The sequence below is a fragment of the Notamacropus eugenii genome, chromosome 3 (genome assembly GCF_028372415.1).
Source record: "Notamacropus eugenii isolate mMacEug1 chromosome 3, mMacEug1.pri_v2, whole genome shotgun sequence".
Taxonomy (NCBI): domain Eukaryota; kingdom Metazoa; phylum Chordata; class Mammalia; order Diprotodontia; family Macropodidae; genus Notamacropus; species Notamacropus eugenii.
Window position 1 is genome coordinate 394,557,379 of NC_092874.1, and position 72,089 is coordinate 394,629,467.

Sequence of the window (72,089 nt, forward strand, 5' to 3'; positions counted from 1 at the left end):
AATTTCATATACCACAACTTATTCAGTCATTCCAAAATTGATGGATCTCTCCTTAGTTTCCAGGCTTTCACTACCACAAAAAGAGCTGCAATAAATTTTGTACCCACAGGACCTCCTGCCTCCTAGTCCCCCTCCCCAATGGGCTCTTCTACAGGCTACTGACAGTCTACTGCAGCTACTAAACCTAATTGGAATATTAAATCTAATTTGCCATTAGCAGGCATGCAATACCTGTACTTCAACCTAATCATGTGTACCCTAAGAGGTAATAACACCTGCACCCCAGGAGAAGGAATATTTGATATGCTCCTGTGATTCCACTCATGTTTGTGTTTTCCTTGGAAGATTATTCCATGTCTTCCACGAAAGTCTGGCCACAAGTCATGGGTGCCTTTTTCTAGATCTTATACATGATCTATCACCCCTGGCTTGTATTAACCATGACTATATAATGTTAACTGGTAAATCCATTCCTATGAAATATTTTCCTGGGTCAAAACCAATGGACCAGCCAGCAGACTTACAACAACCCCTACTAATATCTCTTGAACTCATTGACCCTCAGTGCAACTAATATCAGATTTCATTACTGACTTGCCTCCATACTAGAGTGGGTATGATGTCGTCATGGTGATAATAAACACCTTGACCAAGATGGCTCACTTTCTCTCTTTCAGCAATTCAAATAAAAAACACTCATTGAATGTATTAGAATTTTTGCCACAAGAGAAACCAACTTGTCTGTATCTGAAAGAAATTTTTAGCTTCCATGGTCTTCCCTCTCTCATCATCTTAGCTGGGACCACCAGTTCATCCTACATTTCTGGAGTGCTCTATCTATAGTGTTTTCAGTAAACATTTACTTTTCCATGGTTTATTGCATCCAATAGAGAAAGCAGACAGACTCCATGAATTGAGCCACTAAAACAGCATGATCTTATTTTCAGAATGATTGGACTACTCTTGCCCAGCACAGATTTTTTGATACAATATCCCAATTCAGTCTTCAGCTATAAACATGAACCTCCATATGACTTGTATTTTTTCTCCTACATTCAATGTACACACTATAAGCCCTAAAGTTAATGACTTCACTGTGCCAGATGACTTGCACACCATGAGCAGTCAAAGTGACAAAAATCAGAGAGCCAACTGCCATTGCATTCCTAGGAAGCTCTTGAGTGTAAAACACCAGGGTTGGCTATACATCTGCAAACTCTGAACTAGCAGACCTTTCTAAAAGCTGGCCAAATGGAGGATAGGTACGTTTCTGTCAGTGAGAAACCTATTTCACCATCAAGTGAAAAGAACTGCCCTCCTCAATCTGTGTTTATCCTGTGTTTATATGAGTCTTTGCTAAGACTGACTCATTTTGATCCCAAGCTACCCCCTCCAAGTCCTAGTCCAACACTGATAATGTTGGGTTGACAAGAAGAGTTTTTTAGGCAAAATATCTTCAGTTTGCTGAGGTGACTAGACTCTTTATAGAGCTTAATGGACAGGAAGAGGTGTGTGTGTGTGTTCGTCCTTTGTTGCTGAAGAAAACCATGCCATCATAGAAATGATGACATGACTTGCACTTGACTTTGTTTTGAGTGAAGGAGGGCTGTGCAGGTCACCAACCTCACTTCTCCTCCAGAGCCATCTGAATTCAGTGACCAGATATTCATCAGGATGACTGGAGATGACCCAGGATGAGGCAATTGGGGTTAAGTGACTTGCCCAAGGTCACACAGCTAGTGATATGCTTCCAAGGAAAGGATGTGGAAGTCAGTGCACAAGTCCTAGAAATGGTAGAGTACTTCTACCAATACTTTATTAGAGTCATGGCCTCAAGGTCTGGTGAGACATTCCCCAGAGAGAGATGTAGCTTGAGTAAGATCAAGTGTTAACTCCCTGATACTCTTTTCCCAATCCCCCTTAATGCTAGTGCCTTCCCTCTCAGATTATCACCAGTTTATCCTTTATATCTTATTTGTATGTATTTGTTTGCTTGTTGTCTCTGCCATTAACTGTGACCTCCTAGAAAACAACAAACTATTTTTGCTTTGCTTTGTATTCCTGGCACTTAATGCTTAATAAATACTAGTTGACTTGGCTGAGCTGGACTGAACTAGATTCCCTGTATTCTGACTTCCTTGTCTTGGCAGAATTACTCAGCACTGATCTCTCTGATCAGCAAATAATTCACTTACTCATCTGAGTCCCTGGGATCTCAGTGCCCTGAAACTGTTCCAATAAATGACTCAGCCAAACTTTTCAATTACGCCTCTTCTCTTGACTCAAATCTCACCTTCCTTGTTCCAGGGGTTTCTTTGCTTCTTAGCCAGGGTTTACTCTAATGACTGGCATGTCCCAAACTTTCCTCAAGCAAGGCAAATACAGCACTTTCTATTGTTATTTTTAGTTGTTGTTGTAGTGTTTGTCCTTCATTCTCAGAAAGGACCACGAAATCAAGATGATGATGTGACTTGCAGTTGACTTTGATTTGTGTGAGGGAGGGCCGTGGAAGGCCCTCTCCTTCTTCTCCTGAGCCATCTGGGTCCTGTGGCCTGATGTTCATCAGGAAGGCAGGAGATAGTCCAGGATTCAATGATTTGTGGTAGGCTAGAAGCTGCAGTGGAGTGATTGGAAGACACAAAGATAAATAAGGCACATTCCCTTGCTTCAAGAGGCTAAGTCTATCAAAGGAATTCATGCAAATAAATGTAGATAGAGTACTATACATGAAAAAGAGAAGGATCAAGCTCTATGAGCTCAGGTAAGAGACTCTTTCTAGCTGAAGGGAGGCTATATGGAAGAAGGAGCATTTGATCTGGACCTTCAAGGATGGAATAAGTTTTTGACAAGTGCAGAGAGTAGAGATGTATTATTAACTTCATTTTAAAGAGAGGATATAAGGAGTAGAGAGATTAATTTGTCAAATTTACCTGCCAAATTATGTTTTAATATTGGCTTTATTTATGTAATAAAATCAATAAATAATTTTAAAAGTCATCTCCAAATGAAGAAATGTGGGCACAACAGAAATGGGTTGGATTAGAGACAGATAGATTCGCTTCACATACTATCCATGCGACCTTGAGCTCTTCACGTAACAATTTGGCCTGAGTTCTTCATTTGTAAAATAAAAGACTTGTATTACATGCTCTTTAAGATACCTTTTAGTTCTAAAGCTATGATATTATGACAAACAACATAAACAGAAATGAATAAGGAAGTTTTCCCCTTCTCTAAGACCCCATGAATGAGACTACATTATACCTCTATGTCTTTCTCAGATAACTGGGAGATGAAATAGAGGAATGAGCACCAAAGAAAGTCAAAGAGCTCAAATTCCTAAAGACTTCTAGGTAGAGAACACACAGCCTCTGGACCTAGGGAGTTTAAATGTTCATAGGCTCATAACTTCAGAGCTAAGTCTAAAGTCATCTTGAACTGCGTCATTGAAATGGTAGATGGTCACAGAAGGAGTTGGTTTTAGAGAAACCTTGGAAAGACTTGCATGAATTAATGAAGAGGGAGAATAGAAGCCAGGCAACAATTTATACTATGAAAACATATTGTAAAATTGAACTTTGAGACTTAAGAACTATGATCCATGTGAGGACCAATCATGATTCCAGAGGACCAATGATAAAGAATGCTACCCCCTTCCCAAGAAAGAAGTGATGGACTAAATACGCAAAATGAGACGTGCATTTTTTTGGACACAGTTAATGTAGGAATTTGTTACAAATTGTTATGGAAAAAAAGGAAAAATTTCTAACAAATTCTCACTTTGGCCATCCCCCAAAATGTGTGTCTGATCGTGTAAATTGCTCTTCTGTTTCTAATGTCACTTCACTCTTCATCAATTCATACAAGTCTTTCCATTTTTTTCCAGTGAGAGGGGAAATGAGAAGGAGAGAAAAATACTTGTTAATGAAGAAAATTTTAATTTAAAATAATAAAAATAAAAATAACAAGAGTAAGTGGAGAGAGTGCTGAGCTCAGAGTTAGGAAGACCTGAGTTCAAATCCAAGGTCAACACTTACTAACTGTGCAACCCTGGGCAAACCCCTTAACCTCTGTTTCCCTCAGTTTCTTCCACTGTAAAATGAGGATGATAATGACACCTGCTTCCCAGGGTGTTTGAGAGTATCAAACGAGTTAAAATAGTAAAAAGTACTTAACACCGTCTCTAGCACACAGTAAATGCTAAATAAATGCTTATTCCCTTCCGCAAGCAATACTATGATGGAAAAGAGTATTGCCTGAGGAGTCAAGGATACTGGGTTGTCATCTCAGCTCTATGTGATCCCCTCTCTACCCCTTCATTTTATAAACTGAAGTCCAAAGAAGATAAATGGCTTACCAAACGTCACATAGTAAGTAATCGAGTCAGAACTTAAATTCCAGTTTCCAGGCTCCACATACAATATTTTTTCTCATGTACCACATGGATTTCCTCTTTGTCTGCCTAAAGGCAGAGATGAATGAATCAAGTGATATCTCAAGGTCCTTTACAAAGATTTTTACAATTTTATGAATTCACCACCAGTCATCATGACACTCTATGGGTGCACCCTGAAATACAGCCAACCCAGACCTTCATGACTCCAGGGTGGGCTCTCTAGCCATTGCATCAGGCATTTTAGGTTTTGAAGAATACCTACAACTATTATCCTATTGGATCCTGAAAGATTAGTCTCAGGATGCTGTGCAACAAAAATATAATGAAAGAGTCAGGTATGGAAAGAGTACTGGCCAGGGAGTCAGGAACCCTAATTTCTAGTCCCCTTTGAGACTTTGAGAGTCATTTCCACTCTCTTGACCTCAATGATGTCATATCTCAAATGAATTCAATTCAATAACCATTTATTAAGCACTTTTGTTGTGGTTGTCATTTTTGTTGTTCAATCATGTCCAATTTTTTGTGGCCCCATTTGAGGTTTTCTTGGCAAAGATACTGGAGTGATTTGCTATTTCCTTCTCCAATTCACTTTACAGATGAGGAAGCTGAGGCAAACAGAGTTTAAGTGACTTGTCCAGGGCCACATAGCTAGGAAGTGTGTGAGGCCATATTTGAACTCAGGAAAATAAGTCTTCTTGACTCTAGGCACAACACTATCCACTATACCCCTTATCTGCCTTATCAAACACTTACTACTTGCCAAGTATTGTACAAAATCTTGGGGAAATAAATTTAAAAAAAAGAAAGATAGTCCTTGCTCTCAAGGAACTTGCAGTCTAATGGGGGAAAATAATATACAACAGAAAGTTGAAAGGGAATGAGTGGTGTCCACAAGGAGGTACCCTGCTCAAGGGAGCCTAAATAAAGGGTATAAACTACATCAGAGGTGTCTCTGATCACACCTCTGGCTGCTCTCCAATGCAACCCAAACCAGATAAAAATGTAATTGAGAAATAACTAACAAAATAAAGAAAAATACAATAAAACGTTGTTATTGTTGAAGCATGCCTGATTCTTCATGACCCCATTTGGAGTTTTCTTGACAAAGATGCCAGAGAGGTTTGTCATTTCCTTCTCCAGTTCATTTTACAGATGAGGAAACTGAGGCAAACAAGGCTAAGTGACTTGCCCAGGGTCACACAACCAGTGTTTGAGGCCAGATTTGAACCCTGGAAGGTGAGTCTCCCTAATTCCTAGCCCAGTGCTCTGTCCACTGTGCCACCTAGCTGCCCACATGCAATAAAAAAAAAATATTAAATTTTATAACTAAGTCAATGTGCAACTGCAAAGAGCCTCGTGTATAGCTTAGTGCCACCACCCCTCCTCCCCTTTCTATTTGAGTTTGATACCCCTGGACTCAATCATCTCTAAGATCCCTTCTAACTCTATGTTCATCCTTAGAAACAACTCTTCAGGCTTTGCCAAGCCACAATTTGGTTTTCTTATAACCATCCTGTTTACTCCTCAGGGTGTACAGTGATCCATCTATAAGCAACTAAAACCAACACTTTCCTGTCCTTGCTGGGAAAAAAAAGCATCCTTTGCCAGATGGATGAATGGGTATGATTATTATAATGTCTACTTCAATCAAACGGCAGGTTGCTTGTTTTGTACCCGTTTCAACAAGATTTTAAAAAATTTACACATGTATATTTACACTGACTATGAGTTCTAAGAGATAGAGAGAGAAAGCAAGGCCACTCTGGGTGCTGAAATAAAGCAACACAGTAAATTTACCTTATATTTCCTTAAACAAACGTAGGCAGATTGTAGGAGAAACAAAGAGCGAGAAGCTCACAAGTCAAATAGAAAACTAATTCCTGTAGACTGAATCCACTTGTTTCATTTATAGGAGGTACTGGCAGCTGCTCAATAGCACTGTATCATTGTATAGAGTGAGGATCATTTCTAAATGGAAGGATCGATATTTCCAAGGGTGTGCTAGAACCAGCTCAAACAGACTCAGAGAGTCAATTGTTAAATTTTCAATGTAAGCATTTAGACATTAAACTTAGCAAATGCTATAAATCTGGGCTTTATTTATAGTTTTATTGACGTCCTAGACTTAGGAAACTGATGGTCAAAATAGCAAAAATGCAGATTAAACATGAAAGTGTGTCCAGCATACATTCTTATACCCCTAAATTCTCACCAATAGTTAGATTCCTCCAGAGGGCCATAGGCAAGAATGTGCTGGTAAATGTTTAACAACTGGTTCTCAGATAAAGAAACACACTTTAAAGTTTAATTTGCAAAACTAACATTCTCTCCATCATATTTTTATATCTAGACAATCAATAAAACAAGAAGTCAGATCCTGGTTTGTGGCTTTTGCCTTTTTCTGAGATGTAAACGTTCGTACTGAAAATGTAAAAACCTGCTTATGAGCCAGTTTGAGCTGCCTCCATGACCCATCTCAGAAGCAGATCTGAAAGAAACAAAGTCTGACCTCTCGAGAGTGTAGACATGGCAGTAAGTATCTAGGAAGGAAGAAGTCAAACCCTTTGGTTTTCGGTCAGCTCTGTCAGCTACAGAAGGAAGAAATTGCGAAGTGCTTTGGGAAAGCAGACATTGTTTGGCAAAGTCACACCCTCCAATCAACCAATGAATCAAGCATTTATTAAATACCTACTATTTGCCAGACGTTATGGTGAGTCTACAAAGAAAAAAAATGCAACCATCCCTGTCCTCAAGGACCTTACATTCTGCGGGGCAATCCATACCACAGGGTGGATACAACACACATACATTCACAATTCAATATAGAATATATACAAAATAAGTTTAAAAAATCATTTTGTGGAAAAGAAACACCAACAATTGGGGTGACCAGGAAATGCCTTACAGAGTTGGTAGCTTCCTAGTTGAGTTTTTAAGTAGAAGAATGCAAAGGAAATAGATGATACAGGCTCTGCTACAAGGACTTTAAGGAGATAATTCTCATAAAGTTCTTAGCCCAGTGCCAGGCATAGAGAATATAAAAGTATATAAAAGGCATATAGTACATAAAAGTTAGCTACCATCATCATCATTTTCCAGGTACTTCATTGATAGAGGATATCTCAGATCTATACTCTCAGAGAAAGATTTCAAATGAGACCCTGATTCAAATGAGACTCAGACCCAAAGGAAACACCGATTCACCACATGTGGATGAAAGGGAAATGAGTTTCTAATACAATGGTTGAATAGTACTATATTATTAATAGTATGCCATTTGCATAGTGCTACAAATGTTCCTGTTCCTGAGCCCCAAAATTCTTTCAAGGATGACTCAGTTGGCATGAGCAATGATAAGCAGCTGGATCAGATCACCAGCATTTTCACTTACGTTTTCAGTGTAAGCATTTATACATTAAATTTAGCAAATACTATAAATCTGGGCTTTATTATCTTATTGATGTTCCAGACTTAAGAAAGTGATGGTCAAAATGGCAATAATGCAGATCAAACATAAACCTGATACATAATACAATACAATAAGCACTTATTAAATGCCTACTATGTGTCAGAGGGCTGCTAGGTAGTACAGTGGATAGAGTGACGGGCCTGGAGTCAGGAAGACTCATCTTCCTAAGTTCAAACCTGGTTTCAGACACTAGCGGTGTAATTATGGACAAGTCACTTCACTCTGCCTCAGTTTCCTCATTTGTAAAATGAGCTAGAGAAGGAAATGACAAACTACTACTGTATCTTTGCCAAGAAAATCAGCCCTAAATGGGGTCTCAAAGAGTCAGATGAGACTGAATGACTGAACTGACTAAACAACCATAATAACTATGTGCCAGACATTGTGCTAAGTAACAGTGATACAAATGAGAAAAAGACCCTCCCTGTTCTCAAAGAGCTAATGGAATTACTCTCTAATGGAAGACAACATACAGAGGAGGACCCTGTGGAAGGCATCTTGTTCCATGGAGTTGAAACTAGACTGAATTTGGGAGTATGGAGTGTGGGAGGACTGTGTCAGCTGATAATAACTTCCAGAAACAAAATAAGGCTCAAAAATAGTTAGGTGGCACAGTGGATAGAGTGCTGAGCCTAGAATCAGGAAGATCTGAAGTGAAATTCAGCTTTAGGCACTTATTAGCTGCAATATGGGCAAGCCACTTAATCTCTGCTTGCCTGTTTTCTCCACTATAAAATGGGGATCATAATGTTACCTACCTCCCACAGTGGTTGTTAGGATCAGATGAGATAATATTTGTGAGGTACTTGGTGCCTACACATATTAGGCACTTAATAAGTGCTTTTTCCCTTCTTGCACTGTTTCTGATTCTCCTTCTCCATCATCACCTTGTCCCTGACATTGTTATATACAGGGAGGTATGCATTCTATCAAATACATTTTGGGGAGGGGAGGAAGGCAATGGTATCCAGGTATGCAATGAATCATTAAGACCTACTCTTGAAGTGCCTTAAGAACTTCTAATTGAGGGCTATAACCCTGAGCCTGAACATTGGTGTGCGAGTTCACCCTCCAATAGGTGTCATTCCCTATCAGGTTACCTGGAAGCTGGATTCCTAATATTCCACTAGACAAAGCTGTGGTTTAAACTAATACCCCCTCCCCACTCTGAGGCAGAATAGGAAAGCTTAACTATTGGCTAAGAGCAAAATATTGGAGCTTAGTATAGTAGAGGGTTTGAGGGAGTAGGATTTGATGGCTGATATTTACATAGGTTTACACATCATTTTATCTACAATATTTCATTTGATTTTCCCAACATTTCTACAAAGGTTGTATTCTGAGTAGGTACTCAGTATCTTTATCTCTAATTTACAGATGAGAAAACTGAGGCTCCAAAACAGTTTGTGTGATTTGATAGGGTTACCAGGGGAGATTGGGTCTCCCTGTCTCCATGTTCTCTTTCAGTTGTGTCAGTCATGTCTGACTTTTTGTGACCCCATTTGGGGTTGATTTTCTTGACAAAGATACCGGAATGGTTTGCCATTTTCCTTTTCAACTCACTTCACAGATAAAGAAAATGAGGCTAACAGGGTTAAGTGACTTGCCCAGGGTCCCATAGCTAGTAAGTGTCTGAAGTAAGATTTGAAATCAGGAAGATGAGTCTTCCTTACTCAAGGCTGGGCACTCTATCCACTGTGCCATCTAGCTGCTGTATCCAGGTCATGGCCAAATTTCACTTTTTGATTCCCATTTTAGCTTTGGCCCTCTTGGTTTCCAATCTGAGACAGTTTACCCCCATCAGTCAGTCTGTGCTCCTTTCACCACCATACTGGTGCCACATTTAGTGTAGATGTCCAATTATATGTCACTCAGAACTCCCAAACCCAAGCAATCCACAAGTCCCAGCCTCCTCTAGTAGCAGAATTACAACAGTAGGCTGCCACTCCCCCTGCAGTCAAAGAGGTTAAAAAGACTTTTGTCCATGATCACACAACTAGTAAATATCAGAGATGGAATTTGAAATCAGATGCCTTTCAATGCCAGATGACACACTCACTCTATGCTGTATCGATCTCAATTTGGAATCAGAGGATTTACATTTCAGTTCTGTCTGTGCTCCTAATTATCTATGTTCTGTTGAGCAAGGCACTTCATAGGTAAAAGGCTTTCCTTCTCTTCCTCTCCCTTCAATGACATATGATCTTAATGGACCCATTATATAGGAAAACAAAGCCTGGACTTCAGTGGACATCCTAAAGACTATATCAGGACTCAACAAACCTGCATTAGCAGGGAGTTAAACAAGCAAAAAGTTCAAATAACTGGGCTGGGTTTTTGTTTTTGGTTTTTTTTTGGCTGAGAATTGATGCTGAAAGTAATCACCCTGAGTCCCAGTAAGGTCTAGAAGTGGACCTTAGTTGTTGTTCTGCGTTCTCTAAAAGGAACAAAATGACATCACTATGGTAGAGTCAAGTTTCAATGTGTCCAACTGTGACTGATCAGACCAATGCGAGCTCAGAGGGCTTGACCACAGGTCGGGCACAAATGGTCCATGTGAACATTTGGGATGGATACTCTAATTCTGCGCATCCTGAATTTCCTTTGAGCTGTTTTAATTCTGCTTTGCTCACAGAGCACAGCACCTTCACTAATATGGGCATGCCCTGCTGAGCAGTCCTGTGCCAGTGTCTCCTATGTCACACAATCAATTCCAAAGTTCTTGAGAGGGACCTTGAAAGTGTTCTTGTATCACTTCTTCTAACTACCATGTGATCACCTTCCCCTTGAGAATTCTCCATAAAACAGTCTTGTTGGCAAGTGTACATTTTGCGTTTGAACAACATGGCCAGCCCATTGGAGTTGTGCTCTCTGAAGCAGAGTTTAAATGCTTGGCAGTTTAGTTCAAGTAAGGACCTCAGTGTCTGATACCTAATCCTGCCAGGTGATCTTCAGAATCTTCCTAAGACAATTCAAATGGAGTAGAAGCAGAACAGAGGTCTGCACACAAATGTTTGTAGATCTAACCAAGGCCTTTGACACTATTAGTCATGAGGGCTTATGGAAAATTGTGTCAAAATTTGGTTGCCCAGAGAAGTTCATCAACATTGTATGTCAATTTCATGGCAGCATGTTTGCCTGGGTTCTGGATGATGGACAACATTCTCATGCCTTTTCTTCAATAAGGATGAACATGGCATTAATATCTAGCAACATCAATATCAATACCACCTTGATGGCAAACTCTTCAACTTGAAAAGACTACAAGCCAAGACCAAAGTGGAGGGAATGTTGGTGCATGATTTTCTGTTTGCAGATGATTGTGCACTCAATGCAGTCTCTGAGGCTGAGATGCAGCAAACTATGGGTTGATTCTCTGCTGCTTGTGCTAATTTTGGCCTAACCATTAACATCAGCCACCATCACACCATTCATACGTGGAACCATTGGTTCCAGGAAATGGAGAAGTTTTTAATGTTATGGATAAGTTTACTTACCTTGGTAGTGCGCTTTCTACATATTGGTATACTTTACACATTGATAATGAGGTTGGCGCACACATTGCCAGAGCGAGCTCAGTGTTTTGGAGGCTTTGAAGGAAAGTATAGGAAAGAAGAGGCATTAGACTGACTACAAAACTGAAGGTCTACAGAGCCAATGTGCTGACCTCATTGTTGTATGCCTGTGAAACATGGACAGTCTGCCAGCAAACTGAATCACTTTTTCCATTTGAATTGTCTTAGGAAGATTCTGAAAAAGTGACTCTAATCATGAGAGAATCCATTTTAGTTCAGTTCAATGCCCACCTTCTTAATTCTAGTACCATCCCTCTGTTAAGCATACCCTCTTTATCTTGTATATAATTGATCCGTACCTATTTGTTTGCTTGTTGTCTCTCCCATTAGATTGTGAGCTCATTGAAAGCTAGTACTATTCTTTGCCTCCTTTTGTATCCTGTAGGCTTAACACAGTGCCTGGTACACAATAGGTGCTTAATAAATGTTGATTGGTTGATTGATTGAAGTTTTAGAGCTACTTGTATTTTTTCCTCTTTCTAATTCTTTTAAAGCTGACAATTCTTATCTAATTGAAATAATTGGTGACATTTAAGTAGCGTAATGGATGGAACAGTGAAAAAAGAGTAAGGAAGACCTGAGTTCAATTCCAGTCTCAGACATTTACTGGCTGTGTGATCCTCACTTCATCTCTGTCTGCCTCAGTTTCCTCATCTGTGAAATGGGGATAATGATACCACCTACTTCACAATGTTGTTGTGAGTTTCAGATGAGATAATATTTGTGAAGCACCTTACAAACCTTAAAGCACTATATAAAAGCTAGTTACCTGTCCACCTTCACCCAACTCTCATCTGTGGCTCCAAGAAGCTGTAGCATGAATAGAGGCCACACCCCAGTAAACCATGTGGCCAGATGGGCTAAACCAGGTTAAGATAACTGACTGGTTTCAAACCTTTTGGTGAATCAGGATGTCTACCCCAAGTATATGAAGACTTTCCCCAATGAAATGGATGGATGAGAACAATTTGGTCCAACAGCTATAACAGTGAGTGAAGCTGGCACTGTGGAGAGCTTAGAGCTTGGTCAGGCATCGAAGATGCCAAGGTCATCCACTACATCCCAGCCCATCACCAACTTTCTTGACTTTAGTCCTGCCACTGGACTTCAATGACTCTGTAAGAGAGAGTGAACCTGATGACTATGTGCAACTCTGCCTCACTTAAATCCAATTCATGAAGAAGTCAAGATATCACCCATGATGTCATTGATCCTCTTTGAAAATAAAGGGCAAATAACAATAATGCAACTATTTTGCATCTAGGTGGCAGGCACAGTGGGTAAAGTGATGGGCCTGGAATCAAAAAGACTCATCTTCCTGAGTTCAAATCTAGTCTCAAAACAATAACTAGCTGTGGGACTCTGGCAAAGTCACTTAATCCTGTTTGCCTCAGTTTCTTCATCTATAAAATGAGCTGAAGAATAATATGGCAAACTACTCCAGTATCTTTGCCAAGAAAACCCCAAAATGGGGTCATGAAGAGTCAGATACAACTGAAAATGACTAAACAATGAATGATTATTTTTAAGGTGCAGAAAGCATTTGCCTATCTTTGATTCTCACTGTGAAGTAGGAACTATAGGTAATGTAGGATCATAGATTTAGAGCTGGAAGGGACCTTAGAGGAAATCAAATCTGACCTCACATTTTACAGATAAGGAAACTGAGGCACAGAGAACTTAAGTGACTAATGCAGAGTCACACAGCTAGTCAATATCTGAGTTTGGAATTTAACTCTAGTCTTCCTGATCCCAAATCTAGTGCTCTGTTCACTACACCATGCAGACTCTGTACCCACATTTTACAGACAAGGAATCTGCAATGGAGAGATATTGGGACTTGCCTATGTTTGCACATCTAGTTAGTCCCAGAGATAGAATCAAAACCAGATCTTTCCCACCTCCAGGTCTACCATATTACTAATTCTCCAGGGGAAAGAAGGAAGGAAACAAGCAATTATTAAACACTTACTATGTACCAAACACTCTATTAATCACTTTACAAATATTATCTCTGTACTATCACTCTTCTGGGTAAACTGGGCTTTATGGTTTGCTCAATTTCTCCAGCCATCAAACTCTAAAGAAAAGAAGAAGTTGGGGTGGACACTAAAATATAACCTAGGGTTTTAATTTCTCTCAGACTTTGAAATGGAAGACATAAAGCAGAGCAAGCTTATTAGATTGACACAAATGTCTATAGTATGTCCTTTTATGCTGGGAAAGCCCCCATTTGAGAGGACCTATAGCAGCACAAAAGTATAATGATTCTATAAAGAGCCTGGGGCCATGACAGATAGAATATAGTTCCTTTTAAACCTGTCATTAGACTGACTACACTTAGCCTCTGAATAAAATCATTGAGGAGTATTTTGGCCAAATGACTTGGATTTCACTGCTTTAATGTGCAAATAGATGAGAATTTTCTCCATTACTTAGAAATGACACATCAATGACTTTGGTATCTTTCCTATTAGAAAAGTAGCTTCTGTAAACTTCCTCTTCGATAAATCTTTCAGCCCCTTGTAACTGGGCAGATCTGAAAAGTTTTTTCCAGGGTTTTGTTGAGTTATTAACCACCAAAAAGGTTCAAGGGAGCCAGTTCCATGTAGATTGTTCAGCTTCTCTCTCTAACGTAGACTCTGAAGGCCCCCAGGCAAGAAACCTCGTCTAATTACATTTTTCTGTGCAACACCTAATAGACTATCGATGTTCGATTCTTGTCAAATAGAAATGACTTGACAACACTGAATTTTTGTTCCAGAAAACTTAGATGATCCAATATTTTGTTTAGTAGGGGTTAGCATGTTATTGGTAGCATTTCTCTCAAGGAAACCAAAACTGTGAAAGTAATTCATCCCAAACTTCTACGTATTTCCTGATCAAATCACAGAGCCACATATAGTTGCCAGAGCGGTTTTTGTAAAGCTCAGGTCTAACCATATCACTTTCCTTCTCAATAAACTCCATTGACTATTGCCACTAAGATAAGCTATAAACTCCTTTGTTTAGCATTTCTGAAGTTCTTTACCACCTATTCCCAATCTACCTTTTCAGCCATATTACATGTTCGAACTGTCCTCCCTGCTCTTCATACATATCACTTTATTTTCCCTTCTCCATGCCTTTACACTGGCTGTCTCTAATGCCTAAAATGCACTCCCTCCTCATCCCTGCCTCTTTACATCCCTGATCTCCTTCAAGATTCAGCTAAATTTCCACTAGTTTCAAGTACTGTTTTTCCCATTGCTATGTGACTTTGGGCTTATCTCATCCCTTCTTTGAGACTCAGTTTCCTCCTCTGTAAAAATCAAGTATTCAAACTAGCTGACCTCTGAGGTTGTTTCCAGTACCATTGTTCTGTTTTCTTGTGTATTTAGTCAGTTGATAGTCTGTCGTGCTCCAAAGTCAAATTCTTTCAAAAGTAATCTAGCAAATGTACTGAGAAAAATAGGCAAAGTTGTGCCAGGAAGGAGTTACATTCCTAATGTGACCACGTGAGTGCACTCCCTCATTACCATTTCTCCAGGACTACTGTGATCATACTTGTTTTTTGCTTTTCATGCTCAAAATTCATTCTCATACATGTTACTTCATTTCCTCTCTCCATGTCTTTGCACTGGCTGTGCCTAGCACAGTATATGGTAAATAGCAAGTTCTCAATATTGATTGATCTTATAACATACTCCATCTCCTGCCCTTTTCCTTTGCATAGGCAACCATCACCTATGTATGGAGTGCACCCTCTACTCACCTTGGTGTCTTAGAATTCTTTGTTGACTTCAAAGCTCAGCTGAAGTGATTCCACATGGAACTAATCCCACTAATTGCTAGAATTTCACCTTGAACTACTTTCACTCCCCTGGTCTCTCTCCTCCCACCATGTATTTGGTATATGTGTATATCTTGTCTCCTTTGATGGAATGAAAATACCTTGGGGGTAGAAAAGATTTCATCCTTCCTTCTCAGTGTATCCTAGGACCTAGCAAAAATCTGGCATAGTAGGTGCTTAATAAATGCTTGTTGATCACTTGATTGATTAGACTACTTGCCTTCCCAGAATGATACAGGAGAAAGAACAATGAATCTGTAGTCAATGGATCTGGGATTTTTCCATTTACAACCTGTATAACCTAGGGAAAATTCTTTAACTTCCTTTGGTGGTGGTTGAGTTGTTTTCTGTTGGGTCTTACTCTTCCTGACCCTATTGTGAGGTTTTCTTTGCAGATACTGAAGCAGCTTGCCATTTTCCTTTCTGTTGGGTCTTACTCTTCCTGACCCCATTGTGAGGTTTTCTTTGCAGATACTGAAGCAGCTTGCCATTTTCCTTTCTAATTCATTTTATAGATAAGGAACTGAGACAAATAGGGCTCAGTAACATGCCCAGCATCACACAGCTACTAAGTGTCCGAGGCCAGATTTGAACTCAGGAAGGTGAGATCTTTTTGATTCCAAGCCTAGTGCTCTATCCCCTGGGATACCTAGCTTCCTCAGCTGTGAAATGATGGGATTGAGCTAAGAGACTCTTAAGGTCCCTCCCAGCTCTATATCCATCATCCTATGGTTTCCCTCATACCCACCTCCATACCACCAAACTTTTGTGGGTTTTTTCTCCACTCCTCATTTTTCTGTTGAATTACTATCCATTTTTTAAAGTCTGATCCAAACACTGCCACTTCAAGGAAACCTTTCTACTTGATAATGACTTTTCTCTCTTTATAACTCACTTTATATTTTCCTTGAATTTCTCTTATGTATTACAGCTGTTTTATGTTTATTCCCTTACTAGTCTGTAAGTTTTATGAGGATGGAGACTATGTCTTATCCAAGCTTTGTATTTTTCCCAGTTCCTAGCTTAATGTTCCACTCATTGTAGGTATTTAATAAATGTATATAATATATAAAAGAAATTATGCAACTCTTCAGGGAGGGACAGTTAAATAGATCATAACAACATGCTGGTATTTTTGTCACCTCTGTTGAAATAATCATTCAGAAGCATTAAATTAGGTGTGAAAAATCCTTAATCTATTTGGAACTGAGGAAAGCCATTCAATGATACACAGGAAGTATACTGGGATTGGCTAAAGCAGTTCAGTAATGCCTTGTGAGTCTTAAATAAAACAGCAACCCAGAATTCCAATGGTAAGCCGACTTAAACAGAAAAGATTCAGCCAAGTCCCTGAGAGGAAATTGCTTTGGGGGAAGAGAGGAAATATAGCCTCTCAGTCCTCCCCTACTTCCCCTGGACCACAGCAAGATTTCATTACCTTTGAAAGGTCATGGGCATCCTAGCAGTGATCCTGGAAAAGTAGCAAGTGACAACAGTGTCTGCATTGAGAAGTGAAGACAAGCTTGACACACTGAGGAAAGGAAACCTCTTATGAAAAAAACAGCAGGAAGTTATACCGTATCTAAAGCTACTTTCTTCTGGACTCTGTATGTACTTATTGGAAAGTATGTGTACCCAGTTGTGAGGGATGTTTTTGTACCCACTGTTGTTATTATATCATATAAGTAAATACTTGTCTTATAAATGCTAACTAAATCAAGCTGGCTGATGGATAAAATTGATAATCAAATGGGGAACACACTGATGGGGGCTCATGAGCTATAGTAGTAAATCCACTCTCTAATCAGTTATCTGGAAAACCCTGAAGAGGAGGATTTTTCCTCTGAAGAGCCAACCTGCTAATCCAATATGATTTGGGAGAGTAGCCTCAAAGCTTGAACTACAACTACAAAGGGATACCAAGTTATCTTAACTATAGTCTGCCCCCAGAGATTATGACAAAGTCAGTGCATGGCTCATGTGAAAAATACATACAGAAGCAGTCTTCCAGTGCATTTTTAATTAAAATTTTGATATAAGAAGAATTCTTATAGTACAATATGTTTGAATGGGAATATGTCAACTTTATTTTACAAATGGAATTTTCACAGATTTACACTTCAAACATTTATGAAAAATAAAATATATAATATTTAGCTTTATAAATTTTTCCCATTTAATTACTTTATCTTTAGAATAAAATATTTGCTTTGTCTGGTACATTAAGCAGCCTACAATCACCAACCAAATGACAACCATTTCTGCAAAAGTACTGGGAAAAAATACTTTGTGGAAATTGTCAAATCCTTACAGAAATAAACATGAATTAGAAACAAGCACTATTTTAGTGGAAAGAGAACAATCCACACCAACAGGCTTTAAAATGGCTACTTTTTTGTACTGTTGGCAAGAAACATACTGATTTGTTGTAAGAGCTAAAACTGAACTTTGGCACTGGCTCAGAAAAAGGTTTTTCAAAGCCAAACCGAATGATGACTCACTTGGAAAGTGTTTTGTGTGAAAAGCAGATGACAGCATCAGGGGCAATCAAGAGCAAAGCTTTACATTTCCAAGGTGCACACACACTACTTAGCAGTTTCCAGCATTCAGAACACTATCTGCTTACTGTCTGTATTCACAGACTTCCTGCCCATCCCCAGCAGTTCCTGGTTAACCAGGGCAGACACATCTTCTGACTCTCTGCTAAGCCTTGTAGTTTCACAAAACTGACTTAAAATACACAAAAATATAAAGAAAAAACCTTTGCAATACAGGAGACAGTTTGCTGCAGTGCTGAAGCATTTGACATGAAAGAGAATGGTAGCGCAGCCCAAGGGTGACACAGTCTTTTCAAAGAACATATAAAAAGTATTGCACACAACACATGAAGGATTAGGGCTGGAACAGGGCAGGAAAGACTTCACTAGCATTTATATTGGCTCTTACAAACCTCTGAGGTGCTTAATGACTCTTGGCTCCACATACTTTTATTAAAAGAGCAATTCAGTCACTTATGGCAAAAGATGTTTACATGTGACTTTGCCCCCCTAAAAGATCGAGAGTACACTATCTTGGCAAGAAAGGTGTTTGCTTCTTGCTAATGAATTAGGTAAAATAGATGAAAGGTGCTATGCTATGGCCTTAGAAGTATTTCTTTCTCCTGAAAGTTTCATACCAACAACTATGAATTTAGTTTGCAGTCAGCACACTTCAGAGAGGTTTGAACAGACTTCATCTGGGGAAATAAGTGCCCACCAAACCTCAAAAGAGATTGTCTCAAGAAACTGGGACACTTCAGTGGAGAATGATTGTGGCTATAAATCTAGCAAACGCTCTTCACAAGTCTCCACGGGCCATTTGGTTGCACCTCCAAATACATCCACGTTGTTATCGACCCAGGGAATGATATTGCCTGGCATGTTGGTGGAGCAGTTAGCAATATTCATAATTTCTTGAGCTTTTAAGACTCGATCCCATATATTAAACTGACTTAATTCTCCAACAAAGGCTTGGGTAGCATCAAATCTTCCACCCACGGTATCCTTTGAAAATAAAATAATGGATAATGGTTAGGATATATTCTGCTTGTATTTTTTTTTTTAAAAAAGCAATAGAATATTTTTCTACTGTGCAAACTACTTCTTGGGGAGAGTCTTGAGCTGAGGAAGCATCAGCAGCAGAGACTTGGGACATCATTCCTTCTTTCCCCTAATTATGCCCACCTTCCTTTGCCAGCTGTTTCAGACAAAGAAGAACCTGAGATCTGGAAGGGACCTAAGCAATCCCATAGGCCAATCCCCTCAGGTTTTTACAAATGAAGACATGGGCATCATCAAGATAAAAGCTAAGAGCAGAGGTTAAAACCCAGTTGTAACCTCAAAGCCTGAACTATCATTGAAAAAGGATATCAGTTATCTTGAAAAGAAAAAGAGAAAGAGAAGGAGGAAGGAAGGAAGGAAGAGAAAGGAAGTGATAGAAAAAAAAGACAGCTTCTTCTGATGTAGTGGATAGAGTGCTAGGTTGAATCAGGAAAACCTAAATTCAAATCTTTCTGCAGATAGTATGTGACAAGTGACTTAACCTTTCTCAACCTCATCTTCATCTGTAAAATGGGATTGCTGTGAGGATTAAGAGATAATATATGTAAAGCACTTAGCAAACTTTAAAGCTATACATACATATACAAGTGTTGCTTCCCTTCTAGACCCTGCTCCATAAGTCAATACAAATTAAAAATCAGTTATAAAAACAAAGCCTCAGTTAACTAGCTGTTGTAGCTGTTTATTCCACACAATGCTAACCAACCAATCTCACTGATTTTTTTCTTAGGATCATAGTGTTCACAAAGAGATTGTAAGTTCCTTTAAGGCATCAGCTGTATCTTAAAGCTAGCATTCAATAAATATTGATTGATGCACCTAACTAAACAGGAGCCTGGGGGATCGCTGCAGGTTTCATGGTCAAAGGTGATACCTGAAATAAGGGATCTTTACATAAACGTCTCCACATTCAGACTAGGACCAAAACAAGAGCTCACTTTGTCATTGGTGTTTTGGAGTGAGGATTGCTTTGTCTATTTGTTTTGTCTTTGAAAATGTCGAAATTCGATGAAGAACAAGAAAGAGCCTAAGAGATTCAACAAACTCAATTTAACAAGTGTTTGTTAAGGGCCTATTGTGTACAAAGACATGGGCTGCCCTTATGGAGTTTACAGTCTAATAAAGATCATAGAATCCAACCTCCTCATTTTATAGATGAGGCAACTGACCTCTAGAAAACAGAAGCAAAGCTACTTGCCTGGGATCACACAGCTGGCAAGTCACACAGCCAATAGTAGAACTGTTTCCTATTCCCTGGGCAGTACTTTTCCCTTGACACCAGGATGACTGTCTTTAATACCATTAAAAATGACTCGTCAAAAATCAAGATCTAGTTCCAGGGACTAGAGGAGGTCCTAACAATGGCACAAACTCATCTCCGAATACACAGTGTGTTAAGATATATGTGCAGCATACTTCATTGGGAAAAAAAATGTAAAGCTCGTGAGATTAGAGCTGTTCCTGCCTCAGCTTTAGCTAATGCCTTCCAAGGTCATCTAATTCACATCTCATTCCAAATAGCTTTTAACCAAAAAACAAACACAAAAAACAGCTCATGTAAGTGCTAATGGCCCTGAAAAAATGAATGTCACTAGGCAAGGAAAGTATAAACAGATTCCAGAAGCACATCTGCTGACGTTTGTCACAATTCATCAGCCCTGCATTGTGTATTTCTGCGATCAAGCCAGGTCTATCCAGCCAAAGCAAACTCTTACACCAGTATTAGTAGAAATAGAGTTGGGTGGACAGTCATCCTAGATAATGCATGATGCTGCCTCCCTGTAAAGCTGACCTTTCCCTTGATCTGAGGTTATTTAAAAAAGGAAACTTAATCATCCATTGTGGAATACCTGAGCAAATTATGGTACAAACATACACTATAATGCTGTCATACAGTATGAAATACCATTATGAAGAATCCAGAGAAACTAGAGAAGACTCGTATGAATGAACGCAATGGAAAGTAAACAGAATCTGGAGAACTTTCACACAATGACATCAACAATGAAAAGAAAAGCTACAGAGGACCCTAATCAATGTAGCCACCTACGTTGACCACAGAGGACTGGCAATAGTTTTATCCCTTTTTACAGAGAGGAGATGGGCAATATATTGGTCTGTTTTTGCAACTAAATGTTGTTACAAACAAGTGCTCTGAGGGTAGGGTATGCTTGTTGGAAAATGGTATGTATGTGTGTGTGTGAATGACATACATATACAAATATATATTCATCAATAACACATTTTTAAGATGAAAATTCTGAGTAGGATAGGGTTAGGTACTGCCATAATTTTCAGAGCTGTTGAAATTAGCCCAGTTTAGCTTAAATTCGACTGTCTTTGGGAAGCCTTCTATAGCAAGTCTATAGCTTTCTTTCTTCTGCAGTTACAGTCTACCTTATGTGATATGGCTCTTAGCTTTGTACTACCCTTTCTTTCTCCATCATCACAGTTCTGAAACCATGCTCAAGTCAACTCTGCTGAATGGACTATTCCTGGATAGAATGAGTAGTGACCCCACCAACTATCCCTACAACTTTTTGATCCAAAATGCCCATCTCTGACCACCACTCCCCTACATATGTTTTCTTCTCACTAGACTGTCTTTGTAGTAGAATGAGATGAATAGGCAGTTTGTGCTACAGACATTCAGAAAAGCAAAAGGAAGCAAAGCAGCCAGCCCCTGGAGATATTGGACATTGAACACCATCTTGAAGGAACAGTGGAATTTGAATATGCAAAAGGAGAAGCCGAATGAACGATCTAATGGACATATGTTTATGGAGGAACAAGGAGACATGTCTAATTAAAGTAGAGTGTTTTTATTAGAAAGCAGTGGGAGATAAAATTGTATAGGAAGAGTAAGAGAAAATGCAGTATCTTCACCATCAACCTAAGTTGCTTGAATTTGCCCCTGTGTGCAAGAAGCTATTGGACATTTCTGAGTAAGGGAGAGAGAAGATAAAAGTGGTATTTTAAGAGGTTTTCTGACAGTGGGTGCGGGATGGCTTCAGAAGTAAAATGGGGGTATGTGTGGTGAGGCTGAAAGCTGGGGAAATTGCTAGCAGGCTATTATGGGTATTAGTTTTATGACATGAGAAGAATCTCTGTGAGCTCCTAAACCCCAAAGGTGTGAAGTACATGGTATAGGAAGTTTTTTTCATTAAAAAAATCATAGAAAGAATTGTAAAGAGAAACAGCTTTGAAAGACTTAAGATCTCTGATGGATATACTGATAAACTGTGACCTCATAGGACCAGTGAAGAACACGTTACCCATCTCACAGAAAGACTCAGGGAGTTAAAATGCAACATATATTTTGGGCACGAACAATGTGGGGATTTGTTTCACTTAATTACACATATTTGTTACAAAGGTTTTGTTTTTCTTCTCTTTTTTTGTAGTGAGGGGAAGAAATAAGAAGGAGAGAAAACAAATTCATGTTAATTGAAAAAAAATCTTAATTTGAAGCTCCCCACAAATATGAAGCATACCTATGTCATTTTTTTAAAAGAAAAAATCATACTTTCCCACTAATACTAGGCAACAAAACCAGAGAGAGAGTACACTAGATTTCATTGTGTTGCATGGAAACAAAAATGGATTCAAAGAATAAGTACCAAGATATCAAATAGAAATTTGACCCAAATGCCAAACTGGACTTGGCCAGGAGATCCCACTCATTTTTAGATGCCCTTAAATTTGCCCAATTCAATTATTCTCCTCCTGTAGAGGCATTTTACAGTGACATACCATTGAAAATGTGCCAAATGCAAGACATTTGGCACAACTCTGGTAGAACTATCATTAGCATCAAAAGTTTATTTTGCTACTAAAGTATTTATACTCTGTATCTTTTAACGCAGAGTGTTTAATGAGATCCTTATAGCATGCTAAATGCCAATTACATCCAGGTTCCCTGAAGATTAAAATAGAAGAAATGACAGGCCACCATCAACAAAACCTTTGACATGCTACTGAGAGCTTGAAATAATAAGAATAACTGTAGCCGAATTGCTAATTTCCCGTGTTCAACATCTTTGCCTCAGGAAAGAAATGTTCCTGTGTACACTCACCTGTTCTTGCCCAAGAATCAGAACTCCCCCAGGCTTAATTGGGTGCCAGGGAGCAAGATTCTCCCCAGTGCCAAGTTTCTCTCCATCCTGAAAGGCTTCCCACATCCCATCCCTCGTTGTCCAAGTGACACAGATATGATGCCACTTTCCATCGCTAACAAAGAGAGGGAGCTGAGCCACCTGCATTAAAACAACAGAAGAGAATCAAGCTTAAAGAGTAGAAGGAATACTGATCAAGTCTTAGCTGGGATAATGTTTGTCTGTCCTGAATCTACAACTCAGCCGTAATTCAAAAGAGGTCAGGGGAGATAAGGAAGGACAAATCAGAAAGATTATGGTCGAGTCATAAAAAGCACTCTGGTCAAGAGTCAAGAGTTCTAGATTCTAGCACTGACTACCAACAACCAGTTATGTCAGCTTTGGCAAATCACTCGATCCATCTGGATTTGGATTGCCTCATCTGAAAAATGAAGATAATATCTACACTATACACCTCACAGGAAACATTTCAAGGGAAAAAAATATGAGCTGATATTTGCACCTTGAAAATTATTCAGAGGGTAGAGTAACGCAAAAACATAAGGTAGCACTGAGCATTTCCTCTAGACACCTCAATTTCTGACTCAAAACTAGACATGCAACACTTTTCTATCTTATAGGATACATGGTAGAGATGGATATAATAGATGGAATATACTCTCTCCAAAGTCAGCAAAGCCTACCCAGAGAAGAATGCTATTTTACTTGGCCAATATGAGCCATTCTAAGTAAGCCATCCTTTCCTGTGAAATTCATTACAAAAACCACTAGCAGTTTTCTTTTTACCATTTCCCTTTATTCAATGTTCCAAAAAAAATTTTTTTCTACCAACAGTGGTGTGAATCCCCTAGCCTGCCTATGAATTCCATATCTTGGCACTGTATCTTAGGCTCCAAATAAAAAGACAGCTAACTGGGTATACAAACAATAAATGTTGGAAGTCCTTCTGCACAAATGATTGGTGTAATGGACTAAAAGGCCTTTAAATTAAGGGGAGGGAGAAGGGATTTTAAACTGTAATTAACTCAAGGAAGTAAATTCCAACCCAGAAAACACATTAGCAAGGGATCTTTGTAAGTATTCTTAACAAGCAAACATGACCATGAAGCATCTGAATGCTACTGTATGTCTCCTAGCAACCCTTCGGTGCTATCCTCCCAGGGATTAGGTGTTTACAAGAGGACTAAACTGAGAAGAAAACAAGGTCCTGTGTCCTACTGTGAATTTGAATGCACCCAATGATGTTATTTTAAAAACAATTAATATCTTGCTCCAGAAGGTGCCTTGTGAAATAATGAACACAGTGGAAAGATTCCATAACACCTCAGGCTTAAGGAAATGCACTTCCGCACATACACACACAAAATTGCTCAGGTAAGACAACAAGCAGAGTTAAAAATTACTCCCGTTCCAAGTTGCCTTAGTATTCTAAAGTGTTGACCAGACTTGATGAATGGATTCTATCTGAATCAAAGAACTAGTCACCTAATTCTAGTTCCCTCAGCTCAACTCAAATCCCATTTTCCACAGTTCTTTCCCAACCCTCCACCACCATCACCATCCTCTCCCTACACAGCACCCTACCTTCCTTCTATGTAAATCATTATTTACACCCTGCGTCCCCTATGAGTATGTATACTCCTTGAGAGCAGGGACCATTTTTTTTTTTGGCCTTTTTTTGGTATTGTCAGCACTTAACACAATGCCTAACACATAGCAAGCACTTGATAAATGCTTGTTGACCAAGAAGACAGATCTCAGAGTCTATCTGGCATTATGTGCAAGGTCAGATTCATTCCTACAATGAATCAACATAGAAACCATTATGTCATTTTTCTGTGTACACACATACATGTACCCAAATAAATCAGTGTAGAATGAGATTAGTTTTTCTAATCTAGGGCAAGCAAGAGTTTGTAAGCAGAGAAGATCTCTAGCCTGATGTAAGTTATGACTATTCTGGCTGATTAGTTCAGTTGGTTAAGAAACTGCACTGGGGATTTCATTCCCGCATAGGCCAGTTAGCTTTGCTCTATTTCATGGCTTCAGACTGTACCCTTCACTTTAGTTAGACAGTTAGGATGGAGGAGGGGAAGAAAGGTGAAGCAGAAGAGAGAGAGGAGAGAGAGCATGAAGCAAATCCATTTCCATTACTGGAATGAAAACATCTTGGTCCAAAATGGGTTGGTAGCTTCTTCTTTGTAGGTAGGAGACAGAATATTTATTATGTCATTATTACATAGGATCTAGGGCTGAAAGGGACCTTACAAGTTAGCTAGTCCAACCTCCTCATTTTTCCGCTGAGGAAACAGAGGCCTAGGGAATTTTAAAGTGATTTGTCCAAGGTAGCAAGCATCGAAGGTGGGATTTGAACCTAGGGCCTCTGAACATAGTTGGAAGAGAGCTGGGCTAAATATGTTAAAGCTGAGATGCTTTGGGTGGCATGGTTGTATGAATGCCTGCTATGGAACTTTTCTAGTAATGCTATTTTTTCTTTCCTTATCAAGATAGTTTATAAGTGTTTCATGCTTTTTAAGTTTTATTTTAAACATATTTTTTCTACAACTGGAATGTACTTTTACTTGTAGTGCACATAAAAATAAATTATAAGGAAGTCTTACCTTGTCATTAATTAGCAATTCAATTGGATTATTGCCCCATTCAATTAGCACAATCTCATTGGCCTGGCCAGATACAGCATAGGAAAATGGAGTCCCAATGCCTGGAGAAGCGCTAGATCTCAGCCACAAGCATATGGTGAAGGCATACAGTTCAGGGAGGGTCTTCTTAATCTTTCCATATAAGTAATTTGTGCGAAGAGGAAGTGATACCTTAAATGCATCAGGTGACTTAAATGCACTGTTACCTAGAGTTGTAGAAAAAGGAAGATACTTTTTAGTCCACAGCATAGTTTCCACAGTTCATTTCCAAATCACACTGGTTTTTAAGATATGGAGTTGAATGAATAGAAGTTGAGTATCTGGAATAAGTGACATTGAGTGAATTATTTTTCTCTTCGACCACATCTGGAGAATCCCTCTCCATTCTGAGTGCCACCATTGAAAAGACTTATTTACAACCACAGTGTGTCCAGAGGATGACCAGGATGTCATGAGGACTACAAATCACACATTATAAGAACAATTCATAGGATTAGTTAAAGGAAATAAAGCCATTTAGCCTAGCCAAAACAAATTAATAAAATTTATTCAAATGTAAGTAAATAAATAAAATAAACCATAAATAGAAATTTAGCCTTTTTTGCTCTAAAAGAAGTGGGGGGGGGAGGGCAAGTTTGCAGGATTCCAGTTAACTGAGTTAATGAATGCAAAAGTTTACAAAGCACCACAGAAAGTAAAGTATTATCATAGTTTAGTGAAAAGTTCCCTGGGCTATGAGATTTTGCTGAACTTTGGACTAAATGAGGGAGAAAGCTAGTCTGAATAAGTGCGGGGGTAAGGGAAATTACATCTTAAGATATCTATAAAGAAAAGTAAAATCACTTTCAAGGACAAAGAGGAATGGCACTATATTAAGGAAGACTTGCCAATCAGAAGACACTGAAGATCTACTTTATTGTTCAGGTGAGAATATCTACAGAGTTTCCTCCCAAGTTAATTTCATTGGTCACTGCCTCAACTTCTCCAACCATAAACAGAAATATAAGCATCTAGGGTGGGTTTTGTCAAAGATCAAAGAAAATAATGGATATGAAAGCTTACATCACACAAGTATGAATGATTACCATTGGAGTATGGTCATGGAACACTCACTAGGTGCTAGTCCCGACTGCTGTTAACTAGCTGTGTTATCCTGGTTGGGCAAGGCAGATGACTCTTCTCTGGGTCTCAGTTTCCTCATCGATAAACTAAAAGCACTGCAGGAGATGATCTTAAAAGTCCTCTCAGCTGTAAAATAATCTGATTCTCTGGGGCTTCTATAAACTAGTTCTCTTTAATCGTTATACTAGCTGATGTTTATACATTACTTACCATGTGTCCATCACTGTGCTAAGAACTTTAGAATATCATCCCATTGGACCTTCACAACAGCCCTGGGAGGAAGATGCTACAATTATGGCCATTTTACATATGAGGAAAATAAGGCAAACAGAGGCTAAATGACTTGCCCACTGACACACAGCTGAATGTCTGAAGCAAGATTTGAACACAGATCCTCCTGACTAGGCCCAGCACTCTATCCATTGCTACATCACCTAGCTGCTTGAAAAATACTTGAAAGCTGGTTCCTTTCAACCGAGCTCTGTGTAATCATCACACCCAGGCTTAGCCTTGGAGAAGAGAGGAAGACTATAGCTGGGTCCTGCAGCTCCTCACTCACTTTTCTGAACAGGTAATGGGCTAGAGGAGTAGAAATGCTGCTTATACCATCAGACTGAGTAGGTGTCTTGATTAGTTTTATCAAACTAATGTTTTCTTCCTCTTTATTTTTATTTCTTCGTCACACAGGAAGATGGTTCATTGGGTAGAGGAAAGGTAAATTTATTTGGAAATAAAGACATAGAAACAAAAGGAATCAATAAAATGTTTCGAAAATAGTTTTTCTTCTTAAGTTGCTTATTTACCCTGTAATTTTGTTTTAAACTATTTACCAAATTCTCTTTTTTGCAAAAAAGAGAAAAAAGAAAGCATAACCTCTATAACCAGTCATCACAAATTCTAAATTAAGAAGATTAAGAATTCATGAATTTTTGTTCCAAAGGTGTAACTTTCATGGTCATTGGGGTGAGAAGAGACAGTATGCAGATCCTGATTAGTGAATAAACTATTCCTTGGTTATGATATGAACAGCTGCTGGTTCCTAGGGCTCCATCCATGCACCTAAGCAATGATTTACTAAATAGAGCTGTGAGGGAAGCTTACACAGCTAAGTATCATTTGGTACATTATATCCTAATGGTCCAATAGAAAGGAAATGCACTTAGAACAGCTATAAATCTGTGATTCTTAGCACCTAGAACTGTGCCTGGCACATCATTGTTCAATTGTTTCCAATTCTTCATGACCCTATTTGGAGTTTTATTGGCAGAGACACTGGAGTAGTTTGCCATAACAGTTCATTTTACAGATGAGGAAACTGAGGCAAACTGGGTTAAGAGACTTGTCCAGGATAATATGGCTAGTAAGTGTCTGAGGTCAGATTCGAACTCAGGGAGATGACTCCAGGCCTGACACTCTTTCTACTGTGATATGTAACTGCCTGTATGCCTGGCACATAGGAGGTATTTAATAAATGATTATTAATTGATAGGATTCTATAAAACAAGTTGGTCTGCCTTTAGATAATAGCCATGTTCCTCAAATTTGAAGGTAAACTGAATTTTGGAGAATGGCTCCTTTCCCTCCCTCACTTACGTTATCCTTTCCAAGATTATCTTCATTTTTAATTGATCTAAATTGGCACATCTCCTGCTATTTGAGCTGCTGCCAAACCCTGCTGAGGACTGAGTGATCTGTAAACAAGCACTTAAGAGCAGGAAGGTTGCTTCTGGTTTAAAAGAAGCCTTCGGTGCTATGAGAATCAGGACTTTGCTCATGGTAGACACTCAATCAATGTTTGTTAAATAAATGAACCACCTTCTCTGATTTCCTCAAGCTAGGGACATCCCTACACAAAAGGCTTTTTTTTAAGGGCCAAAGTGTTGCTAAGCCCTTGACAAGACATAGAGTGCTGACTTGATTTTGTAGGTGAAAAAAATCTAGTTAGAGAAATAGGATGTAACTTTTCCCTAAGCTAGATGGAGAAGACTGAAGAAATAGAAGGGTCGACTTTGATTTTCTGATTTAAATGAAAGTGAGGAAGGAAACAAGCATTTATCAAACACCTACTAGGTACCAGGCCCTGTCCTATGTGTTTTATAAATATTAACTTATTTATCCTCACAATAACCTTGGGAAGTGGGTATTATTATGACTATTATATTCATTTTACAATTGAGAAAACTGAGGAAGAGGTTATCTCCTACCAGATCAACAGCTAGTATCAGAGGTCAAATTTGAACTCAGGGTTTCCTGACAACAGGTCAGTATTCTATTTACTACACCACCAAGTTGCCTTAAATTTTAAACACACACACACACACAAGTACATGTGTTTTGGTCATTAAAATTTTTAAGGGATAGGGGACCCCCATGGAACCAAGATTCACTAATACCATGTAACCCTTAGATAGTTCTTTTAGCAGCAAAGGGCAAATGTCTATTTTCTTAATGAAGATATTGTCGTCTCATAAAAAAGAAATTACTCCTCCTGCCCTAGCGGGTGAGTGGACTCCTTAATTTAAGAGGACTCACTATCTGAAATATCAGTAATTTAGTGACAACAGGTTTAATTAGAGCTGGGAGCAGCTAGGGGAGGGGTGCCATGAATGATATATAACCAGTACCTTTTATGTAACTACAATAATCTTATGAGTCAAAAAAAAACCTGGTCAAGGCCAATTAAGAAATTAAAAGGTCAACCAGATATATCAGAAGCTGCAGGTGGCCAGCAAGGAGAAGGAAAGGGGAGCAAAGAGAAAACTATTTAGTCTCATTTGTGACTCCAGGCTCTCTCTACAGAGGATCCTGTGCTCAGTTTGCCCTAAATGTTGTCACAGATGGAACGGGAGTTCCCGAGAAGAAAAATTAGTTAGATTAGACTCTCTGGGAACTTAAGTACTTGATTGCTTTGGGATCTCTCACCATGAGTTGTTGGTTTGAGGGTTTTGTTGTCATTGGGGGAGTGAAGTGGTCTATTCTCCATCAAGGCAGTTCTACAGGGTAGGAAGGTAGAAAGGTAGAAAAAGATGAGCATGGGTATAGGGATGTCAGGACAAAACACAAAATACAACACTCTGGACCCAGTTATGCTAGTAATTTAGGCCAAAACAGAAGATGTGGCAGAATACTTGCCTGTAATTCCTGGAGAGGGTGGCCCACTCTACTCACCAGGGCTTTTCCAACAGACTACTTTTCTCTTTGCCATATGGCTCATGCATGCCCTCTTTGTCTTCTTTTATGAATATGTCTTCTTGTTGCTTTTACGCTATAGGCATCTCCCCTGAAAACTCCTTTATTTTCTTTTTCTTTTTCTTATTCTTATATTATTTCCAAAAATTTTTATTGGAATTTTTGGTTTTTGCATCACCTTTTCTGAATCTATCCTTCCTCATTTCCCTACCCAGTAAGCCATCCCTTATAACAAAGGATGAGAAAAGAAAAAGTAATTCAGCAAAACCAGCCACATCAATCAAGTCGGACAGGAAATGCAATATTTCCCGCTCAGTCCCCTACCTGCAAAAGATGGGAGATGAAAGGAAGGAGGAAAGTGCATTTCTTAACTCTTCTCTAGGGGCACTCCTTGGTCATTACAATACCAGAGTTCATTTTCTAAATCCTTTTATTCTCAACTAGACATTTGTAAATAAAGTAGATTTTTCATTCATGACACATTTAGAAGACAGGTAGTTTAAGCTTTTTTATACAGACATACTTCATTTTGAAAAAACTCAATGAGAATTCTAAATCACACAAAAGATAAATTAGGAGGTGGATTCTCACTTCATTGTAGAGTTTCTTTAAATAGTGATGCTTTAGTATATTTAAGATGAAGTTACAAAAATCCAATTGACACTCATTTTGGTAGGGAGAGGTAATAAGCTTATTGTATAAAGAGTGATGTCTCCCTAAGGTTGTAAACTGCCATGACATCAGAAAATTTTGGGTGATCATTGTTACAAGAGCTAAGAAGACTTCAATCTTGCCTGATGTCTTTCAAAATTTAAAACCAGCCATCAACAAGCCTAATATATATTATCTATAATTTCATGTGTTCATATGTTCTGCTCCTAGTGAAAAATAAGTAGAGGGCATGTCTACACTCATCGTTTCAAGAATATGGTCCATCTTATACCACAAATGCCAGTGATGTTAATGGTGAAGGATTTTTTTGTGTCATTTCAGTCACATCTGACTCTCTATGATCCTATTTGAGATTTTCTTGGCAAAGACACTGGAGTGGTTTGCCATTGCCTTCTACAGATCACTTTACAGATGAGGAAACTGAGGCAAACAGGGTTAAGTGATTTAAGGATGGATTTGAACTTATGAAGATTCCCGATTGCAAGCCCAGTACTCTATCCATTGCACCACCTAGCTGACCCAGGTGAAAATGACAAATATTAAATCTCATGCCAGGGGATGTGAATAGGTTCATCATTTCTGGAAGACATAGAAGTCTATTGATTTATCTAAGGATTACCAAATACAATAGAGGACAGGATTGGGAATCTCCCATGATACTTGCTAAATGAACTTTAAAAAAAGATCATGGAAAGAGAAATAAAACTTGAAGAATACCCAGACGAAGTGGAAGGTAAGGGGATCTTTGGATCCTAGCATATAAGGAAGATCAGTTGAAAGGAATTGAGAATATAAGCCTCCAGAAGAGATGATTTGGGTAGAGGAGGTTGTGAATATGAAAGATATCTTCAAGAATCTGCAAGGCTATCCTTGGGAAAAGGGATTACAATCTGCAAAGGGCTGAAATAGCAAAGAAGGAAATTTAGGCTCCTGATAACTGGAGCTACCTAATAGTGCTCTGGAAGGGGATGGGGTCACCTTCAAGAAAGTTTGAAAATAGAATATAATATCAATTTGTCAGAAATGTTATAGAAGATATTCTTGTTCAAGTATGGATTGGGTTAGATAATTATCATTATTATATAATTATATTATGCCATATGTACTATATATTCTATCATACATACATATTATAATTATTACAATAATCATATAATAAATACATCATTGTATATTGAATATATTAATTATATGACTATGATATTGTTATAATAACTACAGCTAGCATCTATATAGTGTTTTAAGTTTTACAAAGAGTTTTGTAAAGGTTGTCCCATTTCATCCTCAATACAATCCTGGGAGGTAGGTGCTATTATCATCTCCACTTTACAGATGAGGAAACCAAGGCAAATAGAGATTAAGTGATTTACCCAGGGTCACATAGCTAAAAAGTATCTGAATCCTCATTTTCACCTCTTTGAGTGTTCTTTTTCTCATTCATAAAATGAGGATAATCCTTACACTATTCACCCACAAAGACTGGTGTTGTAAGAAAAGGTATCTTATAAAAACCATAAAATGCTATAGAAAGAAAGGCTAAAGGCTTATCATGAAACTAGTTTGTGTCAAGACCAGGCCAGGAATTTCATTTTATAGGATCATGGAATTCCAGATCCAGAAGCAGCTAGGTGGTGCAGTGGTTAAAGCACTGGACCAGGACTAAAACAAACAAACAAACAAAAAAAAAACCTGAGTTTGAATCATTATCCTCTCTGAGCCTTACTTTCTTCATCTGTACAATGAGGAAGCTGACTCAGTCAGAGGCATTAAATACAAAGCCCACTGAATGCTCTGGAGTGCAGACCAACTCAAATTACAATGTAATTGGGGAAATAATTAATAAAATAAATTAAGATAGAACATAGATACTATTACTATGTGGTTTTCTAAGGTAACATGAGACCCATTTTCTTCTCCAGTTAATTTTAGGAAACTGAGGCAATGGGAATTAAGTGACTTGCCCAGGGGCAGTATTTGAACTCAGGCAGATGAGTCTTCTTCATTCCAAGTCCAGTGCTCTATCTACTGTGCCACCTAGCTGCCCACATATGTTTTAGCTGCCTTGTTTTCCATCTTAGTTTGACAGCTCTGGGTAAGACCATCTCTACTATTTCTATTTCTAAGTCTCCGATATAAATGTTTTAAGCGCATTGAAATCATTAGTATTCATGAAACGAGGTCTACATTACAAAGTCAGCTCAGCTGTTTAAAGAATAACATTGTGAATGGTCTAGGCATTCTGTTTATGCCTATTCCTCTATCTTGTTGTTAACTAACATATCCACCCACGTGCAAAAAGAGGGAAGAAAAAGAGTTTACTATTTGCTACCAGGTCCAGTTGAGAAGAATTTCAAAGTTATTAACTAACATGAAGTTTGATTTCACTTATTCCTATGCCTTTTCAAAGGAGGTTGACAATCATTCCTTAACATTTTTCCAATATTATATCTTACTGTCATTTGCCTAAATATCAGTCACTAACCAAGATTACCTGAGATTATCTAGAACAATAAACTTATATAGAATCCTGATTATAAGTAATAAAAGAGGCATTGTGGCATCTAGCACAGTACTCCGCACAGAGTAGAAGTTTAATTAAAGTTTGCTGAAGGAGAAGATAGATAGATGGACTGATAAAAGAGCATTGAACTCAGTCAGGAGAACTGGGACCTAGATCCAACTTTCCCACAAACTAGCTGTGTGACCTTTGCAAAGTCATTCCATTCTGGTAAGCCTAAATCTCCTCTTCTGTTAAAAAGGGGGAATAGGAGATGGGGGAGGGGGAATCGTACTAAATCATCTCTAAGGTTATCATGAATCTGAGTCTTTGGATTGGCCTATAGACAGTAGTAATACTGATAGTCTCCTGTAGGTCAAACCAAATACTTATGAAACTATAAAGTAAAATTACCCTCATGACAGAAGAAAAAGAAAAATCCTTTGAGTTTTGTGTCAGTCAGAAACCAATCAAGTTCTAAAATAAATGAAGCTTCACTAAAGGGAATGAAGAAAAGAAATAGGCATTTATTATGCACCTACTATGTGCCAGGCACCTTGCTAAGCACTTTATAAATATTTTATCCTCACAACAATGCTGGGAGGTAGCTACTATCATTACTTCCCATTTTACAGATGAGGACATTGAGGCAAGTAGAGGTTAAGTAACTTGCCCAGATTCATAAAGCTAGTAAATATCTTGAGGCCATTTGAATTCAGGTCTTCTTGACTCCAGATCCAATGTTCTATTTGCTTTGCCATCTAACTGAAGAAAGATGGGGTTGCATGAAATACAGCCCCATCTACTTCTTCTCAAATTTTTAAAGTTAAATGATTTTCAGTACTCTCAGCAATTTAGTCACTAAAGATGGTGAAAAAGATTCTAGCTAGCATATTCAAAAATCCAACAAATATTTACTACTCTAGGGATCTGGACTAGGTAATGTGAAAGTTACAAAGATGATCATGTTGGTCAAAGTGGCTTTCAAGGACTTCAGAACTTCTGTCTGCCTTCTCTATACAATTTCCCAGAATAATTTGGGTAAAATTACCTTGAGCAGCTAGATGGCACAGTGGAGAGAGTAATGGATTTGGAATCAGGAAGACATCTTCTTGAGTTCAAATCTGGCCTCAGACATTTACTAGCTGAGTAACCCAGAGCAAGTCACTTATCCCTGTTCGCCTCAATTTCCTCATCTATAAAAATGAATTGGAGAAGGAAATGGCAAACCATAAGAAAACCCCAAAATAGGATCTCAAAGAGTTGAACATGACTAAATAATATTTTGGTCAAGTCTCCTCTCTAGAACTCAGGTTGCTCACCTGCAAAATGAAGAAGTCAGATGAACAAGATGATAATATCCAAGCTCCAAATCCTATTAAATCTATGAATTGATTGATCAGTTAGGTACTAAGAAAGAGATGAGAAAAACAAAAACAGTTACCTCTTTCTAACTCAGAAACTCTTTCCAGGAGTGCATTCAATGCTGTCTCTGTCTTCTGTCGATGAGCTGAAGTCTCATTATGAAGCAAAGATTTTTCATCTTCAAGTTCAGCCACTTTGCTTAAAAGCTGGCGTTCCAGCTCCCCAAGCCTCCTCTGAAGCATCTCTCGAAAGTCATTAGGCAGAACTGCATATGACACATTGACACGTAGTTGGTGCTTTAAGAGAGAGAAAGAGACAGAGACAGAGAGGAAGAAGTATTTATACCAGTTCAAAAGAAAAACTGTGAAATTTAGATCCAATGGCACAACCACTAGGGAGAAGAGTTTCCAAAACATAAGCATTAAATTGTACCAACAGTGGGAAGAAAATGATTTACTTATGCTCTGTTGAAAATGACTTTTACCAGAGTAGGGTTTTGTTTTTTGTTTTTTGTTTTTTTTGCCACAATAGTTGAAATTCACGAACCTCTTTATCTCTAGTAAAAGTTTTTTTTTTTTCTCGCTAAATATATAAACTTCTAACCAACTACTGTAGCTCACTACAATCTCTTTGGGTAGCAATTACCCCTTCCCTCTCCCTCTCTCAAGGAAGCAATGACTTTTTAAATTGCTCAACAAAATTCACTTAAAATTAATACAGAAATAATAACAGACTTGTCTCTAATACTGTACAAAAGTAGATGAATATGCACCAGGTAGATTATTGTAATTTGAAATGCTTTAAATTCTAGAAATTAATATTTTAAATTTTATGAAGAATCTCAGTCTTTATTTCTACTGAATTTTCTACCATCATTAAGCAAAGTGTTGAAATCTACAATTACTCTTGTATTTGGACATTAGAACATAGGAAACTCTGAAGTGATTTTATGCTAATTATTGTTTGTAATCTGAACCTTATGTGTAGATGATAGAGAAATTTTGTTAATAATTTTCTAATTATTCTGAAATGCAGAAAAACTTCAATTCCTATAACCTTGAGACAAACCCCCTAACAAATTAAGGTCAAATTGGAGACCAAAGGCTTTTTTTTCTCCATAAAAGTTCAAAACTACTCTGAAGATCAAGGGATAATTTCTTCAACGAGAATGGATATGATTTCTTTCCTTTCTCAGCAATCAAGAATCACACCTTAAAATTACTTGTTAGATTTCACAACATTTTAGCATTCATTTCCTTTGAAATTAATGAGATAATTTCCTTTCTGCTTGGATTTCTCTTAGCAATACCAGACTTGGCAGCCCATTCATGGTAGGCACATTCAAAAGACCTTGCAATTTAATTTTAGTAAGTACAGTGTGAAGTGTGTGAAGTAACACAGACACACATTTTCACATATTTCTGAAATATCTTTTTTCTTTACCACTTCTGTTCCAGCCCTCTACTGCTCTATTAAAGGATACACCATATGCCAATGTCATATGATCTCACAAGTCAGTATCATAATCCTAAAGCAGAGTCTGGGCTCAGATAGGAGAGATCAAGGAATATTTTTAAAAAGGAAACCCAGAAACATATAATAAATCCATCAACTCAAGAAAAAAATTCCAAAAATGTTTTCTTTTGGTGTTTACAAGTAAGGCATTTCACATTCAAGCACTAGGGTCCCTAGGAAACAAAATTAGATACTCCCATTATCAAGGTAAGGGTAGGGAACTGCATATTAACTCTTTCCTTTCAAGGAGAACAGTGAAAAGACAATTTGACCTATTGGAATTCTACGGAATGGAGAAGGGGCAAGAAAGAAAACAGAAGAGTTTTCTCACAAGCACCATTTAGAGAACCAAATGTAACTTCAGAATGGCAGCTAGGAGGCGAGACTAGATTTATGGATCCGCAGCCAGGAACTGAGAGTTTCCCCTCTCTGATCCGCCCCCAAACTGTACAAATGACAATTTGTTCAGCCCTATTTTCATTTAGGAACCTCCGTTTCTCTATGTGTCCTTCCTCTGTCTCTCTCTCTCGTCTCCCCTCTTCCTTCCCTTCCCTTTCTCTTTCCCCCTTTATTCTCTTTCCCACTCATACTCCCCTTTGATCTATCTCTCTTCCCCATTAGCCTATCGCTGTTACCTTTCCCCATCTCTCTACCCCCTTCTCCACGTCGTTCTTGTTCTCCTCTCTCCCCCGTTTATCTCCCTCTCCCTCCTTTTATCTCTTTCTTTCTCTTCTCCATTCCCTTTCCCTCCTTTTCCTCTCTCTCCTTCCCTCTTCTCTCAGCGTCTTGTCTCCCTGTCACACAAGCCGGTAAACAGCACGAACATTCTAAGTTAGCTGCATGCACAAGTAACACAACACGCACACAATTAACCTCATCCACTCTGCCGTGGACATCAGCACAGCTCTCCCCATACCACCCTTTCTCCACCTCCCCTCCCACAACACCCTTCCCTCAAGTTCGGGCCAAAGGAAACCTTCGGGGGATTTAGCACCTGGGAACCAGTCTCTCAAGTGGGAAGTAAGTAAAGATCCCAATTCCCCATCCGCCTCGCAGCTGAGCTCCGGGAACCTCTTCCTTCTCTCCCTCCAACATCCTCAGCCCAGGCTAGCTAACATCCCGCAGGGTACCTCCCCCATCCCTAACTCTTGATACCTCGAGGGCTTCCAGCTTGTCCTTGAGGCTCTGCATAGTCCGGCTCAGTTGGTCAATGACTTGGCCGGGGTCTCGGGGAAGGTCGCCCATGGTATCCTTGCCGGTTCCAGTTTTGCCGTACTCCTTCCTCCAGGGGCCCGACTTGCCGTCTGCGCCGCCTGCTAGACTCTCACAGCGGGTTAGCTTGCCGGTCAGTTCGCGGATAGTCTCCCGCTGGTTGCCAATGGTCTCCTTCTGCTGCAGGATGGTCTCTCGCAGCTGCAACACCGTAGCCTTGAGCTCCTCTTCGGGGGTCAGCGCCCCGCCCTGAATAGGGACTGCTGGCAGTGGACAGCCCGCGCTAGTGGCTTCCAAGGGCAGTGAGGTGCACACGAAACGGCTCCCGGGAGGCGCCGGGCTCTCCTGACTCCGCACGCCGATCCCCCACCCATCTCCAGAGACCACCAAGAACACTGTGCCTGTGGCCAGCAGCGCCAGCATCTTGCCTGATCCCACTGAGTAGGGGCTCAACTCACTTCACACCTCTGCGGAGCCCACTGATGTGGCTTAGCATTGGGGGGACGGGGGAAAGGGATGGAGAAGTTGGGCACAGCCCCGCTGTACTCCCCCAGGGCACCACTTCGCGCTGGAGCAAAATCTTCTAGAAACAGCAACCAAGTCCTAAGCTTCCCTTCCTCCAAGCGACTTGTCCCTTTCCTCCAACTGAGAAGACAAACTCCTCGAAGAGCCGAAGAGACGAGGCTCCCACTCCCGCGCGGCTACTTGTTTGCTCTTGAAAGCGGCTTAGGCTGGACTTCTGTCTGCTGGGCACTGAGCGGTGCTCTCCTGTCAGACTCAGCACGCGCGCTCTCCCATTCTTAAAGCTAGGGGAAGGCGTGCGGGGCGCAGCCACTGGAGAGCCCTGATTGGCCCGGGCTGGGGCCGCGCGTCATCTGGGCCCCCAGTGCATAGCCTAGCCGGGAGGACCCGAGCTGGGGGCTGGGGAGGGGCAGAGGGTATGAGGATGGAGCGGCGGGCCCTCGCCTTTCCTATTGGCTGCGTCCCAGGCTGCGCGTGCTGGACTGATGGTGGTGGGAGGGCAGACTGGGGGAGGAGAAGGGGGTGGCGGGGAAGGAGGTAGAGGCAGAGAGTAAGGGGGAGATAGTGGGCAGCGGCAGCGCACGGTTTCAAGAGGCTCCGAGTGTGGTGTTTCCTTCTTTCCGGAGCTAACGATGGGGGAGGGGGAGGGGAAGCGGGAAGCCGGTTGGCAGAACCAGTGACTGCAGCCTGGATCCTGCTGGCCAAAGTCCGGAGGAAGAGAGAAGCAGAAGGGGGCTTCAGCCCAGTAGCTATATTCTTTCACAGGACTCTTCACCCAGGCGCATCTCGTGTCCCGCGGGGCCAGGACGCTTCCATTTAAAGACGAGCAACTAGTCTTAAAATCTATTTCCTAAGGTAAAAACAGGAGGGGGTGAGCCTCCCGGTCCCTCTCTGCCCCACTCCCTGCACTCCTATTCCTCACCCCATCCCCAGTCGTATTCTTCACTCCTCTAAGGCTCTCCTCCCTCAACAGGGAAACACTAGAAGCTGAAATCTTTAGGTAAAGATGAAAGAAAAACAGCTAGCTAGATGTGGAGTCTGAAAGAGGAGGAGAGGAAACCTAGGGACTCGTCCCTGTGGTACCCGGTCCATATCTGCCACTGCAAAGCTCCTCTTGGGGTAATTTCAAACTCAGTCCCCAAGCCACGGGCATAGGCTCTGAGAATGAGCAGCTGGGTAAAGGGGTTGATTTGGGTAGGAAGGGTGGGAAGGAATCACACAGACTGCCCCCTCCTCTCTCAAAAGGACTTGGCCTGAAGTCTGGTAGTGTCACTTCTTTGCCCAGACATTTTCTCCCCTGTAACAGCGTGGGTGTAGGAAGGTCAGGTATCCAGCTCAGGGTTTCTTAACCTGGAATCAGGGGAACGTGCATTGTGAATATTTTGCTAACTATGTTCATATAATTAGTTTCCTTTGCAATCCTAATTTTTTTATGCATTTTAAAAGGCTTTTGAAAAAGGGTTCACAGGCTTCACGAGACTGCCGAAAGGGTCCGTGCCACACACACACACACACACACACGCACACACACACACACGCGCACACACACACACGCGCACACACACACACACACACACACACACACACACACACACACACAAGGTTAAGACCCACTAGCCTAGAGGAATCTTGGGAAGTCTTCCTTTCCCCTTAATTCAGGTTTCAGAAAGCAGGGATTATCCACAGCCTTCCCTACCCACCCATAAACTCCCACAACCTCAGCAGATTCTTCCCCAATCAAAAAATAAATATAGCCTACCGGTAGGAATACTGATAACTACTGCTGTCTTTGCCACCTAAACCAGTGAACTAACACTACCAGAATATTTTCCTGCTGAAACACAAATGTTTGTAGTATTATTTTTCTCTGTAACATCATGTGTGCTTTTCAACAGCAAATCTACTGTAAAAAGATTTTTAAAATAGCAAAACCAAAATAAACCCTAACAATTCCATAACATGATTGCAAAATGGAATCAAACACATCTTTCCCATTAGATTGGGAGTTCCTTCAGAGCAGAGATTGGTTTGTTGTTCTTTTACCTTTTTTGTATGCCCGTACTTTACACAATGACTAGCCTAAATTAATCACTTAATAAATGCTAGTTGACTGACTGACTGTTTCTAACACCATCCCACCTCTTTGAAAACACTGAAAAATAGTTCATGGGTCTTTAGGGACCAACAGGTTTTTCAGGGCTCCTAAGAAAGAAGAAAGCTGTTAGAAAGCATTGTGTTTAAATAAAATATAGTACTTAAGTATAAAAAAATGAGACCTCTCCCTCCATATTTGTTACGTTGAACCTCAATGGACCACATCACTGTCAATGTGAACAATTTTTTTGGCATAAACTCTTTTACCCAGCACATTGCTATGGGCAATTGATATTTAGTATCTGTGTTGGTGAGACTGGCATAAAGTAAAGCAGTGTCCCCTGGCTCTTGCTGAGGTTGGATGCAGCTTTCTTAGTTCAAACTTCTGTCCATTCTTAGGTTCTTGGGGAAGGAGGTTCAAGTGAAAATCCAGTACTGCAAGAACCTTGAACAGTTGGTTATAGTCAAGTTCAGGGAGGATTTACCGAGCAGCTACAGGTTGAACTGGTTAACAGCATTATTAATAGAAATGTTTCTGTTTCTCTTTTGCCTCTAGTTTTGTTTTGTTTTGTTTTAAGAAATCCTGTTGCAAGGTCATTGATCACATTATCCATTATACCAGAAATAAATGGATTTGTCACTTTTACATGGAAACCCATGAGAATTCAGAAAACAAGCTATATAGAAGTAAATGAAATTATTATAATATAAACTAGACTGCAATGATTAATCTCCAGGAACAAAATTTTGACCTGCTTTGCACTTCAAACAATAGCTTGTGTTATGTAAATAATTGTGGGTTTTCCAAGGACAGTATTTCAAACTATAGAGGGAAAAAAGGACTCTGCATAAAAAGATTTGCATAGTGAAAATTCTCCAGAATCTGAAACCTAGTCTATACAATACCAAGTCCTGGAGAGTTGAAGTAATTAATTCAGATGTTTCACATCTCCTTCTAATGAAGTATTTTGTGAGGGAATCAGAGATGGTAAAACATTTCTCTAGCATATCCATTCATTTGGATGTGTTTCACTTCAAGCATGATTAATTCTCCACTTCACTCTATCACTATAAATATGTTCAAGGTCATTCGCTGCATCCCTACACCCCTCTAACTTACCAATGGGTTTGAAGTCTGCTACTTACCATCAGCCTGGTTTAGCCCATCTGCCAAGATGGTTTGCTGGAGTGTGGCTGCTAAAGTTTCTTGTGCCACAGTGAGAATTGGTGAGAGGTGGATATGCAGCCCTGAAAAGGCTTCAGCAGGCCCCAACACTAGAGGTGCTAGTCTTCCTTGAACCCACCCTGCACCCCATCAACACCTTAGTTACACACTGAAAGTACCAATGGTAAAATTAATGTTTGTGGATGGTTTAAGTATGTGATCCTTAACATCTACCTCCTTTTCTACATGTCTGCTAATATCTATATGGATGTAGGAAAAGGGTGCAACCTTTTCTTTTTCATGGGTCATCACATCCAAAACAATTCATCATTTAGTGGTCCACTTTGCAATGGATGATGAGTCTTGTTGTAGTTAGCCAGGTGGTCCCTGGACAATAGACACAATCAGTGTCTGGATTGATAAATAATAAGCATTTATTAGATACTTGCTATACGCTATGCATTGTGCTAGAAGATAAAAAGAGAAAATTAATATTATCAAGGAGCATGCCTTTTTGGCAGGCAGCAGTAGGGGGAGGGACATGCATTTGTACAAAATACACACTACGTACAAAATAAATGTAAAATAATTTTGAGGAGCAAATGGGCAACCAGTAAGGGCATTATGTAGGAGACAGGTGAGAAGGAAATGTATTTCAAAAATAGAGGATGGGCTGTACAGAAGCACAGAGGTGGGAGGTGTCATAACAGTCAATTTACACCACCTAAAATTTTCACACAGACAACAATAAGGATACTTATAAAGGACCACAGAGTATAGAAGTGGAGGGAGAGATCTTATTCTTTACACTTTGAGGACTGATTATATTTTGTTTAAGTATAATGCTTATTCCTCCTTCTAGGCAGTGCAGAAAAGCCTGCTGATGACTTCCTAAATACCAATTAATTATTTTTAAGAGATAAGAAGTCAAGTATGAAAAATGGCAAATAAGCCAGTTTGGCTGGACCCTAGAGTTCATTCAAATGAATGAATGAATGAATAAAAGGAATGAATGAATGAATTTATACAGTACTTTAAGTTTTGCAAAACTGTTTACATGTTATCTCATTTGATCATTACAAAGACACTATGAATTACGTGCTATTATTATTCCCATTTTAAAGATGAAGAAACTGAGACTGAGAAAGTTTAAGTGATTTTCCCAGGGCTACACAACTAGTAAGTGATCTTCCTGATTCCTAATGGATATGCACCATCCACCCGTACCTTGTTGTTGTTCAGGACAGTCCGTGTGGTTTTCTTGGCAAAGATACTGAAGTAGTTGCCATTTCCTTTTCCAGTGGATTAAGGCAGAGGTTAAGTGACTTGTCCAAGGTCACACAGCTAGTATGTGTCTGAGGCTGGATTTAAGCTCAGGTCCTCCTGACTCCAGGCCCAGCACTCTATTTACTGAGCCACCTAGCTTCCTCCTAGACAAACAGAGGTTAAGTGACTTCTCCAAGGTAACATAGCTGGTGTCTGAGGATGGAATTGAACTCAGGTCTTCCTGACTCCAGGTGTGCTCTATCCACTGAGCCAGCTAATTACCTCCAAACACCTAGGGAATGTTTAAAAAATAGAACCTTCCTAGTTTAGTAAAAACTGGCACTGTGCTGGCATATGTTTTGAGAACCCAGAATCAGATCTATGTCATGATAAAAGAGCAGAGAAAGATTTTCATGAAACATCATACAAAACATGAAATCTTGGTTTATATCTTCAGTTTAACACCAAACCTCCTACTTGGAGGTACCCAAGTGATTGTCTGAATTTTTAAGTTATAATCCATATTTTTGGTATTGAGTACACATCAGTGTTAGAAAAATCTTCATTCACAGCAGTATGGCATAATATTACTTCTCATATAAGTGTTATCTCATTCTATTTTATCACTCAGGGAACATGATGATATGCATCTCCCCATAATTCCTTGCAGTGTATGAAAGTATTATAAATAAAAGTGACCTCAGAATAAAAAACCTCCAAACTTCTATAAAGAAGTCATCATGTTAGAAGTAAACAGGAAACTTGCCAAAATATAGGTGCAGGGAATGAAAATCCAAGCTATTCAAAATAACTATTTTTTATTTGAATGGTACCTTGGTATCATTTTGTGGGGTCTTAGTTTAACAAAATTCTGAGGTACCATAATAGTAAAGTGAACAGAGCACTGGAATAAGTAAAAAAAAAAAAATATGAATTTTATTCCTAAATCTGCCCCTAAGTAATATGACTTGCACCACCACCACTTTTTCAGGTCTCATTTCCACATCTGTAAAATAAGGGGATTGGTCTAGATAATAGACCAGGTTTCTTAAGCTCTAAAATACTATGGTCCCATATTATGAAACATAAGAAGATCAGGAAGGTTTGGATTAACCAGCATACACCATGAAAGATCACAGGTTGTTTTCTTTCTTTCTTTTTAATGTACATAATAAAGGCTAGAACTGCTGGTTTCTCCTAGCTTTTTTTCTTATCTCTAGCTTCATTTAAATGTCAATAAGGATCTTGGAAATAAGATTAATCTCATATCCTAGCTAGCCTCCATACACAGTTCCTAAATTGGAAGTGAAAGAGGAGCTAGAGTTCCCAAGATATGTTTACAGGAAACAGGGCAGCACCATACAAGTGTATTTGCCACCTGTGTACCTTCCATTCGTATGCAAAGGCCAGATGGATTTCTGGAGAGTGCCCCTTCTCCATAGTTCCGGGCTACATGTGTTTCCTCCACGCATGTTTCTTGATCACACATATTCTCTGTGTGCTTGCTCTTCCCTGAAGATAGTGTGTCAATTTGTTCTAGAGTGTACACTACATATGCATGGAGGGAATCTATTCTTGTCATCTTACCATATTGTTTGATATCTTTAGTTTTGAATTTGTGTGATTGGATGGTAAGAGTAGTACACCAGTGGGGGCTTGCAAGCTATAAATCTGAGTGGATGGGTTAGCCTGGAATCTGGAGTAGAGTTACTGAGGATCCATATGTGATGGAGAGCCCCAGGTACAGGAAGAGTAAGGGAAAAGGAGAAGAACTGTTTTTGTGCATGATGTGCAATAATAAATACTCTCAACAGTATCATGTATCATCAAATAAATAAAGGAAAAAGTGTTTATTAAGCACTTTCTATGTTCAAGTGACTGCTGATCATTGAGTATACAAAAAAAGCAGGGTCTCTGCTTTCATAGAACTTATATTCTAATAGGACAGAGAATATATATATATGAGGTTTCATCTACAAGTCAGAAGGAAAGGACCCATGGTCCTTAAGGTACAGCAGCAAAGCACATGGTAATTTATCTTATTTAGTGTCGTTTCCATTGATAAAAGCTAATACATATATGATATTGAATAATTTGACAGTGCCAAGAATTTTAGTGATGAGAACCTTCTTTTACAGGTCTTTTGTTATGTTGAAAGGAGAGGAGAGGCTACTCACTCACAGGTTGTTTGTCCTTTGTTCTCAAAAAGGCTCATGACATCAAGATGATGATATGACTTGCACTTGACTTTGTTTTGAGTGAGGGAGGACTGTGCAGGTCACCAGCTTCACTTTCTCCTCCAGAACCATCTGGGTCCAGTGGCCTGACATTCATCAGGATGACTGGAGACTGGCCCAGGATGCAATGCGGGTCCTTGGCTATTGTAGGCTAAGGTCTTATCAGATTCTCACTTTGAGTGAGATGCACACATTCAATAAATAGGCCTCTTTAAGTAGTTACTCAAGGGATGGCCCCTTTTATTAAAAGAAAAAAAAATAACCAAAAAAATCAAACTGGGAGGGGGAGCCCCTCAGAGTTCCTGGGCAAAAGAGAAACAGATCTTTTGTATTTGCTAAAGGAAGGTAAAGCCTGGAGTAAGAGTTGGGAGGGAGGGGAGGAAGGGGAATTCATTTAATCTGGTGAATATGCATACAAGGAGATTCTGTAACTGGGTATCCATATTGCTAAGATATTAAAGGAAAAGAAAAAAATTATATAATTATGCATATTTTTATTTAACAAATTACATTAGGCATGTACTATATACAACTCTCTAAGACTATAGATCACAGAACAGATACAATATGGTACTATGTATGTATGTATAAACATATGCATATGTGTATATATGCACGCACACATAGAGTTATAGGGAATTCCAAGTGAGGAAATTCCCTCTACCAATGCAGATCAGAATAATACCTACTCTAGAATTTATAGCACTAGTTGCATAGAGTAGAAGTGATAAAATAGGAGATGACAAAACAGTTTATACCCTCTAAAGATAAATACAAGTAATTCCACCTTTGCAATTTGGATGTCACTTGTCTTTTCTGACAGAGGCTAAGCCTAGAGATAAGAAGACCTGAGTTTAAATCCAGCCTCAGACAGTTATTAACTGTGTAACCTAGATAAGTCACCAAACCCCTATGGGCCTTAGTTTCCTCAGTTGTAACTGAGGATAATAATAGAACTGATCTCACAGTGTTGTTGTAAGGATCAAATTAAATAGTATTTGTAAATTGCTTTGCAAACCACCTTAAAGCAAAAAGTTAATTGTTATTGTTATCATTATCACTATTAGTCACTGCCCATAAGGCAGACCAATTAAGATACTACAATAGTTCAGGTGACAAATAAAGATATGAGTGGTCGCAGAGAAATGAAAGAACCTACAAAGAACTTGGTGACTGATTAGATGTGGGTAGTAGAGGAGGAGGGAAGAAACACACATGATTTTAAGGTTTGGAGACTGGATGGCTGACAGAATGATGATAGAAATAGCTATTGATAGAAATAGCTATCTGGGGGACAACTAGATGGAAGGGAAAAGGGAAAAGATGGTGACTGAATTGACTGGATGTTGAAATGTCATACAGATAGTTTTCTATTCCAGTCTACTCCCAATCATATGAGAACCATATTGAATTTATATACATGACAGGAGAGCACCTGACAAATCAGAGTATAGGTTCAATTTTAAGTCTCAGATGAAGAGGTTCCTTTTCATTGCCTCTGCATGCACCAATGATCCTACTCATTCCTGTGTTCTCAGTAGATTATTTCCACTATCATTCTCTCTCTCTCTCTCTCTCTCTCTCTCTCTCTCTCTCTCTCTCTCTCTTTCTCTGTCTCTCTAGCTCCCTCTCTCTCTCCCACTCTCTCCCTGTTTACTAATTCTTTTCTTGCTACATACATACTCCTATCATCCCCTTCCTTAAAAAAATACTCATTTGCTCCTCCTCTTCCTGCTATACACACTATACATAAATATATATGCATATATATACATATGTATATATATAGTGTATGTACATATATCTGTACTTGTGTATGTATATATCCTCTCCATTAGATTGTGAACCTATTGAGGGTAGACTGTCTTCTGCCTTTCTTTGTATTTCTTAGTGCTTAGCATAGTGCTTGGCACGTAGGAGGTACTTAATAAATGTGCATTGACTGACTGACTCTTCAAGGATAAACTCCTTGAGAAAGCTGTCTACACTTCATATTTCCATTTCCTTTCCTATAACTCTAAGTCCACTGCAAGCTGACTTCTAATCTTATCACTCCATAAAAACAGCTCTCTCTAAAGTTAGCAATGATACGTTAATTGCTAAATCTACTAGACTCTTCTCAATCCCATGTTTAACTGCTCCAAAGCTTTTAATGGGTTATCTACCTTCTTCTCCCCCTGTGGATTTTTGTGACACTACTCTCTCCTGGTTCTCCTCCTACCTGTCTGATTTTTCCTCAGTCTCCTTAGCTTATTCATCATCTATGCCATGCCCACTAGTAGATGTCCCCAAAGGCTCTATCCTATGCCCTCTTCACTTTCCTCTGCATACTCTATTATTTTGTATCTTCATAGACTGGCAAAGATTTAATTATTATCTCTAAGTCAATGACACCCAGACTTATATGTCCAACCATAGTCTCTTTCCTGAGGTCCAATCCCACCTCATAAACTGCCTATTGAATATCTCAAAATGGATCTCCTATGGGTATCTCAAACTCACAGGTCCGCAAAACAGAACTCACAATCTTCCCTCACCCCCTTGCCCAAACCTCCTTCTTTCAAACTTCTCTACTTCTGTCAATGGCTTCATCGTCATTGCTGTCATCCCATGATCAAAACCTCAGCATCATCCTTGACTCCTGCTACTCTCTCATCCAACATATTCAGTCTTCTGTTTTTACCTCTTTGCATTAGTTATTATTCATTCCTGGAATTCATTGCCTCCCTACCGCTGCCTCTAGGAATCTCTGGTTTCCTTCAGGTATAGCTCAAATACCACCTTCTAAATAAAACTTTTCCTGATTTCCCACCTCAACTATAAGTGCCCTCCCTCCCAACACTGTTTATTGTACTTATATATGATTTGGATCCACCATTAAAACGAAAGCTTCTTGAGGACAGGAGCTTTTTTAAAAAGATATTTGTCTTTGGATCTCCTATGTTTGGTGTGATGCCTGGCACGTATTGGGGGCTTAATAAATGCTTGTTGACTTATTGGTTGATTTTTCAAATCTTATTCTTATGTCTTAGCATAATCACTTTATAAACTGTAAAGACCAGTACTGTTAGGTTTCCTACCTCTCCTAGAGCCATGTAGATTTGCAGCACTAGAGCAAATTCATCGTCTTTCTCCATAATTGATCTTGTCATTACATGTGTAGATTATGGTCTCAAAACAGTCACTCACTCATTTTATTACTTATCCTTAGCATCAGGTCAATCCAAGAGTGACGCCAAAGCCTAGCTAGCATAGGGGAACCTCATTATCCCATTCTCTCCTCCATTTTATTGTCCCATCTGTTTTGTTCTTTTTATTTGGTCTCAGTGCCCATATTTTTCTTACATGCATTTATATTTTGGTGTCCTGGGATGTGTGCTAGTTTCCACTGTGCTGTCAAAGGGCCCAGCTTACTCTTTCTAATTTCTTTCTTGTCCATTGCTGGGTGTGGGGGAGGAGACTCAAAAATCCATGTGAACCCTGATAGCACTGGGCTCAAGGACAGCTCACCCAGTTCTACACAAATGAGACCAAGGAGCTGTCCTCAGTGCTGAACTTCAATTTGAACAGAAAATATACTTGTTCTGTTAGACTCTAAGTAAATACAATAGAATATGAAGGCTCAACAAATCCCCACCTAACTTATCCCATCCTTATGGCTTACAAAAACACTAGAATTCTTCCCAAAGAAGCTTTTTCATTAGGTTCTTCTATTTATTTTCCTCAAATTTGTAGCTGAGTATAGATCAGAGCTGGGGATAGTGAAGGATGTTTCTTTAAAAAGTTAATATTTTCTATTGGTTGAAAGAAAAGATGGAGCAAAGAGGTATATTATTTAACTTGCACTGATTGTCTACTATATCTTGTTAATGTTATCCAAGACAAGAAGAAACAATATCTCTTGAAAAACAATTTTCTATTTGATGAGGGAGCCCAGATGAGTGCAGTCCAAATTGTTAGAAAAAAGGCAGAAGAAAACTTCAGGTGAGCTCACTGGTTTTTCAGAAAAAAAGAGATTTTTCTAGTGTTCTATTTTTTTTTTAAAAGCAGCTTCAATAAAATAATATAGCCATTATGTTTATTAATGAAATATTGACTTTAATAATTATTTTTAAAAAACATGCTTTCTTCTTTATCTAGGAAATAGCATGGTACAGTACAGAATACTGGATCTAGAGCCAAAGAATATGCATCCAAAGCTCATTGCCTTTGTGATCTTGGGCAAGTCACTTCACCTCCCTAGCCCTCTGTCTTCTTGTGTGTAAAAGGAAAGAATTTTGGCTAGATGGTCTCTAAGATCTCTTCCAGATAAAAACAACTAGTTTTTATAGAGCACTTACTATATGTCAGATACTGTGCTAAGTGTTTTGCAAATATTATCTCATTTGATTCTCACAATAACCTTGGGAAGTGGGTGTTATTATTATCCCCATTGTATAGTTGAGGAAACTGAGGCAAAGAGAGGTTACATGACTTGCCCAAAGTCATGTAACTAATAAGTGTCTGAGGCTGGATTTGGACTCAAGTTTTTTCTGACTCTACTCCTAGAGCTTTATGCATGGTACCACATATCTATTATCTACTTTTCCATACCATCCTAACATACCATACGAATCCTTTCTATTGCATCAAAATATAGTGGGTACTTCAATTTTCAAGGATTATGACTCTATATTACTCTAGGTTCCCTCCTGATTTATAATCCTGAAAATATTGACTACTTTCCCTTAAAAGCATTTGGATTCATCTTGATGAACATACTTGTAGTTCAATTTTTACAGGCTGTGTTTTGAGATTTTGAGCTATGTGTCACTGAATGACCACTGATTGATAGTTTAAGGAAATGTTTGTTGATCCCTTGTAATATCCTAGGTGTGATATAAACACATTTCTAACAGCTAAACAAGGTTGGGTTTTAGTTACTCAAATAAGAATAAGTTCCAAACTTACATTTCTATAAATTTATCTTAGGTTTCAGGATTTTAGGGCTCACCCAACATGACCCACTTTATAAGAACATCCTAAAATTTCCTTTGATTTGTACACCTAACTGTTGAATATTCAGTTTTTTTAAGAAGGGTGATATCTATGAAAAGTCAACCACCAACATTTCTTCTTTCTGGAAATACTATATTAACTTGAATTTTATCACATTTGAAGAAATAGAAAACATGATTATAAGCCATGAAAAATATTGCAGCTTGATATCTCAATAAGATTGAACACAGGGAGAATCAAGATGGCAAGTAGAAGCAGGGACCTGCTAGACTTTCCCTCCAAACCTCTCAAAAAAACCTGTAAAACATGACTCTAAAAAAATTCTAGAGCAGCAGAAGCCACAAAAAGACACACTCAAACAAATTTGCAGCTCAAGACAATCTGGAAGATCAACAGGAAGAGTCAGTCTATTGCATTGGACTGGGAGCGGAACACAGTTCAGCATGGGCTGCACTGGGTGAGGACAGAGCTGGAGGAGGCCTTAGGGGACTAAATCTCTGTTGACTGCTGCAGTTTCCAGACTTCTAAACCCACAAATGCAAAAGACAGCTTCCAAAGTTCATTGAAAAGGGTCTCTCACCTGGCTGAGAGAGGGAAGCATGGACTGGCCTCAGCCCTAGGGTGGGGACAGCTACTGCTGAAGTGGAGGCTGTTTTTGGAACCATTCACTTAACTAAAAGCTCAAAATTCAAGTAATCATCTGGGGAAATGAGGAAACAAGGGGAAAAGAAACAGACTATAGATTCTTACTTTCTTGGTGAAGAGATATTTTCTTACATTGAGGAAAATCAAAATGTACAACCAGAAGAAGACCAAAAAAAACAAACAAACAAACTAAAGCTCCTACCTCCAAAGCCTCCAAGAAAATATGAATTGATCTCAGACCATGGAAGAGCTCAAAAAAGATATTGAAAATCAAGTAAGAGAAGTAGAGGGGAAATTGGGAAGAGAAATGAAAGTAATGCAAGAAAATCACAAAAAACAAGTCAACAGCTTGCTAAAGGAAACCCAAAAAATGCTGAAGAAAATAACACCTTTAAAATTAGACTAACTCAAATGGCAAATGGAGTCCAAAAGCTCACTGAAGAAAACAATTCCTTAAAAATTAGAATGAAACAGATGGAAGCTAATGACTATGAGAAATCAAGAAATTAAAAAAAAAATCAAAAGAATGAAAAAAAAAGACTATGTGAAGTATTTCACTGGAAAAAACAACTGATCTGGAAAATGGATCCAGGAGAGATAATTTAAAAATTATTGGTCTACCTGAAAACCATGATCAAAAAAAGAGCCTAGACATCATCTTTCAAGAGATTATCAAGGAAAACTGCCCTGATATTCTAGGACCAGAGAGTAAAATAGAAATGGAAAGAATCCACTGATAACTTCCTGAAAGGGATCCTCAAAGGAAAACTCCTAGGAATATTGTAGCCAAATTCCAGAGTTCCCAGGCCAAGGAGACAAGATTACAAGCAGCCAGAAAGAAACAATTCAAGTATTGTGGAAACACAATCATGATAATACAATATTTAGCTGCTTCTACACTAAGTGATTGAAGGGCTTGGAATATGATATCCTTGAGGTCAAAGGAGAAAGGATTAAAGCCAAGAATCACCTACCCAGCAAAATTGAGTATCATACTTCAGGGGGGAAAATGGAACTTCAATGAAATAGAAGACTGACAAGCATTCTTGTTGAAAAGACCAGAACTGAATAGAAAATTTGACTTTCAAATACAAGAATCAAGCATGAAAAGGTAAACAGGAAAGAGAAGCCATAAAGGACTTATTAAAGTTGAACTTTTCACATTCCTACATGGAAAAAAAATGATATTTGTAACTCATGAGACTTTTCTCAGTATTATGATAGTTGGAGGGAATATACATATATATGTGTATGTGTGTATGTATGTTTGTGTGTATACATATATATGAAGATAGGCACACAGACAGAGAGACAGAGAAAGAGGGCACAAGGTAAGCTGAATATGAAGGAATGATACCTAAAAAAGAAAATTAAGTGTTGAGAGGAATGTACTAGGAGAAAGAAAAAGGGAGAGGTAAAATATAGTAAATCATCTCACATAAAAGAGGCAAGAGAGAGTTTTTACAATGAAGGGGAAGAAGGGGAAGGTAAGAGGGGATAAGTGAGCCTTCCTTTTATCAGATTTGGTTTTAGGAGGGAATAATATACATACTCAATTGGGTATGGAAATACAGGAAGTACAGGAAAGCAGGGGATAGGGGGATAAGATAGGAAGGATAAAATAAGAAATGGCAAATTGGGGGAAGGCATAATCAGAAGTAAACACTTTGGTAGAGGGACAGGTCAAAGGAGAGAATAGAATAAATAGGAAAATATAGAAGGAAATGTAATTTGTCTTTCACAACATGACTGTTATGGAAATGTTTTGCATGATTACACAAGTATAACCTATATCTAATTGCTTGCCTTCTCAATGAGGGTGGATAGGAATGAGGGAAGGGAGAGAATGTGGAGCTCAAAGCTTTAAAAATGAATGTCAAAATTTTTTTTACATGCAACTAGGAAATAAGATATATTGGCAATGAAATATAGAAATCTATCTTGCCCTACAGGGAAATAGAAGGGAAGGGGATAAGGTGTGGAGGGGGAGGGGTGATAGAAGGGCAGGCAGATTGGAGGAAAAGGTAATCAAAATACAGGCAGTCCTGGGGTGAGTGCAAGGGGGGGAAATGGGAGAAAAATTTGAAATTCAAAATTTTGTGGAAGTGAATGTTAAAACCAAAATTAATCTTAAAACCCAGCAATATTAAAGTGAACATTTACACTGTCAATAAAAAAAGATTGAGCACAGGTAGCTTAGAAGGGCCATAGAATTATAAAAATAATATATAACTGAAAATGATCATGGAGATCATTTAGCCCAATTCCCTCATTCTAGAGATAAGTAAATTTGCCTTAGGTTAAATGAGAGCTCAAACTCACATAGCATATTCTGAGAACTCTTAGTGTAAAAGAAAACTGGGAAAGGGACAATCTTTAGAAGCTTATTATTAGGGTCATCCTTGGTCAAAATTTAAAATTAAGCCTCCCTCGTTTTGATCCCCTATCCCTTCCCCAGATTCTCATAAGCTTTAAATGGAGGGTACCTAGCACCCTCTTGGATGTTTAATGCAGTCAGTTTCAGCATCCCAACCTGGATTTTCTTCCTCAGTAACTCTAGATTTCTTTCTAAATATCCTAAAATAACATAGCACCCATTTCTCTCCAAGTTCCAGTTTTTGCTACATTACAGGATGCCATCTAGCTTCATATATGAAGATCTTAAGCATCAGAGCTACAAGAGGGACCTTAGAAATGTCCAATCCAACCCTCTACTCCAATAAAGTAATTCACGCTATTGTGTTCATGGAAAGGAATAGATAGTTGAACCATTTCTCCTCTGTCTAATAACATATACTTTAAACTGACTCTGCTACTGGGAATTTCAGGTTTCTTACCAGGCTAGTGGCAGTGGATGGCAGGAAGATGGTCAAGGTTGATGGTTGGATGAGATATGAAGCAATAGCTTTGTTAGACTTTTATAGGGATACAAAGTATAAGCTCCTACCCTGCAAGAATTCATAATTTATTGGGAGAGCCAATGCATTTACACATGAAAAGTTAAATAAATATACATTTGTTTAACAATACAAAAAAAGAGTCTAAAATTAATGCAGTTTTTGACACTAACGACAGTTAAGTCTTAAATCTAAGACTTTTGGGAAATACTGTACAAGAAGCATCATCAAGGCAATCTGTGATTAAATGTCAGATAAACATTACAGACAATAAATTTTATAGATTCATATCATGGAAAGATCATCACAGCTCAAAAAGTTTAAAAAAATGTTTCTTGAAGGAGGTGAGAATTAAACTAAATTCTTCAAGATCAATAGGAACTAGAGACTTAGAAAGTAGAGAGGGTGAAGGAAGTTGAAACCCTTGGTGAAAAGAAGTATTTCAATCACTCATGCCAACCCATCCCTCCTTTTTAGGGATATAATTGTCTATATGTTTGTCAATTCCAATGGACTTTGCTCCCACATAATCCTAAGAGGAAGGAAAGTGTCAGTCTTGGCCAGGGAATGAAAAGGACTAAGAATAGTTATTTTCTAAAATAAAAATCAGTGGTTGAACATAAAAATGTTCAGTTGTGAATTCAATAAAGCAAATTTGGAATTCATAACTAAAATGTCCATGCATTCCAAATTTTCTAAAATTCTCTCATCTGGAGATCCAGATGGAAATTTCACGACAATGGAGTGGGCCTATTCATTACCATTGAGTTGGGTTTGGTTATTTTTGGTCATTGTTATTTACAAGCTTTACATTATGGCATTGGGTTGAGTAAGAAATTCCAATAGAATAGATGTTTTGAAGGTTTCTTAGCTCTCCCATTTCCTGAGAAAAATCCTGAAGTTAAAGAAAAAGTGTCAGAGTTAAAACTAATCTTCCAGTGAAGTGAATCCATCTTTGAAATCTTCAAAAATTATATTCTATCTCGCCTTGAGTTTTGAATAAAGATTTTTATCAGTGCTTCTATTTCAACTAAATCATCCATCCCCACTAGAATCCTAACAGTCATGCTTGGAAAAGCCTCTTGTTGGCTGAATGAGAAACACAAATAAATTTCATATTAAGATAACTAGTCAAAGGGGACCTACACCAGCCCCCATTTGGAAAAGATATAGCTCTATATCCCAAATGCTTTCATGTTATCTCTAGTCTGTCCCTTACCAAATAAATAATGAATTGAAATATATATATATATATATATATATATATATTCCAATATGTATATACAAATATATATATGTGTATATGTATGTACATATGTGTAAATACATATATACATATTATGTATATATGTATAGATACAAATGTTTCTGGGTTCGCTGCAGAGGACATTGTTCTCAGTTCTACTTGTTATTTCAGCCATTTCAATCATGTCTGACTGTGACCCCATTTGGGATTTTCTTGGCGAGGATACTACAGTGGTTTGCCATTTCCTTCTCCAGTTCATTTTGTAGATAAGGAAACTGAGGCAAACAGGGTTAAGTGACTTGCCCATGGTCACACAGCTAGTAAGTGTCTGAGGCCAGATTTGAATTCAGGTTCTCCTAACTCCAGGGCCAGTGCTCTATCCCCTATGCCAACTAGCTGTTTCTGTACTTCAGAAATGGTTCTGTGACCCTGGGCATCTTAACTTTTCTGACTCTCAGTTTTCCCACCTGTAAAAGGAAGAAGTTCAACTACATAACCTCTAAAGTTCCTTCCATTTCAAAATCTATGATCATATTCATATCTGCTTGTTCAACTAAAAATTCTCAATTTTACTCCCTAACACAAATGAATTCCAGGTAGGATGCATTTTTCTCCCAAGAAACACATTTTTTAAAGAAACCTACTTTCAAAGTACAGTCTTTCAGGGGAAAATAATGCTATATTATAATGGAAAAAATATGCCTGACTTCCTAAAAACAACATAAAGCAGTAAATGGGTTATGAGAATGAAGACATTATGCTGTATTGCAGTCTTGAGTCTTTGTGTTTGGCAGTTAAGGTCAATTTAGTGGCAAAAAACCAAATCTTTGTATGTGGAAGATAGCAGATTCTAAGTCTTAGATGTGTGATATGCTGAGTCTAACATTAACATTTGTCTTCTTTATCATGTTCTCTACTTTTCTTTGGCACTTCAAGATTAAAGAATTCTCCTAATTTCCAACCCCCTGAACAAGATAAACATACATTAAGTATGCTACTTGAAACTGCATCTGATGTTTTGTTGTTTAACTTTATTTTAAACAAGTAAATACCATCATAACTAATGGTTTGAAAACTATCCTGACTAAGGGAGGGGAAAGGAAACTATTATTGAATTCTATGGTTATGCATCAGAAAATTCTCAAATGATTTCATAAATATGATCCCTTGATATTTCAAATTTTGCTCAGGGTTGTTTTGATGGAGAAGACTGGCAGAAAAAAATATTATATCAGCAGTTAAATTAAGGATGCGTTGTCATGCAACACTGGTTGCATTTTTCATTATATAATAAATATGATTCTGAAAATAGAAAAGCAGATTATTGTCCCAACCCAGAGGCTTCAAACTCCCTAAACTTGAGGGGTTTCTGGCAGTCTTAAACTGTCTCTCTAACTTACAAAAGCAGACTGATGTGTTGTATTTTTAATATTACTTATTTCCATAGCAAATTAGAACAAGTCAAGTCAATAAGCATGTATTACTTTCTCTGTGCCTTAAAGTATGCAAAGCACTAAGGATACAAAGAAAGGGGGAAAGTAGTAGCCCATGTTCTCAAGTTACTCGTAGTCTAATGGGAGAAATATGCTTGACTCCTAAGTAGGACTGGAGTGGGGAGAGACTTGGAGAGCACAACCAAGAGGCTATTGAAATACTCCAGGCATGAGGTGATGTAGGACAGCACCATGGTGATTGCAGTATCAAAGCAGAGAGCCAAGACAGAATCAGTTGGCTTTGGAGTGTGAAAGTGAGGAGTTGAGAGTGATACCAAGGTTTCAAGCCTGGGTGACTGGGAGGATAATGGTGCCCTCTACATTATGAAAAATTCAGAAGATGGGAGGAGAAAAGGAATGAACTCAGTTCTGAATATGTTGAGTTTAAGATTTCTACAGTGTGTCTAGTTCAAGACATCCAGTAAACAAGTGGAGATGCAAGAATGGTATTCCTCTTCTGGATTACTAGAATCATTCAAAGAAGGAGCATTAGCCTAGGTAGTCAGAGCCTTAAAAAGGTATTAAATCATCATGAAAGGCATCAAGAACTTTTCCATTCACAGAATCTTAGAGCATTTTTTTATTCCTTCATTCATGCCAGATTCACAACCACATTATGCCATTTAGGGCTATCCTACCATTTAAAGGCACTTGAGTTCGTGTTACAAGATACTAAGAAGCCACCTAAAAATTCTGCATTGTCCAGGGTTTCTCCATGTTTGGGGACACTGATCCATATTTTGCATTTTCAGACTGCTACCTGTGACCTTCTTATGATGGATATGCAGAAGAAAGGCAGAAAGGAGAGGAGGGCATATATGTCCAGTATCCTCCAATGTTCCTACATGCCTTATTACAGTTCAGCTACCCAGTATCAGCCCAACCAGCCCCAAATTTAACAGCCAATTAAATCAATCCTTTGGATGTTCCACTGCTGATTGAAAGTTCAAACCACAAATGACATTGGTTGAAAGACGGAAAGAGACTATTTTTGTAAACAGAAAACCATTATTTCTGAGTCCCCATAGTACCAAATTGCTCTGAATTTCTTTTGCAAGGCATGTTGTCTTCTTAGCTGTCCTTTCTACCCTCACCTTCTTTTCCACTTCCATCTCAACCCCAATATCTCCCCCAATTTCTGCCAGAGACCATACACACAAATGGAGCCTAGAAATATAAACCCAAAGGTATAAGGAAATAAACTAACAAAAACAATCTTTCAACAATCATTTGCATCTTAATAATAACACATCTATCTAGAACCTTAGGTTTTATGCAAGTTATTATTATTTCCATTTTAAAAGATGGAAAAACTTGGGCTTCTAGAGGCTAAGTGACTTGCCCGCAGTCACAGAGCTATTAAGTGTTAGCACTCCCATGTTAACTCTGTTCTAGTGTTCTTGTTTAGTGTTCCTTCCACTATATTACCTTTAAAACATACACCATCTTTAAAAACCATAATTTTGGGATATTAAGGCCATAACTAGATGAACTGGGTTTTACAAGAACTATTTCTAGTTCTAAACCCAAGTGAGTTAATGTTGATAACTTGTCAATGTAAAAGTCCATGTCCTAAAGCTGAACTGGAGGTGATCTGGATGAGGAGAAGAACATTGAAATAGGGATAATTTTGCCAAGAAACTTCACATTGACCTATTCTATGTTCAGTGTCTGGACTGATAGATTTGAAGGGAATTCTATTGAAACTCAATTTCATAACAAGTCATGCTGTCCAAAGCAGAGAGTGGGATAGAATTGTAAGTAACAGAGCGTGAAGGAGGGTCTGCCCAGCAAAATTTCAAATCTTTTCCAGTACCTATGGAAGCACTAGAAAAAAAGAAATGTAGAATTTCTGTCCATGGTGTAGAATCCTGGAGGTCATGTCAAATAGCTTAAAGATTTAGTAGCTCAGCTGGGCCATATTGCAGTGTGACAGACTTTACTCTGAAAAACAGAATAAAATTAATATGATATTGGGAGTTCAAAAACATCTTGAGATGTGAGATTACTCATGGAAATCAATGTCCATTTTTAATTCTGTCATTTTAGAGTACCTACACTCTGTCTTTGGGGTAAGGTTTAATCCTAATTAAAAAAATCTTTATATATCTCACCATCTTTTGAGTTCCATTCCAAAAATAACTCTCCTTGTGTGAAATGAAAGACGCAGTGTTCTTATACTGAATTTCATGTAAGAGTGTTGTGAGGCTTAGATGAAGTAATAGATATAAAGCACTTTGAAAACTTTGAAGTGTTGTTGTTCAGTCACTTCAGTCATGTCCAACCCTTTGTGACCCTATTGGGTTTTGTTGGCAAAGACACGAGGGTAGTTTGCCATTTCCTTCTACAGCTCATTGTGCAGATGAGGAACTGAGGCAAGCAAGGTTAAGTGACTTGCCCAGGGTCATGCAACTAGTAAGTATCTGAGACCAGATTTGAATTTAGGAAGATGAGCCTTTCTGACTTTGGGCTCAGTACTCTATCCACTGTACCACCTAGCTGCCCAAGTTCTATTTAAATACCAATTATTATGATTATTGCTATTAGCAGTGCTGCAGCCTACAGTCATCAAGCCTCCAATCTGAGGATAACTTCATTCCCTGAGCCTTCTACTGCCCTCTTGCTGAGCATAAGCAATGTTTACAGAGTAATATAAGGGTGTGCTGGTAAATGCCTAGGGTCTAGGGTGGGGATCATGTGGACAACACATCTAATTTTATTCTTCTTTATCAACACTTTCTAGATAATCAACAAAATAATAAATAGTAAAAATAATAAATCAAGCCCTGATTGGGAGATATTGTTAATTTATGAAGTGTATATATTCACACTGAAAATTTAACAGTGGCCTCTCCCAAGATAGTTATAGCTTCCTCCAGCATACCCCTTATTCCATGGCTTATCCAGTATAGAAGGCTACAGAGCGTCATATCAATATACATATTGCTACTAATAGATTACATCACCTGTGCTTTGAGTGGTACAATGGAAAGAATGCTGGATTGCTCTCAGAGGACCTGAGCTTAAATCCCAACTCTGTTACTAGCCATCTTTGTAACTTTAGGCAGTCATTTTTTTAACATTTAATTTTTATTTTTTCTTAATTACATGTAAACCAAAATTTTTAACATTTGGGTTTTTAATATAATGTTTTATTTTTCCCTAATTACGTGTTAAAATAATTTTTAACAGGTTAAAAAAAAGTTTTGAACTCCAAATTCTGTCTTTCCCTCTTCTCTTCTCTCTCCCTTCCATGGTTATACATAACCTGATATAGGTTATACATGTGCAATCATGTAAAACATTTCTATGTTAACCATTTTGTACAAGAAGACTCAACTAAAGAAAAAAAGAGAAAATGAAAAACAGCATGCTTCAACTTGTATTCAGAGAGTATCAGTTCTGTCTCCAGAGGCAGATAATATGCTTCATCATTAGTCCTTAGGGATTGTCTTGGATTATTGTATTGCTGAGAATACCTAAGTCATACACAGTTCTTCATTATACAATATTGCCATTACTATGTACAATCTTTTCCTGTTTCTGTTCACTTCACTTTGTATCAGTTAATTTAAGTATTTCCAGATTTTTCTAAAGTCATCCTGTTTGTCATTTCTTATAGAACAATAATATTCCATCACAATCATATACCACAACTTGTTCAGCCATTCCCCAATTGATGGGCATCCTTTCAATTTCCAATTACTAGACACCAGAAAAAGAGCTGCTATAAAATATTTTTGTACAAATAGGTCTTTTCCCCTTTCTTATGTCTTTGGATATAGACCTAGCAGTGGGATTGTTGGATCAAAGGTAATGCAGTTTTATAGCCCTTTGGGCATAGTTCCAAATTGCTTTCCAGAATGGTTGGATCGGTTCACAACTCTACTGACAATGCATTGATGTTCTAGTTTTCCCACCTCCCCTCCAACATTTATCAATTTCCTTTTTTGTCATATTAGTCAATCTGATAAGTGTGAGGTTGTAGTTCAAAGCTGTTTTAATTTTCATTTCTCTAATTAATAATGATTTACAGCATTTTCTCATATAACTGTAGATAGCTTTGATTTCTTTGTCTGAAAACTACCTGTTCATATCCTTTGACCATTTAGCAATTGGGGAATGACTTCTGCTTTTTGTAAATTTGATTCACTTCTCTACATATTTGTGAAATGAGGCCTTTACCAGAAATACACGTTGCAAAACATTTTCCCGTTTTCTGCTTTCCTTTTAATTTGGGTTGCATTGATTTTGTTTAAGCACTTTAAAATTTGCAAAGTTCTTTGGAAATGTTTTTTCATTTTATCCTCAGAACAACCCTGGGAGGTAGGTGCTATATTAGGCCTATTTTTTACAGATAAGGAGAGTGAATCAGACAAATGTTAAGTGACTTGTCCAGTGTCATACAGCTGGCAAATATGTCTAAGACTGTACCCATTGTGCCACCAATCTTAGTTTATGTTTTGTAAATTAAGAAAATCAAATAACATAACCTTTATGGTTGTTACCAGCTCTAAATCTATAATCCACTTATTTTGTCCTGACATGTTATTTCATGAGTTTCAAAAATTCAGCACTTAGGTTAATTTTAAAGTTGCTCAGTTGCCATTGAAAAATAACAAAATGAAATTGAAACCCAGATATTCTGATACCAAATCTAGTGTTCTTTCCTATTTTACTGGAGCCCTAAGTTAATAAAACTTCAGTCTCACAGTTATTCTCTGATTAAGCCATAATAATCACATGTTTTCAATCAACAAGTTTTATGAAGTGCCTCCAATGTACCAGGCACAGTGCTAGGCACTGGAGAGACGAGTACAAAAAAAATTAAATAATCCCTGCTTCTGATGAGAGAGACAACAAATACATATAAATATATGTGACATAAATATAAAGTTAATAACTGCATATATGTATAGACATGAAGTAGATAAATATTTTGAAAGGGAAGGCACTAGCAGAAGGGATCTCTGAGTGTCAGTGGTTAGGTGATAAAATACAGAATCAGTGATTTGGAAGTGATCTTAGAGGTACTATAGTACAACTCCATGACCAGTGAAGACTCTCTCTACTTCACTGTTCACAATACTGCTCTCTCTTGGTTCTCCTACCTTCCTTTATTTTATCATCAGCAAATCAGCTATTCCTTTCTTAGCCCTGTTCTGACTTTCTGGACTTCAAAACCATGCCTATGCTGCTGCTTCATTCTGGAACTTCTCTCAGCACTTGGGAATATTTTGCCGTGGAACATTCTAACTAAACTTGTGGATTCCTTACCTTAGACTATCTCTTTGTGAGGGCTCCCTCCACCTCCTACTGGTGAGTTTCTCCTGAAGCATCCATGTTGTGGAGATTAAGGCCAACCTGCTTTCATTTCCTTACTAAGGGAATAGACCTGGTTCTTGTCTTTCTGGAATGTAAGCTCCTTGAAAGTAGAAATTATCTTTTCTTTTTTTTTGGTTTGTATGTATCCTCAGTGTTTAGAATGGTGCCAGGCACATATTAAATGCTTAACAAGTAGCTCCTTCCTTTCTCCCTTCCCTCCTTTGTCCCTTCACCTTCCCTTCTGTTCTTTCCTCCTTTCTTTCCTCCCTCCCTTCCTTCTTTCTTCCTTCTCCTTCCTTTTCTCCTTCCTCCCTTCCTCTCTCCCTCCCTTCTCTCCTTCCTGCCTTTCTTCTATTCCCTCCTTCTCTTTCCTCTCTTCCTTCCTTTCTCCTTCTATCCCTCCCTTTCCTTCTTTCTTCCTTTCCTCCCCCCTCCCTTCCTTCCTCTCTTCCTTCCTTCCTTCTTTCCTTCCTCCCTTTCTTCCTTTCCTTCTAGATTAGTGGCGTTTATTCCCTAATACTGTCCTCCATTTCTCATCACTGCAATACAGATACTTATCCTTTAGGTAATTCAACTTCATTCAATCAATAACTGGCCACAAGACATCAAGGTCTCCTGTTCTTTAAAACCTTCAGCTCAGCTTGACTTCCTGAACTAGAGATAAATGGAATATAGACTATTCTGAGGTCCCTGAACCATGCTAGCCCTGCTTCTTACCTAGATTATGAAAAGAACAATAGAGATATTCAAATCATTTATGGGAACTACCATCCCTGCTCCACAAATATCTAATTCTCAAATGCTACAAGTAGAATAGAAATGATAAAATGGAGATTCAGCACCCTTCACTGGACAGCTGCTCAAAGAGCTCACAATTTGTTCTAGGACACAAAAGTTCACGTAAGTGGATTTCTGGGGAGAAGAAACTGGTGGAGAAAGGAGGGAACATTTAAAAGAAAAACTGCCACTAAAATTACAATGAGAGAAAACACCTCTTCAAACTTAGCACACAAACTTACATGGGAAAAAATATTTCCTCTTTGTGCTTTAGCAAAGCTGATAATTTGAGCCTAGTTAAAAATCCTTGAAAATGTGGTAAAGACAAATAAAAGATTTAAGATACAACAATTCTTTTCACCCTTGGCTAATTTTTTAGAGATTGAATAAAATCCTGATCCTTTTATATAATAATAAACCAGTAGCACAGTAGTTTCTAAAGTATGGTTCCTAAGATTCTTTCAGGGGGTCTCTGAGGTCAAAACTATTTTCATAATAATACTAAGATATTTTGTTCCTAATGCAATTAATGTCTATAGATATAATTCACTTTAAAAAAAAAAAAAGCTATTTCGAGAGTCTTCAATAGTTTTTAATAGTATAAAGGGGCCTTGAGTCCAAAATGTTTAAGAATGGCTACAGTAGTATAAGCTTACAAATAAAGCACCAATAGAGATCATAAGAATATGAATTTTTATATGAAAGGACCCTCAAAGGCACTCAGTCCCACCTTCTCATTTACAGATGCAGAAATTGAGGTGCAGGGAGTGGAGCCAAGATGGTGAAGTAAAGGTTGGGAATCTCCTGAACTCTCCCTTAAATCCGTCTGAATAACTTTTTTAAATGATTCTAAACAAATTCTAAAGCAGTAGAATCCATAAAAAGACAGAATGAAACAAATTTTCAGCCCAAGACAACTTGGAAGATCAGCAGGAAAAGTCTGTTGCAAAGGATGAGAGAGGACTGCAGTCCAGCCAGCACAGACAGGGCCCAACAAACCCAGAGCAGGCCTTGGGGTAACAGAATCATTTGCAACAGTGAATAAATTTTCAGCCCAAGAAAACTTAGAAGATTAGCAGGATAAGTCTGTCTCATCTGGGTGAGAATGGAGCACCATCCAGTGCAGGTCACTCCAGCATGGCTCCAACCCCAGCAAACCAGGAGCAGACCTTGATGGTGACTGAATCAGCTGTGGTAGTGGTTGCTTCCAGAGCTCTCAGCCCACAGACAATAAGGAGGTCAAATAACTGGTCAGAAGATGACAGGGGACTTTTTGCTAGCACTGTGGAAGAATTCTATTGCTTTGTCCATACTCAGTTCCAAGTCCTAGTCCTGGGTGGCTATCCTTGCATAGCAGCCCTTGTTAACAGCAGTGGAGGGGGATAGAAAAGAGTACTTGTACTCTTAGTGTAAGTACAAGTAGTACAAAGAGTACTCATAGACCAGAGCACAGGCCAGGAAAGTAGTAAACACTTCTCCTTAGATCATATCACCTTGAAAGAACTGGGAACTTACAGGTTCCTAGAAAATCTCTGAAAATAGCTATACAAGGACCCTGAAGCTTGGGACAGTGCCCCTTTCACCTTAGAAACAGAGCCCTACTGTAATAAAGAGTTAAAAGGCAACTAATAGGTTGGGAAAATGAGAAAACAATTTAAAAAAACTGTGACTATTGAAAGTTATTATAGTGACAAGGAAGATCAAAACACACGTGTAGAAAAAGACAACAAAGTCAAAGCTCCTACAACCAGAGTCTCCAAGAAAAATATGAATTGGTCTCTGGCCACAGAAGAGCTCAAAAAGGGCTTTGAAAATAAAGTAAGAGAGGTAGAGGCAAAATTGGGAAAAGAAATAAGAGTGATGGAAGAAAAAAAATGAAAAACATGTCAACACTGTGGTAAAGAAGACACAAAGAAATACTGAAGAAAATAACACCTTAAAAACAGATTGGACCAAATTGCAAAAGAGGTCCAAAAAGTCCATGAGGAGAATGCCTTAAAAAGCAGAATTGGCCAAATAAAAAAAGAGGTCCAAAAGCTCACTGAAGAAAATAATTCCTTAAAAATTAGAATGGAGCAAATGGAAATTAATGGTTTTATGAGAAATCAAGAAACAATAAAACAAAACCAAAAGAATGAAAAACTAGAAAGCAATGTGAAATATTTCATTGGAAAAACCACTGACCTAGAAACTAGAACCAGGAGAAATAACTTTAAAATTATCAGACTTCCTGAAAGTCATGATCAACAAAAGAGCCTAGACATGAACTTTCAAGAAATTATCAAGGAAAACTGTCCTGATATCTAGAACTAGAGGGTAAAAAAAAATTGAAAGAATCCACCAGTGACCTCTAGAAAGAGATCCCAAAATGAATATTACATTCATCAGGCATATTGTAGCCAAATTCTAGAGTTCCCAAGTTAAAGAGAAAATATTGCAAGCAGCCAGAAAGAAATGATTCAAATATTATGGAGCCACAGTCAGGATAACACAAGATCTAGCAGCTTCTATTTTAAAGGATTGGAAGGTTTAAAATATGATATTCCAGAGGGCAATGGAGCTAAGATTAAAATCATGAATCACGTACCCAGCAAAACCAAGTATAATACTGGGGGGTGAGGAGGGGAAATGGATATTCAAAGAGAAAGAGAACTTTCAAGCATTCTTGATTAGAAAGACCAGAGCTGAATAGAAAATTTGACTTTCAGATACAAGACTCAAGAAGTGCATAAAAAGAGTCATCAAATTTCAATGACAGGACAAAAGTGAAGACAACTGGTGATGGCTCAGGATAACCTTGGCATCTTCAATGTCTGACCAAGGTCTAAGTGCTCCACAGCACCTGCTTTAGCTGCCTTCTTGACTGTTGGAATAAATTGTTCTCATCTACCCATTCCACCAGGGAAAGTCTTCACATTCATGGAGTAGACATCTCCTTAAACTCACTGATGGGTTACCCTCAACCTGGTTTAGCCACTTTGCTGAGACAGTTTTCCTAGGCTGTGGGCTCTGAGCATGCTACAACTTCTTAGAGTCACAGATGAGAATGGGGAGACTGGTGAATATCAAAAGTAGATGAGCAGTCCTGAAAAGGACTTGGCAAGCCCTCACCAAAGATGCTAATCCTCCTTTAGCACCCCATACACCCCATGTTTAGGGGACAAGAGGCAGAAGGATGAGGCAGTAGAACCCAGGGAGGATTAAATAGGTAGGAAACTGGGTAAAGAGTAATACCACAGAAGCTTAAAGAGCATCAAGAGAAAGTTGGTCAATGGCATCAAATGCTACAGAAATGCCCAGAGGTCAAGTACTAAGAAAAGGTCATTTCAGTTAGTAAGGTCATTGATAATATTCTAAAAAGCAGTATCACTAGAATGCCTGGAAATAAAATCAGGCTACAAGGAGTGAAGGGAGTAAATGTTTAACAAATAAAGTCAGAAAACTAGTCTTTCTAGAAATAAAAGGGAGAGAGCACAAACGCTCTAAGGCACATAGAGTCAAAGGAGGAAGGCGTTTAGGTTGTCTGGGAGTTTGAGGTTTGTTTGGTTTTTAGAATAAGGAGATCCATCCTTGTTTGGGAAAGGGAAAGGAAAAAAAGGAAGGGGGGGAGGAGGTAGAGGGAATGATTGATAGAGTAAGATCCAGGAAGGGAGAGCCTTAAGGCCACCTCAGAGGAGAGGATGGGTTATATAGAAAGAAGCTTGGAAACATGGAGAAGGTCTCAGTCTTCTCAGTAAAATAAAAGATGTGTGGAAAGAGAGGAGGGTTGGGACGACTGATTTTGGGACCTAAGGTCAGATAAGAGCAGAGGTAAAGGAATGACTGCAAATAACCAGGTTTGGCATCTCCAACTGAGTCAAAGCTCTTGAACAAATTGTCTCTGCCTTCATGCTCAGAGTTCATATCAGCAAACACAAATGTGGTTGCTGCAAACGGTAATTATGTAAAACAGCAATAGGTTGGTAGAGGGCATGAGAAAATGGTGGTGTGCTTCCTAAAAGCCAACTGGGATTTGGTTGCTTTATCCTTGGATGTGTTGGTTTCCCCCCAAGACTACCAAGTTTTGGTGGTCCTCTTTAGGGGGGGGACCCTCAGGCTAGTTTACTGAAAAGTTGTATGGAAATAATTCTGGGTGCCAAGGGACTTCCTCCCCCAAGAAGCCTTTACTCATCATTCCCACCCCACAGTGATCAGTCTCTTGTCTGTACCTCTCAGATGGTCCCTGATAAACAAGAGAAGACAATGGGTGGTATTCCCATTGTTGTGGAAGCTCCTTACAAGTAGAGATTATGATTCCTTGTACTTCTACCTCAGGCACCTAGCATATAGTAGATGTTCAATAAATAAGATCAACCGATCTCTTTAAAAAACAAAGAAATTGAGGCCCAGAAAGACAGTGATTTACTTTAGGTTACCCCATTAGCAAGTGGCAAAAAGAGGATTCTATTCACAAGTTATTTATTAGCCCAGATACCTGGCCAGAAATCCTTACAATCTGCAGAGTAACCATCTCCTGAAGTAAAAATCATTTTCCCCTGCTGTTAACCTCAGCCTTACTCTTCCTCCAATTATATCTTACTCTTCTCTCTTGTTCTCTTGTGCTCTCAGGGACCTCCTCCCACCATTCTCTGCTATTGGTAAAGGATTCCCAAAGCTGTGAATAAAAATTCTTGGGCCTAAGAAAAGTTAAGCTGGGGCCAGAAAAGATATAGGCAGCGCAGAGGACAATCTAACTCAGGATCAGTCAGGTTACAAGAGAGTGTGTATGGCCTACACTCCATGTCAAGGCAACTATCCTTAACCTCCCAAATCCCAGAAGCCTGTGTGTGTGGCAGAGAAAGAGAGAGAGAGAGAGAGACAGAGAGACAGAGAGAGAGAGAGAGAGAGAGAGCATAGGCATAGTTCAGAGATATTAAAGGGCTGGTGAATAAGCCACCTAGTATGGTCTTCTGCAAGATGGAAGACCACTGTGTTGAGGAAGAACCACTACCACCCTATGTTGCCATCCATGCTATGTTGTCCTCATATTAGTTAAAACTCTGGATGACAGCCTTGATCTCTTTATACATTTTTCTGTATATGTTTTGTCTCCCCCTACAAAATATTAGCTCCTTGAGGACAGAAATAGTTTCATTTTTTGTCATTATATTCTTAATGCTTGGCACAAAGTACTTAAATACTTGTTGATTGACTGATTGACCTCACACCCCCTTTATCTTCTGCTACTCATGGAAACTTGATTGTCTCCAGAAGACACTGCATCCCTGGACATGCTCTCCCAGGTGTGTTACTTTTTCCCTCATCTACCTCTTGGGATTCTCTACCACTTCCAGACCCTCCCTCCACCATCATCACTCTGTGAGCTCTTCTCCTTTAAAGTATTCTCTATATATCCATATCACCCTTTTTGCCATAACACTTCAAACTCCTCATCACTTTCCCTCTTTTCTCAAAGAAAAAAAAGTACCTGACTCATAGTCTTCCCTCCCACTCCTACCTCTTCCTTCATACTTGGGGACTTCAATATATAATGGTGATCCCTAGAACACTCTACCTTCACCCTCCATAGGAATCCTAACATAGATATCACCATCAACCAGAACTTCGTTAACTCCATGATCTCATACTCTACAATGACTATTTTTCATTATCATCTCCTACCCTGTGTCTCTCTGCCTCGCTCCTTCTAAATCTATTCTTCATTCATTCTTATTCACCAGACCTCCAGTTCAGCCAACCCTCCATTCTTTAAATCCACTATTTCTTCTCTGGCCTCCCTTTCTCCACAGTCTTCTCTTTATAGCTAATCAGTTCGTCTGTATACTGTTCTCTGCTCTTGAATTCCTTTCCCTTTCCAGGCGCCCCTGCAACCTACTAACATTCATACTCTGCCAATCTTGAGCCTGGCCATACATAGGATACACCTTCTCTTCTCCTGTCCCAATACTAGTGAATGATGGCTGAGAAGATCACACAACTGGGACCACTAAAAACATGCTTTCTAATCTCAACTGGACCTTTGCTATTATCTGACAGAAGATCTTTTTATTCTTATTGACTGACTCTTCAAACCACTCCCTTCAGTAGGGATTCCAAACCTCTCCATATCTTCCCTTTAACCCACTCTAGGTAGAGATTAACTTATCTCCTTATTTACTGAGAAAATCTATCATGATCTCTTCATATCGTCTGTCTGTCCTTTAAAACCCCCATACATCATCACTTCCTCTTCTTTCTGTTCCAGTCACTGAGGAAGACGGATGCATCCAAGATTAATTCTTTTCCTTATGCTTTTGATCCCATATCATTCTGTCTCCTCCAGAACCCTTGCCTCAATGAACATCCCCTTTCTCTCTCTCATCTTTAATAGTTTCTTTAATTTCTCCCCTGAATTTCAGTGTCTTAGAGTCCTTTGGATTCTTGTCACTGTTCTTACATTTGTTTGACTAACAAAAATTATTCTCTCTCCCTTTTGTCTTCATCCTATTGAAAAATAAAAAGGAAGCCCTTATAACAAATACTCAGTCAAGCAAAATAATTTCCTACATTGACCATATCCAAAAATATATGTCTTGTTCTGTACCCTGAATTTATCATCTCTCTTTCAGCAGGTAAGTAGAATGCTTCATCATTGGTTGTCTGGAATTCTCGTTGCTCACTGTATCAATTAGAGTTCTTAAGTCTTTCAAACTTGTATCTCTTTAGAGTATCATATCATTGAATAAGTCATTCTACTACTCCTGCTCTTTTCATTTTACTTCAGTTCATTCAAATCTTCCCAGGTTTCGCTAAAATCATCTCTGTCACCATCTCTTATGGCATAACCATCTTCCATTACATTCATATATTATCATTTATTCAACCATTCCCTCATTAATGGACACTTCCTTAGCTTCCACTTTTTTGTCAGTACCAAAAGTGAGCTATCATAAACATATTTGTATTTGTATATTTTATTTTTTTTACCTCTGAGGTATTGACCTACTATTATTGTCAGATAATTTACCTTCTCCTCTTCCCTTCTTTCATCACAACAAATATGTCAGGTTTTTCCCATCTTAAAATTCCTTAATTTTGCAATGTTATTCTTTCAGCTTATCAAACTATCTCTCTCCTTCCTTTCACAGCCAGGTTTCAAGAAAGAGTTGCCTATTTTCACTGCTTTCAATAGCTCACTGTGCATTCACTTCTCAGCTTCTCATAATCAAGTTTCCAACGTTACTCATGTACTTAAACTGGCCTCTTAATTGCTAGAGCCAGTGACCTTTTCTCAGTCCTCATTTTTCTCAATCTTTCCACAGTTTTTGTCATGGTTGAACCATAACTTTTCTCCTGGATATTGATTCCCTTCCTTTTCCTGACTTGGTCTCTGGCACTACTTTCTCCTGGATTTCCCCATAACTAGATGATATTTTTTCTGCCCCCTTCTATGGTTTATCTTTCATCTCCCATTTCTTGAGCATGCATATCCCTCCTGCCTCTATCTTGGGTCTTCTTTCTTTCCTTACTCCATACCAGGGGCTCTCAACCAGAGGTCCCTGAATTCTTGTTAATGTCTTGATGACTATTTCAATATAATTGGCTTTCTTTGTAATACTACATATTTTATTCAATGCATTTAAAAACATTACTTTGATATGGGGTACAGATATACTCTGTAGAATTCACCAGACACAAAAATGGTCAAGAACCTCTGCTCTACACTTTCTTCTTTGGTAATTTCATTAGTTCCCATGGTTTCAGTTGTCATCTGTACACAGATCTATAATCTCAGATCTCTGTGACCTTAATCTGTCTTCGAAGCTCTAGTCTTGCAACTGTGTGCTGAGTTTCGAAAAGATGTCTCACTGATAAGCAAACATATCCAAAATGGAACTCACCATCTTTTCCCTCTTCCAATCCTCCCTTTTTCTATCAATTTCTATCAATATCTACCATGCTCCTAGCCACTCAGGTTAACAACTTGGGACTTTGACTCTTCCCCTTTTTCTCATCTTCATAGTTACTAAATTGTCAATCTGATAATTCTGTCCCTATATCTCTCTCACATAGCTCTCCTCTCCTCTCATGAATCCATTATGCTTATTCTGTCACTCATTGACTCTTAACTGGAATATTTTAATAGCCTCCTACTGTTTTCCTGCTGTCAGTCTTTCTCATCTTCAATTGATCTCTCACATAGCCACCAAATTAATATTCATAAGGCACACATCTAGCCATGTCACTCTTCTGCTCAAAAATCTTCAACGATTCCTATTGATTCAGGCTAACTACAAACTCTAAGACTAGCTCCAAACTATTTTTCTGCTTTATTTGCTTTATACCCCAGAGAAATAGACTGCTACTTGTTCCATTTTCCATTTTCTGCATTTGCCCAAGTCATTCCCTTTGTCTAGAGTATGGCTCCTGTTCATCTCTGCCTCTAAGAGTTCATATCTCAGTTCAGGTGTAACCTTCTTTATAAAGGCTTTCACCAATTGCTAATGTTCCCTTCCTATTCATATTACCTTATATTTACTTATCTGAACGGCCTGCGTCCCTAAAGTAGAATGTAGGCATTTCATTTTCGTCTTTGTATTCCCAGAATTCAGCACAGTGACTTCAGGAGGCACAAATAAGTATTTGTTGAATTGAATTGCTACATTAATCAAAATACTTTGTTCAGTCTCCATTGTGACAGTTCTGTGAAGATGGAGTCTTTGGTTCTAGCTAAATCAATATTGTGCTATTCTAAGAACTAGAACAAATCTTTAATATAGTTAGTTGTACTGACTTTGTCTTTCTCTCTTTCCCTGTCTCTTTAATCTGTCTCTCTTGTCTGTGTGTGTGTGTGCATTGTAACCATATATAACATATGCATTGTATGTCTGTATGTATTTATGTTTGTATATATATATATATATATGCAGTATATATGTATTGGGCAAACCCATAATTTTGTTGATATACAAATAAGGAAAAATGTTCTACCCATACCAATTAGTACCTGCTATGCAAGTTTATGTCTTAGAGAGATGCCTGGTGCCCGTAGAGACTTTGGCCTGTCATAATCCCAGTCAAAGGGAGAGAGCAGAAGAGGGAAGAAAAGGGTAGGGGAAGGAAGGGTAAAAAAGAAAGTAAAGGTAGAATGGGAAGGGGAGAACTATGGAAAGATGAAGGAAGAAGAGAAGGAAAGGAAACAGAAGAGAAGAGGGCAAGAAAAGGAAGGAGAAAACCTTCAGAAATAATGTAAACAAAGGCATTTGAAGCAGAACTACGGAAAGTGTTTGCAGAGACAGCATAGATTTTATAATGGTAAGCTAATAAAAGAGAAAACCTTATGTTTTCCTTAAAATTACATTGAAATTATATTCACATAACCCCAAACAAGAACACAATCCTTGGCATATAATCACTATTTAATAAATGCTTTTAATTCATGCAAGACAATTAAATTTTTTTAAATGACTATTCAAATTCCAATTTTTCAAAACTGCATGTATTTTGATTAAGTTTTCTAGTTTTCAGCTATATGTTTGGCATTATGTAGACTCTGGGATGTTGGCCAAGAATAAGGATAGTGCTCCCCTGAAACATCTAATGCCTGCCAACACCAGGGCCTGGAGACTGAGGAACCAGAATCCAACCCAGGTCCTTGAATGGAAATGCTAGCCTCATTGTGTGGCTGAATAAGCCAATTTGTACTAAGCAAAGACATTTTACCCAGATGTGTCTCTTCTCCAAAACAAAGGAAGAGGAGTGAAATTTAGCCAAGTTTATATATGATTCAAAGTACATCTTTCATCAATCCACTTTAAGACCAAAGAATTCAAGTCCAAAAATTAATAAAATACACAGTCCATTAGTGGGAGTACACACACACACACACACACACACACACACACACACACACACCCTTACAAATAAGTTTTAAAATGTTTCTAAGTGAAAAGGGAGGCAAAAACACAAAAAGGGGAAAATTCTTTATGTCTACTAACCTTCTATTCTTGTAGGAGGTGTACTGAGAGTAAAATATTTAATAACCTTCCTTTCTACTTCCTCTTTTACAAGTCTCTATTTTCTAGGCTATCAAAGCTAACCAGGAACATGGATAATTCAAAATTGAGATTAATACAAAAGTAATTTTTATTAAATGAATTAGATATGTGATAGGGCCAGGTTGCAGGTATACTTAATGGGTGTCACAGGTGACACTAGACGTGCTGA

General features: G+C 38.6%; 1 protein-coding gene across 1 annotated transcript; it reads right to left on the reverse strand.

Annotated features, from left to right (window-relative positions):
• Positions 1-17,272: 17,272 nt before the first annotated feature.
• NPTX2 (neuronal pentraxin 2) lies at positions 17,273-38,006 on the reverse strand. Its single transcript, XM_072597818.1, has 5 exons — positions 37,162-38,006; positions 34,571-34,787; positions 25,608-25,852; positions 22,948-23,127; positions 17,273-18,814 (listed from the first exon to the last, which is right to left on the reverse strand). Exons 1-5 carry the CDS (start codon positions 37,639-37,641, stop codon positions 18,587-18,589), a joined length of 1,350 nt encoding a protein of 449 aa, XP_072453919.1. The 5' UTR covers positions 37,642-38,006; the 3' UTR covers positions 17,273-18,586.
• Positions 38,007-72,089: the final 34,083 nt, after the last annotated feature.

Bases quoted from the DNA above. Each gene is read 5' to 3' on its own strand.
- NPTX2 (XM_072597818.1), bottom strand. From the start codon at position 37,641: ATGCTGGCGCTGCTGGCCACAGGCACAGTGTTCTTGGTGGTCTCTGGA. The intron at 25,853-34,570 runs GTAACTGTTTTT...CTACAACTCTAG, and splicing joins AGTTTCTGAGTTAGAAAGAG to GTAACAGTGCATTTAAGTCA. The intron at 23,128-25,607 runs GTAAGACTTCCT...GTTTTAATGCAG, and splicing joins AATTGCTAATTAATGACAAG to GTGGCTCAGCTCCCTCTCTT.